Genomic DNA, 69331 nt, shown 5'->3' on the forward strand with positions numbered 1-69331 from the left:
CCCCTCTGCCTTGGATGGCATCCCGAGGGATGCCCAGGCCCTTCTCCTCGGGGTCACTCCTCCGCCGGTCAGGTCCCAGCGTGCCCCCAGCTCTGGGGTTGTTCTGTCCCCAAATGCAGGACTGGCCACTTGCCCTTGTAAAGCTTCAGGAGGTTTCTACTGACTGAAGCCCAGAGAGTTTCAGGGTCCCCCAGCAATGCAGCTGGCTCCAGGGCCAGCTGGGAATGTGCAGGTAGAGGAGAGCATTCCCCCAGGTGCAGTCAGGGATCACTGTCCACCTTCCCTTCAACCCAGGCTGGCTAGCAGAGGTCCATGGACTTCCAAGTCCCCGCGGAGTACCAGGGCCTAAACCTGTGTCCTTCCTCCAGCTGTCCAGAGGAGACTTCATCCTCCTGCTGTCCTTCATCAGGAGGTTGGCTGATCCTGAGCAGAAGACCCCTGTGCCCTGAAGAGTCCGTGATGCTCAGCACAGCAAACCTGAGCAGAGCCAGGCCTGGGCTGTGCCGGGCTGTGCTCCATGTACAGCTGGGCCTTCAGGCCCTGTTGGGCTGAGTGTATCCCTTGGGCGTCAGTTCAACTTGATTGTAAGAGAGAAGAGTGCAGGAAGGTCCACCTGCCCCTGGCCATCCCGCCATCGGCATGTCCTGACCTTTATACAAAAGCAGCAGCACACGCCCGTGGGAACATCCTCTGTTGGGGGCAGCAGGAGCAAGAAAAACCTTGTGAGAGCAGCACTGTAACTGGTAACATGGAAAGAGCTCACAGGGGCACAATGAGAGAACAGTTCCAGGGGTGGGATCTGCACAGCTCCCTGCACCAGGATCAAAACCATGTCCTTGTGCAAACCAGCACCCAAGCCTGCTGCTGGCCTGCCAGGGATTGCGGCAGGTGTGACCTCACAGCTGCCTTCACAGCCATGCACCTGCTGCTGGCCCACGAGATCCTGAGGCACAGCTGAGCTCATCCCAGCGCTCCACACCAGCTCCTCCTCGTGGCCCACGAGGGGATCAGATACAGGTCACCTCACGTTCCGCTTCCAAGGCCTTATGGCTGCTCTAGAACCCTGCAGGGCCTGTGCTGCCCCCACGGGCCAGACAGACCAAGTCAGGGTTAGGATAGGGACTCAGGGGGACGGGGTCAGAGTGTGGGAACAAGGGCTTCCGAGGGTTAGGTGGTAAAACCCAGGCTGTTACTGGGGCACACTGGGATGCCCTGGAGTGTCATGGCCATGGGAAGGGAGGGTCTGAGGGCAGCAGAACTCATGATGCCTGCCTTTTTCAGTTCCCCCTGTAGAGACACCACAAGACCTCAATGGTTGCTGGGATGTCCCCAGTACCAGCAAGGGATGGGAGAACCAAAGTGCCCTCCAGTTCCCCAGACTGGAGGCCCTCCAAGTCCACCCCACTAATTACCACCACGCCATAACCTGCTCTCGCTTTGAGGAATGCCTCGGGAAGAAGAGCAAAGGGGTGCTCTGGACTGGATCTTGGTGGGCTGGGGGTGGGCACAGCTTTCCCCAGTCCCCACAGGCCCATGGCTTCCCCCTGGTCTGAGCAGGAAAATCCCTTCTGCCCTGCCCAGCCCCATTCCTCCAAGTGTCCCCGGGGATACCTGTCCATGCAAGGGCCAGGGGTGGGGACGGAGACACGGAGAGAGTGAGGAATTCATGTCCTCCAAAGGGGAGGGGTGGAGGTGGGGGAGACCCAAAGACAGGGCACTGGGGGGAATTAGTGGACACCAGGGTACGGGGCTGGAGGGGTTGCCGGGACAGGACTGTGTCGAGTGCAAGTGAGGATGAAAGGAATTCAAGTGGAGGGACACGGAGACTGCAAGCAGAGTGGCTGTTGGGGACAGAAGGAAGAGGAGTGCAGAGGACAAACCCAATGGGATTGGAGAGTGTTTGGGAGTGGGGGATCAAGGCAGGGGATCCGGGGACACTCCTGCAGGGGACAGGATGGACAGAGAAGGAGTGAGGGGAGAGAGGGAAGGAAAGGCCTCGGGAGGGATTCAAGGGAGGGGATTTGGGGACCCCAGAGAGGACATGAAAGAGATGCCAGGGATGAGATGTCTGAAGGGAGCAAACCAATGGGATAGGGAGGGATAAAAGGGGTGGAGGTGGGGGCATCAGGACAAGAATTTTTCCTTGTAGTAAGATACAGAGTGAGAAAGGTCTAATGCCGCCAAGTGCAGCTGAGGAGGCCCAGGCTGGGCACAGAGCAATGTCCCTGGAAGGGCAGTGCTGTGGTGGAACAGGTCACCCCGAGGGAGACTGGAGCAGCCCCAGGCTTTGTGTGTCAAGGAGCAGGCAGGGAGGACGCAGAGATCTCAGGAAAGGAAGGGAGATGCTCAGGGGAGAGCAGGGTGTGGTAGCTGGGTGGACGTCTCCAGCCGGCAGAGAAAGAGGTGCAGGTGTGGGACACGGTGGGACAGCCTGTGGTGGAGACGACAGAGGGGTGAGCAAAGTCTGAGCATCCCCCAGCAGAGCTGAGCTCTCTCTGCCCTTGGCTCTGGCTGGTGTCTCTGCCACTGGTGGCCATGAGGAAGCCCCTTCCCCTTCCAGCACTGGGTCTCATGGCCTCCCCTTCCCCAGCCGAGAGCCTGGCAGGGGTTGGACCATAGTCCTGCCCTTGGCATTGCCCATCCCCACATCACCCTGCCCCAGGAAGAGCCCTGAGGAACAGCATCTGACTTCCCAGGGGCTGGGGGTCAGGGCGTGGCCCTTTGCTCCATGTAACACACCCAGGTTTGCTCAGAATCTGTTCCACACTGACAGGGCCTTTGTTTCCCTGTCATCTCTGCCGGGAGTTTTCTGCTGTAACCAGCCCCGCAGGAGGTTTGTCAGTAACGGTCCTCACTGGGAGCCATTAACACTCCAAGAAACTTTGCAGTTGGCATCTGGCTTTGACTTCCTGACTGGCACCTTCATCATCCAATCACGGTCTGAGGTCCATGGACTCAGACCAACCCTCCTCAAGGAGTCATTAAAATGCCTTGGGCTTGCATTCTGCTGTGCTGCTGGGCCGGGCTGCTGGGCTGGAGGGAGCTGAGGGCAAGTGGTCAGCGCTGCAGAGAGCCAGCTCTGCCCAGGAGCAGCTCCTCTGCAAAGCGCAGCAGGGCTGAGGGCACTGCCTGCAGGCACCGAGGGCAGAGGAGCCGGGCACAGAGAGGGCAGAGGCAGACGGCACTGGCAGGGTGCTGAGAGCTCACTGCAGGAGAAATCTTCCCAGCAGGTAACATGGTAAGTGAACTCTTGTTTTGCTGGGTGGGCAGGGGGAGGTGGCATTTTATTCCTCCTTTCTAGAGAAAGTGCTAAGGCAGCTGTTTCATTAGCACATCTTTAATTGTCTCCTGAGCCCCTGCAGAGGCAGAGCTGCCCCTGGGCAGGGCCCTGCTGCCAGGAGGGGTCTGCAGGGCAGAGCTGAGCACCCAGCGGGTGGGGTGGGGGCTGTGAGCACTGACAGGGAGGAGACGTGGGGACAGAGAAGCAGCTCCTGGCTGGGACAGCTCCAGGCACCAGAGACATGGGCAGGGAGTCAGAGGGAGCTGCTGCTGGAAACACCTTGGGGGCAGGAATTCAGGCACCCCCTGCCATCCCCTGCAGTGCAGACACCTACTCCAGAGGAGACCCCTGATGTGTCCCTGGGAGTGAAATGTCCGAGTGCCCTCGCCATCTGCAGGCTCCGGGGGACACAAAGGAGCCAGTTCCCTCCTCAGGACACCCCATCTTTAGGGCACTGGACTCTTTCCCAGTGGGGTCCTGCTGGGCTGCAGCCTGTCCTCCAGAAGGGCACAGCTCTCCCCGGGCAGCTCTGTGTTCTCCAGCAGCCCCGTGAGGAACTGGATGGAGAGAAATGAGAAATCTGTCCCGACTGATTGATGCTTTTTCCTCTGTGAACAGGCCCTCGTGCCGTGAGGGAGCAAATGTCCAACGGCAGCTCCATCACCGAGTTCCTCCTCCTGGCATTCGCAGACAGACGGGAGCTGCAGCTCCTGCACTTCTGGCTCTTCCTGGGCATCTCCCTGGCTGCCCTCCTGGGCAACGGCCTCATCATCACCGCCATCGCCTGTGACCACCGCCTGCACACCCCCATGTACTTCTTCCTCCTCAACCTCTCCCTCCTCGACCTGGGCTCCATCTCCACCACTCTCCCCAAAGCCATGGCCAACTCCCTCTGGCACAACAGGCACATCTCCTACTTGGGGTGTGCTGCACAGACATTTTTTTTCTTTTTCTTTGCTTCATCAGAGCTTTATCTTCTCACTGTCATGTCCTACGACCGCTACGTTGCCATCTGCAACCCCCTGCACTACGGGACCCTCCTGGGCAGCAGAGCTTGTGTCCACATGGCAGCAGCTGCCTGGGGCACTGGGTTCCTCAATTCTCTCCTGCACACGGCCAACACATTTTCACTACCTCTCTGCCAGGTCAACACCCTGGACCAGTTCTTCTGTGAAATCCCCCACATCCTCAATCTCTCCTGCTCATATTTAGACTACCTCAGGGAAGCTGGTCTTCTTCTTGTTGCTATCTTTTTTTCTTTTATTTGTTTTATTTTCATTGTGGTGTCCTATGTGCAGATCTTCAGGGCCGTGCTGAGGATCCCCTCTGAGCAGGGACGGCACAAAGCCTTTTCCACGTGCCTCCCTCACCTGGCCGTGGTCTCCATCTTTATCAGCACGGCCATATTTGCCTACCTGAACCCTACGTCTGTGTCATTCCCATTCCTGGACCTGGTGGTATCATTTCTCTATTCAGTTGTGCCTCCTGTTGTGATCCCCCTCATCTACAGCTTGAGGAACCAGGAGATCAAGGATGCCCTGAGGAAACTGAGGTCTGGATGATTTTCAAAAGCAATAATCGTCTTGGTACATTCTGGGAATCACTGAGAATGTAAGTCCTTACAGCCCATGCTCATATTTTATGTTGGTTTTGTTGGGTTTGGTTGTGTTTTTGGTGTTTATTTGCTTTGTTTCACTTTGCAGAATGTTTTCCATAATGAAATGTCATTATTTGTCCCATTTTTAATTATGTGTCTATCCAAATTTTATATTACCCAGAATCTGTGTAAATAAGGAGCTGTGCCCGTTGCGTGTTTAAACAAAACAAAGAACATTGCAATGACTTGCCTGAGATCCTTCCTTTGAGACCTTCTCTGGAGCTACCAGGGCAGTGCCTCTGTGCAGGGGTGGAGAGGAAATGTGCCTGTCACAGCAGCCCTGCAAGGGAGAGCCAGCGCTTGGTCTCTCCTGAGCTGCTCGCTCTCCATTTCCACTCTTGTCTTCTCAGCCCTTGCGTTTGTGTAAGGCCTGAGTGCTCGGGCAGCTTGGTCACACCCCTGCTGTGTGACAGCCCTGTGACCGCAGGCAGGGACAGGCACCGGGCACTTGTGTGACAGAGCCGGCCTCCCGAAGAGCGGTTCCCTCATGAAAGAGGATCTGCTCAGGGCAGTGCCTGAAGGCTGAGCTCTTCTCCCAAACCTGATCTCAAGAACACGCCCAAGGAAGTGGCTCGCAGATGAAAACAGTGTGATCTGCAGGGTGGGGGCATGCATCAGTGTCCTTGCACAGCCAGGCCCCCTGGGAGAGACCTGAAGGACAGCAGAGCAGGGGTGGGCTCTGCCCGTGTTGGCTGGAACCCCACGGAAGCTGCTTCAGGAAAATCATCACAAACTACCCCTCACAACCCCCACTAGCTTCTCACCCCCACTTGGAGACGTTCTTTGTGCCCCCACAGAGGGAGTGTTCATCGCTCAAGGGTGGGGAGGCTCTGCAGAGAGACCTGGCCAGGCTGGAGCCATGGGCTGAGCCCAACTCGGGGAGTTTCACTGAGGGCAAATGCCGGGGGCTGCCCTTGGGCCACAACAACCCCCAGCAGGGCTACAGGCCTGGGGAGGAGTGGCTGGAGAGCTGCCGGTCAGAGAGGGACTGGGGGGGATTGATAATGAGCCAGCAGAGTGCCCAGGGGGCCAAGAAGGCCAATGGCTTCCTGGCTTGTGTCAGCACTGGTGTGGCCAGCAGGGACGGAAGGGAGCTAGCCCTGTGCTAACCTCCAAAGAGGGCTTTCTCCAACAGAGATGAAAGATTTTGAAGAGGAAAGACGTGATCAGGTAATTTTGATGCCACTGCAACCCTTACTGTGAAAACTTCCGTGTTAGGACCTTACCCTTTTCCTAACCACTATCCATAAGTCCTACCAGTACCCCTCACTGACACCCTTCACCCTGACAAGAATCCACTGCTCCAGGCCCTACCCTGAATCTTTACCTCTAAACTAAACTGCAAACTCACACCTCGTTACTCTTACCCTAATCCCTAGTCCATACCCCTAGCATCAAAATTCCAGCCTTAACCCAATCCCTTAGCCCAGCCCTCAACAAAGCCCGAGCCCACAAAGCCAGCCCATGTCTAAACACTAAACAGACGCCCTCGGCAGAGCACCAAACCCTCCCCATAAGTCTCTGCTTAACACTTAACCCTGAAAGGTGACTTTCTCCCACTTTGCTCCTGTGATCACTTTCAGGATTTTCTTACAAAGGAAACAAACCCCAAATCATCATTTCTACTGCCCCCAGCAGAAGCTCTTCACACAGGAATATCTTGTTGCATTTTCAGATAAAGGGAGGGAACTGTAGTTGGCTCTGGCACCCGTGGGAGCTTCCAGTAGACTTCTCCCTTGGAATCCAGTTTATTCTGCAACCCAGGGACCTGCTCAGCACAAGACAGCCTGAAGGCCAAGCTGTACACGGAGCAGAGCACAGCCCTGGGGCTACTCAGGTTTCCTCTTGTGTGGATCTCTAACTCCTCGATGTACAATGGTCTTCTGGTCAGGATCACTGACCCGTGTGATTTAGGAAAAGGATGAGATCTGCTTTAGACAGCGAGAGGAAGCACCGCAACTTTGGGCCCTGGTAATCCCTGGGGACTTGGAAGACCATGGACCTCTGCTAGAAGGACTCGGGTGAAGGAAGGTGGAAGGTAATCCCTGACCCAACATGGGGGAATGCACTCCTGGGTCGGTTTTTCACAAGACAAGGCTGAACGGTGGAAGATGCTGAGGGCAGGTTTGGCAGCAGTGCGAGTGTGGTGCTGGGGTAGAAAACCCTGAGGGACGTGAGCAAGACAAATTGTAGCGGTGCTGAGCAGAGAGGAAGGATTCACCTCCACCAGCCTGCTGCCAGTGCCAAGCCAAGGGGGATGAGAACTCCCTTGCCTGGTTGGCCACACTCCTCCTAATGCAGCCCAAGATGCCGTTGGCCACCTTTGCTTCAAAGGTGTGAAGCCAGGAGGGGACAAGGCTTTGGGGAGACATAACAGCAGCCTCCCCATACTGTTTTGCGGAGAAATCACTCTATAACTGTGGAGTTATAAAGTGGGTATGTTTATTCAGCGCCGGGCGCATGGGGGATCGCTCCTCCACAAGCATGCGCATCGTTTGCAGTACCCGTCCGGCTGATATGTTAAAGCATAGTGCATCTTCATAGAACGCCTGACATATACAGAGTCTACCCCCGCCTCCCCTCGCTTCTCATGGTAATCAGGTCTCCTCCCCTTGCGCCTGCTCGATGAGCTCTTCAAGCTCCGGGCTGGGGTCGCAACCTCCTGGGGAGGGGTCGCAAAGATGAAGTACCTGTTCTTCCTTGCTGATGAACTTTTCACCCTGTCTCTCTGCGCAGCCTCAGTTGTTCTCTGGCTCTTTCCAGGCCAGTTTATGATGGTGTTTTGGGTAAATAGGGAGGCCACCTCTAGACGGGTGTGACTGGGGGAGAGGCTCCCTGTCCTGGAGGAATGGAGAGGAAAGGCAGAAGCTCCAAAGGAGATGTGCCAGGGTGGGCTTTGGGGCCTTCGTGGAGAGGCTGAAGGACCGGGGCTGCTTGAGCCTGGTGAGGTGGAGGCTCAGGGCACTACAGCAGTCGCCTGCACCTGCTGGGAGGAGAGTTTCTGAGATAACGGAGCTTTTCTTGGTAGTGGGAAGAGAAGGAAACCTCAACAAAGTGCAGACTGGGAGGTTCAGATGGGAGTTGAGGAAAAAGAAATCTCAATCAGGAGGTGGTATTGTGGTGTAAGAGGTCGCCCAGAGGGAGTGTGGGTCAGCCTGTGGCTCTGTGTTTCAAAGAACAGGCAGTGAGTGTGGAGAGACATCAGTGAAGGGGTGGGAATGCCGGGAGGAGAGCGAGGGAGGAAAGGGAGATGGATGTCACCAGCCTGGAGGGAAAAAGGCGCCTGAAGGGCCCAGCAGAAGCAAACCTGCAGCAGAGATGGCTGAGGGCTCTGCCAGGGCTGAAAGGCCACACGAGACAGAGCTCTTGGCCCCCTTGGTCATGGCAGTTGCCCTGCCATGGGGGGCTACCGGGATAAACCTGATTTGGAATCTCTGGATTGTGTTTTCCTCCTCGCCCCTTCCTGGAGAGGCCAGGAGGGGTTGTGCAGTTTCCTACACTTGGCATTGCTCCCCCTCACAGCCCCTGCCCCCAGGAAGAGCCCTGAGCCACACACGAGGGGCAGCATCTCCTTCCCAGGGCCTGAGGGTCAGGCCTTGGCCTTTGTGCTCCATCACCAACCCAAGGGTTTCACAGCAGGACAGCCCTGCACGGGGCCTTTGCCTGCCTGCAATCACAGCCTCCAATTCTCTGCTCTAACGAGTCCCTGCAGAGGCTTTGTCAGTCCTGGCCCTCCGTGGGGCCAATCAGGGCTTCAGGGCACGGGGAGCTTTGCTGCTGACTTGGACTTGTTGAGTCCTTTGCTCAGTCTCCTCTCAGGGCCTGAGCATCATGGACATGGGGCCAAATACACCACGGGGCTCATTAAAATACACAAAGCCCTAACGAGCTCGTTCTCTTCCTTTAGATTTCTTCAAGTCTTCAGGACTTGTGCAGCTAATTGGAGTCATTTCCTGGTGTAGTTAAGGAGGAAGATTTCAAAGTGCCCCTAATACAAATCAATCTGTATTTTAAAGAGCACATTATTTAATTTACACTTTAGAGAAGAGGCGATAGCAGCACTCTCTGACTGACATCGATGCAGAGCATCTCCTCGGGAGATCTCCTGGACAGTCCCTTGGGGTCCAACACAGTCCGGACAACCTTTGTCCTCACCCCCAGTCCCAGCATTTCTCTCCTCAGCCGCCTGGGACTCGCATCATCTCTCCTTACATCAGATTTCTCCTCTGATCTCTGCAGCGGGACGTTACAGCTCCTTTGCACAATCTCCCCCCTGTTGTCCTTGGAGAACTGCCTGCACACGGGCGCAGAAGGATTTCTGCTGTTTGCAGGCAAGGAAAAGTCAAACATCATCAAGTTTCATTCTCTCCCATAAGTCAAGGACAAGCTGTCCCCCATGAGGTTGCCTTTCGACAAGGGGTAATGTTATGAGAAGTATTTTAGGTTGGTAGATAGAAAAATGCAGAGATAAACATACTGGAGTAGTTGGCCAAGGAGACAATTAGTCTGCTGAAAATGAGGTAAGATTTTAACCACCTGAAGTTCAAAGCAGCAGCTCGTGAGCTGAGAGGAATCCGAACATACCGAAAGGATTAGAAAGAATACAAATGAATTGTGGGGAAAGGCCTTTTTTTTTTTTTTTTTTTTTTTTTTCCTAGTTCGTTCACATTGGAAAAATGTGACTTCAGGAATGGTTCGTTCTATTGCGACAGGTGAAAAGAAATGAAAACTTAATTTCATACAGCGTTGCCCAGAGTTGGCAATAAAATTACAGGGGAAGAGCAATTTATTTTATTTTTTTTTACTATTCCCTTTTAAAGATCACGGGGTTGAGGGAGGTCTCTGGTGGGTGAGGACAAGCCAGTGTCGCACCCACATTTGAAAGAGGCCAGAATTGCCCCCCAGCACCCACTGGGTGCACGAGGTGAGGAGTGGCCCTTCCAATGAGCCCTCTCGGGTGACATTCCCGGTCACCCAGAAGAACAGACAGTGCCCAAACAGACCCCCTAAGGGGACATCATGGCTCCCCAACCTGATTGCCTTCATGGGGAAGTGGCCGCCTTGGTAGGTGGGAGGAGAACGGTGGGGGTCACCTGACTCCAAGTCAACCAGACCATTGGACACGGTCTCCCTCAATATAATCGTACCTAAATTAGGCCGTTACAGCCGGGCTGGGGTGGCAACGAGATGGGTAAAACACCCGTTGGAGGCTGAGAGGGCTGTGGTGGAGGGAATACCTGGAGGTCACTGGGACATACTGGGGCGTTGTGGCAGCACCGGTGACCCTTCTGGGTGCACCCATGACCCAGAGGGGGCAGCTGTGGCCGTGCTTGTCACTGACACTAGAGACGACAATTCCTGAGCCCTGGGGGCGCCGTTCAGATGAACCCTGCCAGGCAACGGGACCGTCCTGTGAGGAACCTCATGAGACAGAAGAAGGACAAAGGTGACGTCTTGCACCTGGGACAGACGGACACCCTGCTGTGGCGGGAGAAGGGCCGTGCTGTGGGACGGTAAGAAAACATGATCCAGTAATGGGCCACGTGATCCAGCGCGGACTTGTTGGCCATTGCTGGTGTTTGTTGGCTTTTGTTGTCCTTTGTTGGCCTTTGTTGGCCTTTTTTTTCCGTTGTTGGCCATTGTTTGTCATTGTTGGCCATCATTGGTCTTCTTTATTCTTTGTTGGCAATTGTTGGCCTTTGTTGACCTTTTTTGGCCATTGTTGGCCATTGCTGGCCTTTCTTGGCCTTCGTTGTCCATCATTGGACTTTGTTGGCAATCGTTGGCCTTTGTTGGCCATTCCTGGCATTTGTTGGCCTATGTTGGCAATCATTAGCCATTGCTGGACTTTGTTGCCCATCATTGGTCGTTATTGGCCATCTTTGGACTTTATTGGACATTGTTGGGGGTTTTTTGCCATCCTTGTCCTTTGTTTGCCTTTGTTGGCCATTGTTGGTCTTTGTTGGCTTTTGTTGACCATCACTGGCCTTTGTTGGCCATCGTTGGCCTTTGTTGCTGACCCCAACTGACCCAAGGGACATTCCAGACCACGTGACATCTGCTCAGTATAAAGCTGGGAGAAAGGAGGAAGGGGGTGGGGTCACTCTTGGTGCTCCAAGGCAACCCCTCCGCGTGTGGTATCCCTGCTCCCTGAAAAGGCACGACAGCGCCTCTCCGTGGCAAGTAGAGAATAAATTTCTTTTCTTTGGGGTTTGGTTTTGGTTTTTTTTTTTGCTTCCACGTGTCGACTTTTGCTTTGCTTTGTTGCAAACTCCTTTTGTTTTACCCCCAAGGGTTGGTTTATCTTATTTTCTTTCCCGTTTTTGCCCTGTTGAGAAAAACAAGGGGGAAAGGGGGGGGGGAGTCAAGTGGTAAAGCAACTTGGTGGCTACCTGCGTTTAGCCATGGGGTCACCAGCAGGGATGCGCTGCCCCTTTAAGAGCCCCACGGGGACAAAGTCTGATGGAGAGTCGGGATTGACAGTGGATGGTGGTGGCCTGGAGTGTCAAGGTGGACATTGTCGTGGTTTAAAAAATTAGCAGCGACTACAGACAGGAGACACGGGATTTTTGGGGGTGATGTGGGTTTCCGGAAGCCTGCACGTTCCAAATTCCAATCAGGTATCGTTCCCTCGGTCTCTGCTCCGTCCTTCCACAATGTTTGCTGAGGTCATTTAGTCCGTAACTTCGGGTTCCATCTGTCCGTAATCTGAGGAATGAGGCGGAGTCGGCTCACTCGGTGCGAGCAGGAGGCTTTGGCTGTGGCCCGGGGATGCTGCAAGGCACTGTGGGCAATACCAGGGGTATGTGACACTGCGGTTCTTTGGCTGTTCTCACCTAAAACCAGCTCCCATCGAGGCACACATTGGCCCTCTCCATCCTTCTGGCTCCCCCACCAAGTGCACCCAGGGCCTTGGGCAAAAGTAAGCCCACGCACGGGTTTAACTTTACCCCATGGAGGAGTAACCCCGACGGTCTTCCCCAACATAATCCCAGGGAGCACTACGGGGGCTTTGTCGTGCCGAGTTTGTGGGAGTGGGATATAATCCACCTGCCAGGCCTCCCCATATTTATATTTTAACCCTCATCCTCTGTACCAAAGGGTCTTTAACCGATGGGTTGCTTGATCGTAGCACATTCATGGTGTCCACCCCTCAGTAACGAGCCCGTCTCGATGTTCCATCTCAGCCCTGCTGACCTGAGGAGTCAAGGGCCCAGCGAGCCAGAAATTCACCTTTATGCTGCCAGTCCAGATCCACTCGATCCAGTTAAACAACTTTATTGATGCTCTGGACGAGGGGATCGAGTGCCCCCTCAGTCAGTTTGCAGATGACACCCAGTTGGGTGGGGGTGTTGATCTCTTGAGGGTGGAGAGGCTCTGCAGAGAGACCTGGCCAGGCTGGAGCCGTGGGCTGAGCGCAACTGCGGGAGTTTCACTAAGTGGTGAGGCCGCCCCTTGATTCTTGGGTTCAGTTTTTAGCCCCTCACCCCAAAAATGCCATTGAATGACTCCAGGATGTCCAGAGAAGGGCAACGGAGCTGGGGCGGGGTCTGGAGCACAGGTCTGCTGGGGAGCGGCTGGGGGAACTGGGGGGGTTCAGTCTGGAGAAGAGGAGGCTGAGGGGAGACCTCCTGGCCCTCTACAGCAACCTGACAGGAGGGTGCAGAGACCTGTGTTTGAGCCTCTTTAACCTGGTAGTAAGCGACAGGACAAGAGGAAATGGCCTCAAGTTGCGCCAGGGAAGGGTTAGACACGATATTAGTAAGGATTTCTTTGCAGAAGGGGCTGTTGGGCGTTGGAATGGGCTGCCCAGGGCAGGGGGGGAGTCCCCATCCCTGGAGGGGTTGCAGAGTCACGTTGACATAACTCTTAGGTATATGGTGCAGCGGGGAACTGTCAGCGTGAGGTTAATGGTTGTCTAGACCATCTTCAATGTCTTTCCCAACCTTGATGATTCCGTGATTCTCAGTAGTTCCTTTGCCCACATCCATCAGCTGTTGCTCTCTGGCATGCCCTGGGGGAGCTGAAGTACCCACAGGCTGCTTGGAAGGGTGACCCAGGACCTATGGGAGCCCTTCTGGAGCATTCCCTGGCCACCAGGAAAAGGATCTCCAGACACCTCAGTGGAGACAACTCCTTTGTCTCCTTTGGCTAAGAAGGGAAGCCCAGACAACTTGATTTGACACGGACATCGGCCCGGAGGTGTCTGATGTTGGGGAGAACAGTCTCCTCCCTTTCTTCACCTAAAAAGCACTCCCTCTTCATTCACCCCGAAGGGACTAAAAAGGGAGTGTTCCTGGATGATGCAGAGACCCCTTTGAGCAGACACCATCACACAGATGTGCTGAGACAAGTGCAAATCTGGCCACCCCAACCCAGGGGGTTTCGCTGCAGGTGCTCACCCAGCTTCCCCGTAGCAGGGGAGAGAGCTGCCGCCTCAGTGGGGACTCTCTTGGGGCAAGGGGTGAGGAGTGGCAAGGGTGCTGCTGGGTGGGGAGGGCTTTAGTGTGCTGGGACCTCTGCAAGGCATGGAAATATCTGTCTCTGTGCTGCAGGCCTGAGTATCATAGAAATGCTTAGAAATTATCAATAAATAATGAAATAAAGATGAGAAAAGACGTAAAGCAAATATTTTTTTAAAAAAAATTTTTAAGCTCGCTATCAAATTTTGTGCGTTAATATTCTTTTAGTTTAGCTTTGCTTTGTTTTGATGTACAAGTCTTTCCGGTATTTCGTGAACGTATTATTTGTTTTTGATTATGATTTTGAAAGACACAAATATTTCAGGACCAGACTGGGATGTAGCTACAGCCCTTCCCTGTGACTTTAGGGCAGGAGATGCGGGGCTCTGAGGGAAGCCAGCGGGAGCTGGTGCAGAGGAGCTGTAACCTCCAGCTGCAGCTGGGCTGGAGAAGTCTGATGTCAGGAGAAGCTCCCGGTGCCTTGAGGCTGAGGTGTGTCCGGGGGGGCCTCAGCTGCAGAGGCAGCAACCACAGGCAGAGGGGAAAAGTCCTTGGCCCTGCTGGGGGCTCTCCGCCATGCCAGAGCCTCCAACCGCCTTTCCCACAGGCTGTGCTCAGTGTCCCACACCCGCAGCTCTTTCCCTGCAGGCTCTCAGCATCGTCCTTGCTTCCCCACCTCGCGCTCACCTCAGCGTGTCCCTGCCCTTCCTGATACGGGAGAGGAACGAATCGAGGAGACTGTTGCAGCTGGAAGGGACCTACAGTGCTCATCGACTCGCCCACCTGACCAGGTGAGGGCTGACCAAGTTAAAGCTGTTGTTAAGGGCATTGTCCAAATGCCCCTCAAACACTGACCGGCCTGGGACACCGACCCCCTCTCTAGGAAGCCTCTGCCAGGTTTTCTCCTCCATCTCGCTAAAACAAATCCTTCCCCATGTCCAGTCTAAACCTCCCCTGCCACAGCTTTGAGCCGTTCCTACACCTCCTGTCACTGATCCCGGGGAGAAGAGAGCAGCACCTCCCACTCCATGTCCCCTCCTCAGGAAGCTGCAGAGAGCAATGGGGTCACCCCTCAGCCTCCTCTTCTCAAGACCAGACAAACCCCGACACCTCAGCTCGGCCCCAGGTGACATTCCCTCCAGCCCTGTCACCAGCTCTGTCACCCTCCTCTGGGCGCATTCCAGGACCTTCCCATCCTTCTCCAGTTGGGGGCCCAGCACCGCACACAGGACTCAGGGCGAGGCCGCACCAGCACTGAATATCTCTCCATCCTCCCTGGCTCTTCCTTGAAACACAAAGCTATGGGCTGGCCCAGAATCCCTCTCGGTGTCTGGGTGCTGCACAACACTGCCCTTGGGGTGACACTTCTGTAACTTCATGCCCGTTCTGAACCTCTCCAGCTTCCCTTGGGTCACTTATGTCTTTCTCATGCTGTTTCCCACCACACAGAAATGCTCCATCGCCTCTGAACACCCTTCAAGCACTCTCAGGCTCATCCTTTACTGCCCGGCACCTCCCTGCCATTGGCCCCAAGATGCCCACGTCCCTCCGCCTCTGCACACAGGCCATGTGTTGAGACGCCGAACCCCATCTTTGCAGACCTCCCCTCAGCACTCTCCACCTCCTCCCAACCCCTACAAACAGGAGCTGCACAGCGGGACACACCTGTGTGTGTGGAGCCACACCAGTGCTGAGTTGAAGGAGAAGCTAACTCGGGGTTTGTGGGTGCCACCTCCTTCCTGATGCAGCCTCCCAGGCAGCTGGCCTTGTTCCTGGGGAGCGTGCCCCCCCGGCTCGTGTGCCGTCCCTCCCAGTGCCCAGGCCCTTCCCTCAGGGTCCGTGCTCACCTGGGCAAGGCCTCGCGGGCCCTGATGCACGGGGTTATTCTTCCTCCCAGTGCGGGACTGGCCGCGTCTCCTTGGAAACATCCAGAGGGTTTTTATTGGTCAAACCCCTGAGTTTCTCAAGGTCCCCCGGGACTAGAAGCGCCACTTGGTCCGCTGTTAATGTCTGGGTGCCGATGGCTCACCCTGCCTGAGGTGTGTCTCACACAGTAACAACAGGAGGACTCTCAGCATGCTGCAGGAGATAAAAGGAGGTGCTAGTTCAGTTTCTGGCCCAGAGAACAATGACTGTGACAAGCACCCCTAAAGCACCAGAGGAGGGTTCAAAGGAAGCAAACCAAGAGCAGTATAGTAAGGGCAACAAAGAGCTGATGTGCTGGGCCGGGTTAGTGGCCGATATGTATATGTATATAGAATTTCAGACAATACGTATCTCTCCAGGAGTTGGCCTGAGACCCTCCGTTTACCCCGGAGCTGGCCCACATTGTCCCGCCCTCTCCTGGCACAGACACTATAGGAAGCATAAGGAAGGGGGAAATAAGGTGGATAACCCGGGAGAAATAACCAACCACTGTCCAAGCCTGCAGGGATGAGGGGAGGAAAGCTAAAGCCCAAAGGGAATGGAATCTGACCATGGATGTCAAAGCCAACTGAAGGGCTTCCTGAAATAAATGCGTGACAAAGGGAAAACGATGGAAAACGTGGGCCCGTGGCTCAGTGGGACTGGGGACCTTCTTACACACACGCGGGACAGGCTGAGGTACCGAATGGCTCCTTTGCCTCGGGCTTTACCAGCAGGATGGACCTTCAGGAATCCCAGGGCCCCGAGAACAGGGGGAAAGTTGGAGCAAGGAAGATGCCCCTGGATGGAAGAGTATCAGGTCAGGGAACACGGACCTGATGGTGAAGCAGGCAAAGTGGCCATGGACTGGTGATGCAGAAGTCCTTGGGCCGTGACGGGACGCAGCAATGAGTGCTGAGGGAGCCGGCAGATGGCATTTCAAGGCCACCCTCAATGATCTCTGATTACGCATTGTGACTGGGAGAAGAGCCTGCAGAATGGAAGAAATCAAATGTCACTCCTGTCCTCAAGAAGGGCCACAAGTAGGCACCAGGGAACAAAAGGCCGGTCAGCCTCACCTTGATCGCTCAGAAGGTGACGGAGCAGCTAATCCTGGAAACCATTTCCAGGCATTTGGAGGAGAAGAGAATAATCAGGAGATGTCATCACGACGACAGGTGATCCAACGTGATGAACTTCTCCGACGCAGTGTCTGGCCTGGCAGCTGGAGGCAGAGCAGTGGATCTTGTCTGCCTGGACTGCGGGAAGGCTTTCAACACTCCCTGCCACAGGAACCTCACCGAGAAGCTGTCGATGTGTGGGCAGGATGAGCAGGCTGGGTGCTGGGTGGAAAAGGGGCGGAGGGCAGGACCAAGAGGGTGGTGAGCAGCAGGGCCAAGCCGAGCTGGAGCCAGCTAGTGTTGTTTAAATGTTGGTCATTTCCCACCATCGCCTCAGTTCATAATTAAATCTCTGTTTTAACTGACAGTAAAAGGAGTCAGTTTCCCCCAAGTCAAGTCTTGCCTGCAATGGGAACTGGGAACTGATCTCCCTGTCCTTGTCCCACCCAGCAGCTTTCTCACCCCCATTCTTCCTATTTTCTCCCCCATCCCGCTGGGGTGGGAGAGGCCGTGAGCGAGCAGCTGGGTGGCAGTTGGGTGATCAGCCACGGGTAACCCACCACAGCAAGAAGATGCCTCGGCTGGTGGGTGAGGGGAGAGCAGGGAAGGGGTTTCACCTCCGCAGTAACAATTCTTGTCACGCTGCATCCCGTCACAGCCCGATAGGCGTGAGGGAGGGGGGCTGGAAACAGGGTGAATGGCCGGATCCAGAAGGCCGTGGCCAAGAGCACAAAGTGCCCGTGGGAGCAGGGCACCAGTGGTGACCCCCAGGGGCCAGTCCTGAGTCCAGTCCTGTTTAACTGGTGGGTTTGCCGATGGCAATGGGAAGGGATGGGATGCAGATGGGAAGCTCGAGGGAGCTCGTGACTTCAGGCTGTGACTGGGAGTGACTATGGACAGAGTCTGGGGCAGGGGGGGCTGTGGGGGTTCTTGGGGTCTCTGCTTGACAGTAAATGTGTTTTCCTTTTATCTAATCCCATCTCCACTGAGGAAAGTGGAAATCAGAGGAGGTAAATTAGATTAATATAAAGTAGCTGAGTGTATTTTATTTTTGATTGAACCATGCCTTCTGTTGATTTTTCTTTCTGGCAGTTAAACATCCTTCTGTGTCTGCGTGCAGCTGTGTGCAAGTACCAAGTACAGCAGGTGGGAGTTGGTGGGAAAGGTCTGAAAGATGCAGCTTCAGACTGTCATGGAGAAAGCTCAGGTTTGAACAGAGGTGCTGTAATTCCCAGAGGGCTGATGAGAGAAATGTGGGGTTGGAGGCAGGGACAAAGATTGCCCCCAGAGTGTCTGACATGGAGGGTCTTGGCTTCCCTCCATGTTCAGCCTCTATCAGCAGATGCTCAGGACCAATATCCAGTGGAGTTTGCTGATGTCACTTCATGGGTGAGCAGATAAATAAGGAGTAGTGCAAAGAGAAGAAATTATTTCTTATTGCCATGTAGGACTGAAAAATCTTCACCTTGCCTGCACGGCTGAAACCTCTCACACTCACCCCGTCAGAAGGGAGGAATGAAGTTCTGCCAGAGACTTGGCTTGTCAGGGGGATTTGCATGTTCATGAGCCCTCTGGTGCCACGTTCCTGAACTGCAGGTGCAGCAGAGGGGTTGGAGTGGCCTCTAGAGAAGGGCAAGTCAGCAGCAAAGCTCCAAGGCTGTGAGGGTGTCAGTGATGCCCAGCGAGGGCCATCACTGGAGAGGCCGGGCAGGGAATGAGGAGACAAGGTTCCTGTCCCTGGGGCTGGGGAAGCAGGAAGGCAGAGGCTCTGCTCACAGGCTGCCAATCCAATGTTGAGGGGCCCTGAAAGGCCTTGATGGGTTTCATCCCCAGGAGGGTCCAGCCCTGAGCCCATCCCCTGGGAACGGGGATCCTTTCCCTCCTGGGATGCTCAGGGCTCTTCCTGGGGCAGGGAGAGGCAGGGGGTGATGCCGAGGCAGGACAGCGGTCGGATCCCCCCAGGCTCTGTGGAGGGTGGCGAGGAGGCAGCAAAGTGCTGTGCCTGTAGGAACTGGTGTCCTCTCAGGGTCCTCAGGGGAAGCGACAGCAGCCATAGTCGAGAGGACAAGGATTTCAGTTCTGTTGGGGGGTGCCAGCCTCAGCCAAGGGCCCATCCCCACCACAGGCTGTCCCACACTTTCCTCTGCCTCGGCCTGTTTCTCTGCAGATTTTCACCCCACCCCTGCTGCCCCACCTCACTCTGACCCCAGGCTGTCCCAGCACTTACTGATGACTCTCTGTCCTCACTGTCTTCAAACACAAAACTGTCATTGTCTGTGCTCTGACAAGGGCTGTGAGATCCCCAGAACCTGTGCAGCTCCTTCCATAGGCCTGATAATGCTCCTCAGGAGCCTAAAGATGTCCCAGCCCCCAGCCTCCCTTGGATCCTCTATTTATCCCCATGTCCCAGCACTGAACTGCACAGCCTCCTGCTTCTGCTGCCTCCAGGTCAAAACTCAACCTATTTCACTGCAGCAGTAAACACTCCGACCCCCCATGTCCTTCCTGCCTGTTACACACACGCTGTCACATCCCCACCTCTCTCTCCCTGCACTCTCACGTGTCCCACAAACCCTTCTGCTTCCCCTGCAGCCATGGGACCTCTGAGCTGGATTTTTCTGCATCCTCCAGGCTCATGGTTGTTTCCTGAGTTCTGTTCAGGTGTGGGAGTGAAGGAAGAAATGAGAGGTGTCTCAGCCTCCCCATCAGCCCCAGGGCTGAGGCCAGCCATGGCATGAGGAGATGGAGGCCAGTGTCTCCCTGAGTCCCTGCTCCTGTCTCCAAGGCATCCTTATTGTCCACTCCCAGCAAGCCCCTCTGTGCCAGCCCCTCCCAGAAAATGGCTCCTCAGGCTTCTCCAGCTTCCCCTGCCGTAGAGAAACTTCCCCGAGCTGCTGCATTAGAAATAATTTTATGGTGGTGATTTATTTCCCCTGGCAGCACATTGCTGATCCTCTGCTTTTCTTGGGGAATGTTCCAGCCCATAGAAATCTTTTCAGCAGTGTTTCCATGCTGACCTGACCTGTCACTCCTACACCCTGTCCCCATGCTCTCACAGGGCTGGTGGTGCTGCTCTGGATAGAGAATGGGCTGTGGGGCCTGAAAGCCATGGGGTGACAGTCCCAGGCACATCCCTGGGATCATTCTCCATCTCCGGCGGAACTCAGCACCCACGGGGAAAGGCTCATTCCCTAACACATCGCCCCATGCTCTCCTTCCATGGACAACCCAAGCCCCTTGTGGGGGTAATTTCTTCAGCCTGCCCTCAGCTTTGGAAGAAGAGCCCAATCTGCAGACATTGAGGAAATCCCCTTTTATTACAGAGGTGCCACATGGGAGCCCAGCTGTACCATCGTGTCGGACACACGGGAACAGAGCTCTGGGTCAGACAGGCTGGGTCATGCCTGTGGGGAAGTGGAGTGGGTGCAGACATGGACAAACATGGTTATCAGAGATAAAAGGCCCGAATGCAGGAGGTTCCCTGAATGAATGTGAAATCACTTCTGAAGAGACACGGGCAGGTTAATGGTGCTGAGAAACAGCTGATTGAATCAGCTTCTTCAGTGTCTGTTTAAGCTCCTGGTTCCTCATGCTGTAGATGAGGGGGTTCACAACTGGAGGCACCACCGAGTACAGAAATGACACCACCAGGTCCAGGGATGGGGAGGAGACGGAGGGCGGCTTCAGGTGGGCAAAGATATCAGTGATGACAAAGAGGGAGACCACGGCCAGGTGAGGGAGGCACGTGGAAAAGGCTTTGTGCCGTCCCTGCTCAGAGGGGATCCTCAGCACGGCCCTGAAGATCTGCACATAGGACACCACAATGAACACAAAACACCCAAAAGCCAAACAGGCACTGACCATGATAAGCCCAACTTCCCTGAGGTAGGAGTGTGAGCAGGAGAGCTTGAGGATCTGGGGGATTTCACAGAAGAACTGGTCCAGGGTGTTGCCCTGGCAGAGAGGCAGTGAAAATGTGTTGGCCGTGTGCAGGAGAGAATAGAGACACCCAGTGCCCCAGGCAGCTGCTGCCATGTGGACACAAGCTCTGCTGCCCAGGAGGGTCCCGTAGTGCAGGGGTTTGCAGATGGCAACGTAGCGGTCGTAGGACATGATGGTGAGGAGAGAAAACTCTGCTGTAGCAAAGAAAAAGAAAAAAAAGGTCTGTGCAGCACACCCCAAGTAGGAGATGTGCCTGTTGTGCCAGAGGGAGTTGGCCATGGCTTTGGGGAGAGTGGTGGAGATGGAGCCCAGGTCGAGGAGGGAGAGGTTGAGGAGGAAGAAGTACATGGGGGTGTGCAGGCGGTGGTCACAGGCGATGGCGGTGATGATGAGGCCGTTGCCCAGGAGGGCAGCCAGGGAGATGCCCAGGAAGAGCCAGAAGTGCAGGAGCTGCAGCTCCCGTCTGTCTGCGAATGCCAGGAGGAGGAACTCGGTGATGGAGCTGCCGTTGGACATTTGCTCCCTCACGGCATGAGGGCCTGTTCACAGAGGAAAAGCATCAATCAGTCGGGACAGATTTCTCATTTCTCTCCATCCAGTTCCTCACGGGGCTGCTGGAGAACACAGAGCTGCCCGGGGAGAGCTGTGCCCTTCTGGAGGACAGGCTGCAGCCCAGCAGGACCCCACTGGGAAAGAGTCCAGTGCCCCAAAGATGGGGTGTCCTGAGGGGGGAACTGGCTCCTTTGTGTCCCCCGGAGCCTGCAGATGGCGAGGGCACTCGGACGTTTCACTCCCAGGGAAACATCTGCATGGCAGTGCCCACAGGTCTTGCTCCCAGCTGAACCCCCGCCCATCCCCGAACGTCCGGTGATCCCAACGCGGGGAGCAGAGGCCCACGGGGAAATGTGGGGAAATGCCCCAGTGCTGCTGGGAGGAGGCAGCACAGGGACAGCGGGTGGGGCTCTGCTGGCTGGGAGAGGAGACCAGGGGGCTCCTCTGGAGTGGGTGTCTGCACTGCAGGGGATGGCAGGGGGTGCCTGAATTCCTGCCCCCAAGGTGTTTCCAGCAGCAGCTCCCTCTGACTCCCTGCCCATGTCTCTGGTGCCTGGAGCTGTCCCAGCCAGGAGCTGCTTCTCTGTCCCCACGTCTCCTCCCTGTCAGTGCTCACAGCCCCCATCCCACCCGCTGGGTGCTCAGCTCTGCCCTGCAGACCCCTCCTGGCAGCAGGGCCCTGCCCAGGGGCAGCTCTGCCTCTGCAGGGGCTCAGGAGACAATTAAAGATGTGCTAATGAAACAGCTGCCTTATCACTTTCTCTAGAAAGGAGGAATAAAATGCCACCTCCCCCTGCCCACCCAGCAAAACAAGAGTTCACTTACCATGTTACCTGCTGGGAAGATTTCTCCTGCAGTGAGCTCTCAGCACCCTGCCAGTGCCGTCTGCCTCTGCCCTCTCTGTGCCCGGCTCCTCTGCCCTCGGTGCCTGCAGGCAGTGCCCTCAGCCCTGCTGCGCTTTGCAGAGGAGCTGCTCCTGGGCAGAGCTGGCTCTCTGCAGCGCTGACCACTTGCCCTCAGCTCCCTCCAGCCCAGCAGCCCGGCCCAGCATCACAGCAGAATGCAAGCCCAAGGCATTTTAATGACTCCTTGAGGAGGGTTGGTCTGAGTCCATGGACCTCAGACAGTGATTGGATGATGAAGGTGCCAGTCAGGAAGTCAAAGCCAGAGGCCAACTGCAAAGTTTCTTGGAGTGTTAATGGCTCCCAGTGAGGACCGTTCCTGACAAACCTCCTGCGGGGCTGGTTACAGCAGAAAACTCCCGGCAGAGATGACAGGGAAACAAAGGCCCTGTCAGTGTGGAACAGATTCTGAGCAAACCTGGGTGTGTTACATGGAGCAAAGGGCCACGCCCTGACCCCCAGCCCCTGGGAAGTCAGATGCTGTTCCTCAGGGCTCTTCCTGGGGCAGGGTGATGTGGGGATGGGCAATGCCAAGGGCAGGACTATGGTCCAACCCCTGCCAGGCTCTCGGCTGGGGAAGGGGAGGCCATGAGACCCAGTGCTGGAAGGGGAAGGGGCTTCCTCATGGCCACCAGTGGCAGAGACACCAGCCAGAGCCAAGGGCAGAGAGAGCTCAGCTCTGCTGGGGGATGCTCAGACTTTGCTCACCCCTCTGTCGTCTCCACCACAGGCTGTCCCACCGTGTCCCACACCTGCACCTCTTTCTCTGCCGGCCGGAGACGTCCACCCAGCTACCACACCCAGCTCTCCCCTGAGCATCTCCCTTCCTTTCCTGAGATCTCTGCGTCCTCCCTGCCTGCTCCTTGACACACAAAGCCTGGGGCTGCTCCAGTCTCCCTCGGGGTGACCTGTTCCACCACAGCACTGCCCTTCCAGGGACATTGCTCTGTGCCCAGCCTGGGCCTCCTCAGCTGCATTTGGTGGCATTAGTCCTTTCTCACGCTGTATCTTACTACAAAGGAAAATTCTTGTCCTGATGCCCCCACCTCCACCCCTTTTATCCCTCCCTATCCCATTGGTTTGCTCCCTTCAGACATCTCATCCCTGGCATCTCTTTCATGTCCTCTCTGGGGTCCCCAAATCCCCTCCCTTGAATCCCTCCCGAGGCCTTTCCTTCCCTCTCTCCCCTCACTCCTTCACTGTCCATCCTGTCCCCTGCAGGAGTGTCCCCGGATCCCCTGCCTTGATCCCCCACTCCCAAACACTCTCCAATCCCATTGGGTTTGTCCTCTGCACTCCTCTTCCTTCTGTCCCCAACAGCCACTCTGCTTGCAGTCTCCGTGTCCCTCCACTTGAATTCCTTTCATCCTCACTTGCACTCGACACAGTCCTGTCCCGGCAACCCCTCCAGCCCCGTACCCTGGTGTCCACTAATTCCCCCCAGTGCCCTGTCTTTGGGTCTCCCCCACCTCCACCCCTCCCCTTTGGAGGACATGAATTCCTCACTCTCTCCGTGTCTCCGTCCCCACCCCTGGCCCTTGCATGGACAGGTATCCCCGGGGACACTTGGAGGAATGGGGCTGGGCAGGGCAGAAGGGATTTTCCTGCTCAGACCAGGGGGAAGCCATGGGCCTGTGGGGATTGGGGAAAGCTGTGCCCACCCCCAGCCCACCAAGATCCAGTCCAGAGCACCCCTTTGCTCTTCTTCCCCAGGCATTCCTCAAAGCGAGAGCAGGTTATGGCGTGGTGGTAATTAGTGGGGGGGACTTGGAGGGCCTCCAGTCTGGGGAACTGGAGGACACTTTGGTTCTCCCATCCCTTGCTGGTACTGGAGACATCCCAGCAACCATTGAGGTCTTGTGGTGTCTCTACAGGGGGAACTGAAAAAGGCAGGCACCATGAGTTCTGCTGCCCTCAGACCCTCCCCTCCCATGGCCATGACACTCCAGGGCATCCCAGTGTGCCCCAGTAACAGCCTGGGTTTTACCACCTAAGCCTCGGAAGCCCTTGTTCCCACACTCTGACCCCGTCCCCCTGAGTCCCTATCCTAACCCTGACTTGGTCTGTCTGGCCCTTGGGGGCAGCACAGGCCCTGCAGGGTTCTAGAGCAGCCGTAAGGCCTTGGAAGCGGAACGTGAGGTGACCTGTATCTGATCCCCTCGTGGGCCACGAGGAGGAGCTGGTGTGGAGCGCTGGGATGAGCTCAGCTGTGCCTCAGGATCTCGTGGGCCAGCAGCAGGTGCATGGCTGTGAAGGCAGCTGTGAGGTCACACCTGCCGCAATCCCTGGCAGGCCAGCAGCAGGCTTGGGTGCTGGTTTGCACAAGGACATGGTTTTGATCCCGGTGCAGGGAGCTGTGCAGATCCCCCCCCTGGAACTGTTCTCTCATTGTGCCCCTGTGAGCTCTTTCCGTGTTACCAGTTACAGTGCTGCTCTCACAAGGGTTTTCTTGCTCCTGCTGCCCCCAACAGCGGATGTTCCCACGGGCGTGTGCTGCTGCTTTTGTATAAAGGTCAGGACATGCCGATGGCGGGATGGCCAGGGGCAGGTGGGACCTTCCTGCACTCTTCTGTCTTACAATCAAGTTGAACTGACGCCCAAGGGATACACTCAGCCCAACAGGGCCTGAAGGCCCAGCTGTACATGGAGCACAGCCCGGCACAGCCCAGGCCTGGCTCTGCTCAGGTTTGCTGTGCTGAGCATCACGGACTCTTCAGGGCACAGGGGTCTTCTGCTCAGGATCAGCCAACCTCCTGATGAAGGACAGCAGGAGGATGAAGTCTCCTCTGGACAGCTGGAGGAAGGACACAGGTTTAGGCCCTGGTACTCCGCGGGGACTTGGAAGTCCATGGACCTCTGCTAGCCAGCCTGGGTTGAAGGGAAGGTGGACAGTGATCCCTGACTGCACCTGGGGGAATGCTCTCCTCTACCTGCACATTCCCAGCTGGCCCTGGAGCCAGCTGCATTGCTGGGGGACCCTGAAACTCTCTGGGCTTCAGTCAGTAGAAACCTCCTGAAGCTTTACGAGGGCAAGTGGCCAGTCCTGCATTTGGGGACAGAACAACCCCAGAGCTGGGGGCACGCTGGGACCTGACCGGCGGAGCAGTGACCCCGAGGAGAAGGGCCTGGGCATCCCTCGGGATGCCATCCAAGGCAGAGGGGCGTGTCCCCGTGAGGAAGGCCAGCTGCCCATGGGGCTGCGTTAGGGGCATGTGGCCAGCTCAGACAAGGCAGTTCCCATCAGCACTGTGGTGGCCACATCATGACTGGGGTGTCTGGGGTGGGGCTCCCTGTGCTGAAGGAATGGGGAGGAACTGGAGAGGCTCCAGAGCAGAGCTGCCAGGACGGGGTGTGGGGACTTGGTGGAGAGGCTGAGAAACCTGGGCTGCTTGAGCCTGGTGAGGTGCAGCCTCAGGGCACTGTACAAACAGCCTGCAGCTGCTTGAAGGGGGGTTTCTGAGTGATGGAGCATTTCTCGGTAGTCGGAAGAGAACGAAATCTCAACAAAGTGCATCTTTGTAGGTTCAGACTGCATTTGAAGAAGCAGCAATGTCATTCAGATGGTAGCAGTGTGGTGCAAGAGATCCCGTCGAGGGAGTCAGGATCAGGCTATGGTTTGTCTCTCAAGGAACAGCCGGTGAGGGTGGAGAGACATCAGTGAAGGTGTGGAAATGCTGAGGCAGGAGCTGGGTGGGAAAGCAAGATGGGTGTCTGCAGCCTGGAGGGAAAGAGGTGCCGGCACGGGCCAGTGTAGGACAGCCGGCAGGCGAGATGGCCAAGGGCTCTGGCACGGCGAAAAGGCCCAACAGGACCAAGGTCTTTCTCCCCTGGGCTATGGCAGTTGCCTCTGCCACTGAGGCCTCACAGGAGAAACTTGATTGGGAGGCTCTGCACTTCATTTCTTCTTCGCCATTGCTTGGGGAAGGCGGGAGGGGTTGTGCAGTTTCCTACACTCGGCATTGCTCCCCCTCACAGCCCCTGCCCCCAGGAAGAGCCCTGAGCCACACACGAGGGGCAGCATCTCCTTCCCAGGGCCTGAGGGTCAGGGCTTGGCCTTTGTGCTCCATCACCAACCCAAGGGTTTCACAGCAGGACAGCCCTGCACGGGGCCTTTGCCTGCCTGCAATCACAGCCTCCAATTCTCTGCTCTAACGAGTCCCTGCAGAGGCTTTGTCAGTCCTGGCCCTCCGTGGGGCCAATCAGGGCTTCAGGGCACGGGGAGCTTTGCTGCTGACTTGGACTTGTTGAGGCCTTTGCTCAGTCTCCTCTCAGGGCCTGAGCATCATGGACATGGGGCCAAACACACCACGGGGCTCATTAAAATACACAAAGCCCTAACGAGCTCGTTCTCTTCCTTTAGATTTCTTCAAGTCTTCAGGACTTGTGCAGCTAATTGGAGTCATTTCCTGGTGTAGTTAAGGAGGAAGGTTTCAAAGTGCCCCTAATACAAATCAATCTGTATTTTAAAGAGCACATTATTTAATTTACACTTTAGAGAAGAGGCGATAGCAGCACTCTCTGACTGACATCGATGCAGAGCATCTCCTCGGGAGATCTCCTGGACAGTCCCTTGGGGTCCAACACAGTCCGGACAACCTTTGTCCTCACCCCCAGTCCCAGCATTTCTCTCCTCAGCCGCCTGGGACTCGCATCATCTCTCCTTACACCAGATTTCTCCTCTGATCTCTGCAGCGGGAGGTTACAGCTCCTTTGCACAATCTCCCCCCTGCTGTCCTTGGAGAACCGCCTGCACACGGGCGCAGAAGGATTTCTGCTGTTTGTAAGCAAGGAAAAGTCAAACATCATCAAGGTTCATACAAAATAAAATACATTTCTCTCCTATAAGTTAAGTATAATCTCCAATGAGGTTGCCTTTCTACAAGGGGTAATCTTATGAGAAATATTTTACGTTGGTAGATAGAAAATGTAGAGATAAACATACTGGAGGAGTTGGCCAAGAAGACAATTAGTCTGCTGAGAGAGAGGCAAGATTTTAACCACGTGAATTTCAAAGCAGCAGCTCGCGAGCTGAGAGGAAGCGGAACAAACCCAAAGGATGAGAAAGAATACAAAAGAATTGTGGGGAAAGCCCTTTTTTTTTTTGTTTTTTTTTTTTACTTTAGTCAGTTCGCTTTGGAAAAATGTGTCTTCGGGAACGGTTCGTTCAATTGGGACAGGTGAAAAAAATGAAAACTGAATTTGACACAGCATTGCCCAGAAGTGACAATGAAGTTACAGGGGAAGAGCAATTTATTTTATTTTTTTTTAATATTCCCTTTTAAAGATCACAGGGTTGGGGGAGGTCTCTGGTGGGTGAGGACAAGCCAATGTCGCACCCACATTTGAAAGAGGCCAGAATTGCCCCCCCAGCACCCACTGGGTGCACGAGGTGAGGAGTGGCCCTTCCAATGAGCCCTCTCGGGTGACATTCCCGGGCACCCAGAAGAACAGACAGTGCCCAAACAGACCCCCCAAGGGGACATCATGGCTCCCCAACCTGATCGCCTTCATGGGGAAGTGGCCGCCTTGGTAGGAGCGAGGAGAACGGTGGGGGTCACCTGACTCCAAGTCAACAAGACCATTGGACACGGTCTCCCTCAATATTCTCGTACCTAAATTATGCCGTTACAGCCGGGCTGGGGTGGCAACGAGATGGGTAAAACACCCGTTGGAGGCTGAGAGAGCTGTGGTGCAGGGAACACCTGGAGGTCACTGGGACATACTGGGGCGTTGTGGCAGCACAGGGGACCCTTCTGGGTGCACCCATGACCCAGAGGTGGCAGCTGTGGCCGTGCTTGTCACTGACACTAGAGACGACAATTCCTGAGCCCTGGGGGCGCCGTTCAGATGAACCCTGCCAGGCAACGGGACCGTCCTGTGAGGAACCTCATGAGACAGAAGAAGGACAAAGGTGACGTCTTGCACCTGGGACAGACGGACACCCTGCTGTGGCGGGAGAAGGGCGCTGCCTGGCTGGGGAGCAGCTCTGGGGACAAGGCCTTGGCCGTGCCTGGGGACGGTAAGAAAACATGATCCAGTAATGGGCCACGTGATCCAGCGCAGACTTTTTTGGCCTTTGTTAGCCATTGCTTGTCTTTGTTGGCTTTTGTTGTCCTTTGTTGGCCATCATTGGTCATTGCTGGCCTTTGTTGTCCATTGTTGACCATTGCTGGCCATTGTTGACCATTGCTGGCCATTGTTGACCATTGCTGGCCATTGTTGACCATTGCTGGCCTTTCTTGGCCTTTATTGGCAATCCTTGGACTTTGCTGGCCATCGTTGGCCATTGCTGTCCTTTGTTGGCCTTTGTTGGCTTTTGTTGGCCTTTGCTGTCCTTTATTGGCCATTGTTTGCCATCATTGGTCTTTTTTGACCTTTTTTGGCAATTGTTGGCCTCCATGGTGTTGCCATCCTTAGCCATTGCTGGCCTCTGTTGGCCTTCCTTGGTGTTTTACGGAGATAAGACTTTACAACCGTGAAGTTATAAAGTAGGTATGTTTATTCAGCATGGGGATCGCTCCACCAAAAGCATGTTCACCATTCGTAGCTCCAGTCCGGCTTATATGTTACAAAGTAGTGCATATTCATAGAATGCCTGTACATATACATAGCTTACCCCGCCTCCCCTCGCTCCTCATGGTAATCAGGTCTCCTCCCCTTGTGCCTGCATGATAAGTTCTTCAAGTTCCGGTCAGGGGTCACAAATTTCTGGGCAAGGGTCGTAAAGATGAAGTACCTCTTCTTCCTCGCTGATGAACTTCTCACCCTGTCGCTCTGCGCAGTCTCAGTTGTTCTCTGAGCCCCGGCCAAACCGCCAGGCCGGTTTGTGCTAGAATCCAGGATGATTTGTTGCTGAACACACAACTTCAAGGACCATGAGAAACTCCTCTTTGCGCTCGGAGATTGCAGCCTAGCAACTTTATCAGCTCCTGGTATGTGGCTCTCCCCCCTTTTCTTTGTCCGTGCACAGGCCTCTGTCTTGTGACAGGCCTCTGTCTTGTGCCATCTGACCGAAGTTACTCAAATCCCCTATCTCATTCCCCCCTTTTCTTTCTACTTAGTAAATTCTTTTACTAGTCAGACTATTTTACAACTAGCTCCTATAACTAATTCTAGTGAGGATCAGCAAAACTGTCACAGATATTAATAAAGCAACCACTGGGTGGAGGGCCGTGTTTAAGATTCCAGTAGTTGTGGGCGACCATCCGAGGACGGTCTCCCACCAATGATGTTCTCCTACCTTTCGTAATTTTTGTCAAAACCTCGTGAATTTGCTCCTTATCATGTCTTACTACTATTAGCATCTCCTTCCCTTTTTCTTTCACTTCCTCTAGAATGGAAAGTAAGTCTTTGTGCTGTAGCATCTCCTTCACCCTTTCCAAATCATTCCTATGAGGGTAGAGCCTATTCTTTGAAACAAGGTGTATTCCGTTTCTATCACTTGGGAGCTCAGTACGGGGATAACATAGTTAAAGTCGCACCCTTCAATTTTAGTGAAATTACATATACAATGATTAGAGGAGTTACCTTTCTCCTTTTCGTGACCAGCAACCACCAAGCTCCTACAGGAAGTGCGTAGACATATGCATCCTTCTCCTATGTATATTAGAACTGGGTGGTTGTTGGGGAAAGTTGGACTTCAAAGTTGCACTCTTTCTGGTGGGTGTCCAAACACATATCTTGGGCCTCTAGAGTGTTTCCTTCACAGACATATCCCTGGTGCCCCGTGCTAGTACACAGACCTGCATCGATGGTTTGCCACTTATCCCCTTGCTGCCACACCCATCCCTTGTGTCCTACTGGATTGATTATTGCTCCTTCATGATATAGTCCTATAGCAGCCATAGGGTAAATTTTACATTGGACAGCCCTTGATATGGTCAGGACGAAGGCAATTATTTTATCATTCACACTATCATAAGTAAAGTTCACCATTTTCTACCAGGATTGTAGTTCTCTCTCTTGGCCAAGTGCTTTATCCCAAATTACCTTTCGAATCTCTCTGGGGAGGATCCCCTCCTCCCCTTCCCTTAGAATATTAGAAATAATTGATGTATCCCTATCTGCGCCTGTATGCAGCTGAGAGCCAGGGAGGTGTCCTTCTGTAGAGCCTCAGTCCCCTCTACCGCCACTGAATGGTCCTCGAGATTAACTCTCTCCCAATCTGGGAGCAGTTTTGATGGTAGCCATTGCTGAGTCCCTAGTGCTAGTAAAGATGACTTTAGAGGCCGTTTGAATTGATCCAATTCTTGAGTTGGCCAATTTGTTCATTATTACCTCTGAATCTATGCTATTCAATACTCCTAGTCCTGTCCCTAAAGTTCCTGTCAGATCCCTCTCTTGTCTTTGAACAGCTCGAGCCTTTAGGCAGGCGGTCCATCCTTTTTGGGTTGTTTCTACATATGGAAGGCACTTTGGCTGTAGGTCTGCCGGATTCACCTGCAAATGCACCTCCACTTGTTTTAATGACCGTTGGGGATTAAATAATACAACTTGCTGACCAGTTTCCGGATTACATGTGGACCTATTTTAAAGATTCTCGGTTCTGACTCTTGCCCAGCAATTGCTCTCATATCCTTTGCAGATGTGATAGGTGGTGGGGTAGTAGTAGGCTGTATGGGGTCAATTCTAACTCTGTAAAACAACGCCTGTCCTCCCGATCCTTGTCCTAAGCATGTTACAATAGCTGTCTCGGTTAAGGTAAAGTTAAACCAACATATTAATTTTATGATTCTCCAAATTTATATGAGGACCCTATCATTCTCACACCTATCATGGTGTCTTCTAAAACTGGAACTAGACCATCCTCATAGTATATTTGACAACCCACTGTTATTTCATCCCCCATCTTCCCTTCTAACTGGCTGACTTCGCCCTTATTGTCCCTTCTCCACTGATCCTCTTGGTACACCTTATTATTGTTAACACCCATCATGGCTAATCTTGTTCTTGGATCCACATCCTTCACCATCATGGCATGATTTTTCTGGGCGTGATTCCAAGGCCAGTTTTTAGGTTCCTGGGCATAGGCAAGTAGGATAATTCTAAAACATATTAACGGTTCCAACTCACGGCTGATCATTTTGAGGTCTCAATCCAAAAGTTTTTGTTTGAATCTGAGTTTTAATGGTCCATTTTCAGTCACCTCCCAGTTCTGTTTAGGAGCTTTCTTGACTCTAGTATGATGTATCCACGATGTCTGCTCTCTAACCTTGATTGCTGTAAATGTTGTCAGTAGCACTTGAAACGGTCCCTCCCACTGCGGTTCCAAGTCTTTTCTGCAAGAGACTTAACATACACATAGTCTCCAGGCTGAATGTTATGTACAGGCCCATCTAACCCTCTGCCCCGAGTCCCAAATACATGTTTTCCAATTTTATTAAGCTGTTTACTTAAAGCTATCATGTAGGAATTCACGGTTTCCTCTCCGACCTGCAGTGACGTCCCTTTCTGTACCACATAAGGTCTGCCATATAACATTTCAAAAGGACTTAATCCTTCCTTGGCCCTCGGTTTCGCTCGTATAGGCAGAAGAGCCAGAGGGAGGGCCTGAGGCCAGGTCAGGTTTGACTCCTGACCAAGTTTCACTATTTGCTGCTTAATCAAATGATTCATTTTCCCTACTTGACCACTAGATTGGGAACGGTATGGAGTGTGAAGTTAGTCTATGCCCAGAAAGCAACTAACTTGCTGGACTACTTTTGAGATAAATTGCAAACCCCTATCTGAGGATATGGTCGCTGGAACCCCGAATCGTGGAATTATTTCCTGTATTAATACTTTAGTTACTTCTCTGGCTTTAACCGTTCTGGTGGGGAATGCCTCTGGCCAACCGGAAAAGGTGTCTGTTAATACTAATAGGTATTGATACTCCATTTTTCTTGCAGTTCTGAGAAATCAATTTGCCATTGTTGTCCCGGTCCATTTCCTTTTCCAATCTGGCCTACTTCTAGAGCCGGGGTATTCTTAGGATTAATCTGCAGGCAAAGGTCACACTGTTGAGTCACCTGTCTTACTATGGTATACAGATTTCTAGCTCTAATACTCTTGACCAAATATCGGTGCAGGGCCTCCGCTCCCCAGTGCCCTTTCCTGTGTTCCTCTCGCACCAGGTGTCTAGCTAAACAAGAGGGAATTACTGCCTTCCCTTGGGGAGTGATGGCCCAACCTTCTTCATTATATGATCCTTCCAGGTCTATAATTAACTTTTGATCCTCTTTAGTATAATTAGGCTTACCTTCTGGGATGATTTGCCCATCAGGAACTAAAACTGCCTCTATTTTTACCTCTCTTTTGGCTGCTTGTTTTGCCTCTCTCTCTGCCAGTTCATTTCCTTTTTCCAAATCCGAGTTCACCTTTTGGTGGGCCTTAACATGCATGATTGCACTTTTCTTGGAAGTTGGACAGCTTCTAGCAGTTCCAGAATTTCCTTCCCATGTTTGATGTGTTTCCCTTGTGAGTTCAACAGTCCTCCTTCCTTCCAGATTGCTCCATGAGCATGAACTACCCCAAAGGCACGCTTCGAATCTGTGTAAATGTTCACAGTTTTGCCTTGGGCTAGTCCTAAAGCACGGGTCAGTGCGATTATCTCTGCCTTTTGTGCAGATGTATTCACAGGCAGCGGTCCTGATTCCAGTATTTCTTGGGTGGTAGCGACAGCATACCCAGCATGCCTCTTGCTGCTCAGGACATAGCTGCTGCCATCTGTAAACCAGTTCTCAGCATCTTCCAGAGGGGCATCCTTCAGATCTGTGCGCCTTGAGTATGTTGCTTCGATGGTCTCCAGGCAGTCATGTTGCACTGGGTCTCCTGTGTTTGCACTCAGGAAAGAAGCTGGGTTAATAATGTTAGTTACTGCAATCTCCACATCATCTTGTTCTACTAATTCCGCCTGATATTTTAAGAACCTTCGGGGCAAAAGCCAATGTCCCCCTTTAATTTCCAATACTGCAGACACTGGGTGAGATACAAATACACTCATTTTCTGGCCTAAGGTGAATTTTCGTGCCTCCTGTATGTTTAAGATCACTGCTGCAACCGCTCGTAGGCATCCGGGCCAACCTTTAGCGGTTGTATCCAGTTGCTTGGAGAAATAGGCGACTGCCCGACGGTACGGGCCTAAGTCTTGTGCCAGTATTCCCAATGCAATTCCCTGTTTCTCGTGTGAAAAGAGAAAGAATGGCTTACTTACATCTGGGAGTCCCAAGGCCGGGGCTGACATCAGAGCCTTCTTCAGCAAGTCAAAGGCTCGTATGGCCTCCTTATTGCATTGGAGATTTTCCTGTTGAGTGGCGGTTAGTGCATATGAAGGTTTAACAAGCAATCCATAATTATAAATCCATGGTCTGCACCACCCAGTCATTCCCAGGAACGTTCGCAGTTCTTTCACTGTTTGTGGCCTCGGAGTCTGACAAATTGCTTCTTTCCGGGCTCGTCCTAAAGTTCTTTTTCCAGCACTGATTTCATAGTCCAGATAAATAACTTCACGTTGCATCACCTAGGCCTTCTTTTTAGATACCCGGTAGCCCTGAAGTCCCAGAAAATTTAAAAGGCTTACCGTCTAGGTCACGCAGGCCTCTGTTGTCTTGGTGGCAATTAGGATGTCGTCTACATGCTGCAGCAGCTTTCCCTCTTCAGGTGGAGCTGGGGTTTCCCATAGTTCAAAGTCTTTGCCCAATTAGTTACCAAATATAATGGGGCTGTTTCTAAATCCTTGTGGCAGCACCGTCCAGGTCAGCTGGGTTTTACGTCCACTCTTAGGATTTTCCCATTCAAATGCAAATGTTTTCTGACTGGCTCCGAGGAGAGAGAGGCAAAAGAAGGCATCCTTGAGGTCTAAAACAGTAAACCAGATTAGCTCCGGAGTTAATTTTGTCAACAAAGTGTATGGGTGTGCCACCACTGGGTGGAGATCTGTTTATTACTCTCAGATCCTGAACTACCCTATATGACCCAACGGGTTTCCGGACAGGTAATATGGGAGTATTACAATTAGATTCACACTCCTTTAATAATCCTGTTTGTAAAAATTTTCTGTAACTAGCTGTTTCCCTTCCCGATCCTCCTTTTTTAAAGGGTACTGGTTAATTCTTACCGGTTGTTGTCCTTCTTTGAGGTTTACCTCTACGGGCAGAGCGTTCTTCGCCCTTCCAGGCGTGTCAGTGGCCCACACCCCGGGATACCCTTGACTGACAATTTCCTCACTGATTCCTCCTCCTGCGGGGATACTAGTTAGGGACAAGCTCATGATTTGTACAAGTTCTTGGTTGTTTACCTCCAGAGTAATCTCTCCATTGTTAAAGGTAATGGTTGCTCCTAACTGTTCTAGTAAGTGTCTCCCTAGGAGCGCTTTTGGGGAGTCAGGCATATACAGAAACTTGTGTATGCCTAACTGCTTTCCCAGTTTATATTTCAAAGGTCTGCAAAAATAAGCCTTTCCACTTTGGCCAGTAGCTCCCTTATAATGTTTTTCCAGGGCAAGCACTAAAGGATCTTGTGGTGGAACTAGTTCACAGTCCCTCTGCCACCCCGGTGATTTTGGAGGGTAAAGAACATGTCTGCGTTATAAGACACCTCATCCTACTTCCCTTCCCTCTGGAAAAATAACATTAATTGCAAAAGCGTGTTACAGTCTAAGGTCCCATTTAGTGGCCATTTAGCTGCTTCTTCTAGTTTGTAAAGTGGCCACCACTGATTACAATATTTAATCAGGATTTTCTTGCTTTCCGTGCTTCCTCTCCCGCTATGCCTTTCCAGTGCGTGAGTATGCAATCCAATGGGCTTTTCTTTACAATTTTTCCCTGCTTATTTCCCATTATTATCCCTTCTTCCCAAAATTCTTTCTCTCCACTTATAGCAGTCTCTACACTGGCTTTTAACCTTCTCCCACTCTGCCTCCTTCACTTCCCAAAGTTCCGGTATCTTATGGCTTCTTCCACACAATAATTATCCACTCCCGTCTTTCGACAGAGAGGTCTAACGACACCGCTTCTTCCCAGCACTCTGCACACCTCGACCTCCTCTTATCAGACACATAATACCACTTACATCGACAATCTACGCACTCTGCTAATACCCAGGCTTGATGAAAATTACTAAAGGTAGGAGCATAGGAGCACAGAGAAAGCAGGGGATTCTCCCACGAACCCAGTCTGGTACTACCAGTTGCCCAGAAGGAGCTGTGTACAATCCTTCTAGCAGGTATAAATCATAAACCGTTAACAATTAGCAGTCAGTTCAAAGCCAGTATATCCACAATTAGTGCACTACACAAAGACCTGAAGCAAGATCCTGCAGGTGACGGGAATTACCAGGACCCTGCCCAAAATGCAAACTGCCTCTTATATACCAGTCATCGGTAGTTTGCCCCAAAAGATCTTTCCCGCAGATTCCCAAAGCCAAAACCAAATGGGTGTACCCCCTCCTCGGGACTGAGCCGTGCGCCAGACGTCTCTGCGCGTCTTACCAGCAGCCCGTCACCCTTAAACATACCTCTGTCCGCGAACCAGATGGTCCTTGTCCGCTCCCGCAGTGGACAGCTGGGAGCGGAGTTCCTCCGAGAAGAGCTCGGGGTGCACCTAGGACGTCCACCCTCCAGCAGTGTCCCGGCAGCCGAGCAGAGATGGTCCCATCTGGGGTGCCAAGATGTTTTGCGGAGAAATCATTCTATAACTTTGGAGCTATAAAGTGGGTATGTTTATTCAGCGCCGGGCGCATGGGGGATCGTTCCACCACAAGCATGCGCATCGTTTGCAGCTCCCGTCCGGCTGATACGTTACAGAATAGTGCATATTCATAGAACGCCTGTACATATACATAGCCTACCCCCGCCTCCCCTCGCTTCTCATGGCAATCAGGTCTCCTCCCATTGCGCCTGCGCGATGAGCTCTTCAAGTTCCGGGCAGGGGTCGTATAGATGAAGTACCTCTTCTTCCTCACTGATGAACTTTTCACCCTGTCGCTCTGCGCAGCCTCAGTTGTTTCCCTGGGCCCTGGACAAACCGCCAGGCCAGTTTGTGCTGGTGTTTGGGGTAGTCTCCTGCTGATACCCACAACTTCAAGCACCAGAGGAGGCTTCTCTTTGGTCTAGGAGATAGTCGCCTAGCAACGTTATCAGCACCTGGTATGTCTTTGCACACAGCCCCTTACGCCTCCTTTTGTCTTGGTGAAAGTTCCCCAGTCTTGCACCATCAATCTAAGGTTGTTTAGACTCCCCATCTCACCACATGCTGAATCTCTACAGAGCCCACATTTACAAAAGCCAGACCTGACTGGAGCCCAGTCCCAGGGAGGAAAGAGGGCCTTGCCCAACAGGGAACTCGGCACATTGCACCCGCAGAGAAAGACACTGCCCCTGCCTGCAAAGGGTCCCAGCTTTTATCCCTAAGTGGGACACCTGACCTTTGTTTAATTAATGCAGGAAGCCTGGGGCTCATTTACCCCATGGCTCTGTCTGCCAGGCCGGCCCCACCCTGGAGGGAATCCTAAAGGCAAACTTACCCCCCCTTTGGGAAGGGCTGTGGGAATCACCCCTATGTCAACCTTAATTTGGGGCTTGGGGTTGAAACCCCAGCATTTCAACCCTGCCCCAGCTCCGTTGCCCTTCTCTGGCCATGCTCGAGTCATTCAATGGCCTTTTTGGGCTGAGGGGCCCAGAACTGAACCCACTCATCACCTCAGTTCATAATTAAATCTCTGTTTAAATTGACAACAAATGGAGTCACTTTCCCCCAAGTCAAGTCTTGCCTGCAATGGGAACTGGGAACTGATCTCCCTGTCCTTGTCCCCACCCAGCAGGTTTCTCACCCCCATTCTTCCTATTTTCTCCCCCATCCCGCTGGGGTGGGAGAGGCCGTGAGCGAGCAGCTGGGTGGCAGTTGGGTGATCAGCCACGGGTAACCCACCACAGCAAGAAGATGCCTCGGCTGGTGGGTGAGGGGAGAGCAGGGAAGGGGTTTCACCTCCGCAGTAACAATTCTTGTCACGCTGCATCCCGTCACAGCCCGATAGGCGTGAGGGAGGGGGGCTGGAAACAGGGTGAATGGCCGGATCCAGAAGGCCGTGGCCAAGAGCACAAAGTGCCCGTGGGAGCAGGGCACCAGTGGTGACCCCCAGGGGCCAGTCCTGAGTCCAGTCCTGTTTAACTGGTGGGTTTGCCGATGGCAATGGGAAGGGATGGGATGCAGATGGGAAGCTCGAGGGAGCTCGTGACTTCAGGCTGTGACTCTGGGAGTGACTATGGACAGAGTCTGGGGCAGGGGGGGCTGTGGGGGTTCTTGGGGTCTCTGCTTGACAAAATATCTGATTTCCTTTAATGTAAGCCAATCTGCACTGTGGAAAGTGGCCTTCAGAAGTGGTAAAATGGACTTAATATGCAGCAGAGGAGTGTATTTTATTTTTGATTGAACCATGGCTTCTGCTGATTTAGCTTTCTGGCAATTAAACATCCTTCTGTGTCTGCGTGCAGCTGTGTGCAAGTACCAAGTACAGCAGGTGGGAGTTGGTGGGAAGGGTCTGAATAATGCAGCTTCAGATTGTCATAGAGAAAGCTCAGGTGTGAACAGAGGTGCTGTAATTCTCAGGGGGCTGATGAGAGAAATGTGGGGTTGGAGGCAGGGACAAAGATTGCCCCCAGAGTGTCTGACATGGAGGGTCTTGGCTTCCCTCCATGTTCAGCCTCTATCAGCAGATGCTCAGGACCAATATCCAGTGGAGTTTGCTGATGTCACTTCATGGGTGAGCAGAAATACAAGGAGCAGTGGAAAGAGAAGAAATTGTTTCTTATTGCCATGTAGGACTGAAAGCTTTTCCCTTTGCCTGCACGGCTGAAACCTCTCACATTCCCCCCGTCAGAAGGGAGGAATGAAGTTCTGCCAGAGACTTGGCTTGTCAGGGGGATTTGCGTGTTCATGAGCCCTCTGGTGCCAAGTTCCTGAACTGCAGGTGCAGCAGAGGGGTTGGAGTGGCCTCTAGAGAAGGGCAAGTCAGCAGCAAAGCTCCAAGGCTGTGAGGGTATCAGTGATGCCCAGCGAGGGCCATCACTGGAGAGGCCGGGCAGGGAATGAGGAGACAAGGTTCCTGTCCCTGGGGCTGGGGAAGCAGGAAGGCAGAGGCTCTGCTCACAGGCTGCCAATCCAATGTTGAGGGGCCCTGAAAGGCCTTGATGGGTTTCATCCCCAGGAGGGTCCAGCCCTGAGCCCATCCCCTGGGAACGGGGATCCTTTCCCTCCTGGGATGCTCAGGGCTCTTCCTGGGGCAGGGAGAGGCAGGGGGTGATGCCGAGGCAGGACAGCGGTCGGATCCCCCCAGGCTCTGTGGAGGGTGGCGAGGAGGCAGCAAAGTGCTGTGCCTGTAGGAACTGGTGTCCTCTCAGGGTCCTCAGGGGAAGCGACAGCAGCCATAGTCGAGAGGACAAGGATTTCAGTTCTGTTGGGGGGTGCCAGCCTCAGCCAAGGGCCCATCCCCACCACAGGCTGTCCCACACTTTCCTCTGCCTCGGCCTGTTTCTCTGCAGATTTTCACCCCACCCCTGCTGCCCCACCTCACTCTGACCCCAGGCTGTCCCAGCACTTACTGATGACTCTCTGTCCTCACTGTCTTCAAACATAAAACTGTCATTGTCTGTGCTCTGACAAGGGTTGTGAGATCCCCAGAACCTGTGCAGCAGGTGATGAACTGATCACACACCCCATCCCCTGCCCCCCTGCGCCGCTGCGAGGGAGGAGGGAGAGAAATCAGGAGCAAAGCTGAGCCTGGGGAGAAAGCATGGGAGGGAGAAGGGGCTTTTACATGTGGTAAAACCTCTCAGTGTCCCAGTCTGGGGTTTAACTTTTGTTGTTAGTGTTGGAATTAAATGGATGGGTTTTTTGTTCCCCTAACCTGTCTGTCTTTTGCTCATGGCCATAAGGGGTGAATCATCCCTCCCTGTCCCGATCTTGATGTCTGAGCTCTTTGTTGTGTTTTTTCCTTCCCACTCCGGAGAGGGGAGGGGTCACTGAAAGGCCGAGCTGGCCAGGGCTGTGAAGACTGGCTGCCATGACCCTGAAATAGCAGGGCCCCAGTTCAGGAGGGGAGGGAGGAAGCAGATTGGAAGACACCAGACGCCAGAATGCAGAGGAGCAGCCTTTGGCCTGTTCTGGGCAGTTTCCGTGGGGATCTCATGGTCAGCAGCGCTGAAGGGAAGCCCAGCTCACTGCAACTGGTCTGCAAGAGCATCTTCCCAGCTTGGCAATGGTCTGTAGCAAAACTCAGTGGAAACTGGAAAGTGAGGTCAAGGGCATGAGAACAAAGGTGTTGTCTGCTTCAGGAAGAGTTAACAAAGTAGCAGAGAGCATGTGGGAGCTCTGCTCCATGTAGTAAGGGTCTGTGGAGAAAGGTCTGAGACACTCTGTCCTCTTCTCCTCAGCCTTCCCCAGCAAGGTCTGCCCGGCCTTTGTGCCTCGAGGCAGGACTCTGGAGCAGAACAGTCAGGGGGCGGTGAAAACTAGATCAGAGGCTACTTGATGAACCTCAACCCTTCCAGTCCACAAGCGCAGAGGGGCTGCATCCCAGGGTGCTGAGAGAGCAGGATGATGTCACAGAGAGGCCACTCCCCATCATCTCTGAAAGGTTTTGGAGACTGGGGAAATAACGGGAGTTTATTGATATCACATGATCTGTAACCAGAACAGAAGGGAAATGGAAAAAGAATAAATGATTTCTTACTGTTCCTGAGAACTGAAACTTGTTCACGTTGACTGTGCTCCTGAAACCTCTGAGATGAAGCACCTAAGAAGAGAGGAGTTAAGGGAAGTGCTGCCCACTGCCTTGGCTTGTCAGGGCATTTTGTCTGTTCCTGAGCCCTCTAGTGCCAAATTCCTGAACTGCAGATCCTGAAAGAAGAACCAACAAGGCTCTGGAGCACTAAAAGTCAGCAGCAAACCCCCGTGTGTCTGAGGGTATTACCGTGCCCCACCGAGGCCATCGCTGAAGAGACTCTGGAGGGAACCACCAGAAGAGGGGACCACCCCTGGGGGCGGGGGGAGAAGGAAATCAGAGGTGATGGAACCAGGCAGAAAATGAACGTGGAGGTGGCTGTGAAGGGATCCTAGAGTAGAGTGACAGAAGAGTTTGGGCTGGAAAAGACCTTTAAATGCCATCTAATCCAAGCCCCTGCAACGAGCAGGGACACCTTCAACTAGATCACGTGGCTCAAAGCCCCGTCCAAATCGACCTTGAATGTTCCCAGGGACGGGGCCTCTACCACCGCTCTGGGCAGCCTGTTCCAGGGTTTCTCCAGTGCCACTGTAAAAGTGTTCTTCCTTTTATCTCCCTGAATCTGCCCTCTTTTAGTCGAGAACCATTACACTGTGTCCTTTCACAAAAGTCTCCCCCCATCTCACTTTGAAGCCCCCTCTCAGCGCTGAAAGGCAGCAGCAAGGTCTCCTTGGAGCCTTCTCTTCTCCAGGCTGAAGAATCCCTCTGAATATTTTTGTGGCCCTCCTTTGGAGCCACTCCAAGAGTTCCATGTCCCTGCCGTGCTGAGAACCCGAGCTGGACGCAGCACTCCGGGGGCTCTCAGCACAGCAGAGCGGCACCATCCCCTCCCTCGAGCTGCCGCCACACTTCATTTGATGCAGTCCAGGACACGGTTGGCTTCCTGGGCTCGGAGTGCACATTGTCATCTCAGGGTCAACTTTTCCTGCACCAGCACCCCCAAGTCCTTTTCTGCAGGACTGCTCCCAGCACCTTCATCCTCCAGCCTGTGCTGATGCTGGGATTTGCCTTGACCCAGATGCAGGACCTTGCACTTGGCCTTGTTGCATTTCAGGAGGTTCGAAAGGCCCCACGTAGGACCTGCCAAGTAACCCTGACTCAATGACTTCAGTGGGACACAAAAGCTACAGAGGATATCTCTACAGTTACATCTGCTCCCTCCATGGTCACGGGGAGTGTGGGTGCTCTCCCGGTCATCATCAAGGGAAGAGCTGTGGTGGAAGGAAAGGCACCGTCACCCATCCTGGAGGGGACCTCGGGAGGTCTGTAGGCCAAGCACAAGCCCTGTCAGTGGAGACAGGAGAAACGAGGTTTGGGCTGTTTGTGTGCGGGGCTGTGGGAGTGGGAACCCTTGGCCTCTCCAGACACGTGTCCAGGAGTGATCTCTGCAGGAGCTGATCTCAGACTCTCCACCTGTCCAGGAGCTGCCCGGGGATCCCTCATCCCTCCAGGACCTGCCCTCCACCACCACAAAGGTCTCTCTCCAGCACAGTCACGGAACCACTGAGGCTGGCAGGCAGCCAGCTCCCACCTTCTCTCTGCTGCCTCTTCCTGCTTCATTGTTACCAGGACCTTCTCCCTCACCTGTACCAGTCTCCTCCCAGGCTGCTTGACTTCCTGCATTTCTGGGTGGACTGGAGCTCAGAGAGGAGACTGAGTCGCGGAAAAAAGACTCCATAACTTGAGTAGAGTTACACAGCAGGGATGTTTACTGCGGTGCCGGCGTGCAAGGGGATCTCTCCACAAAGCTTGCTCACCCACCGCACATTTTACCAAAAACGTATCGAGTGTGGATTTCCATATTCATTGGGTTCCATCACACAAACATCATGTGCAGGAGTGAGGCTGGGTTAGCTCTAGAGGCTGCTGTCAGCACTTGATGTCATCTTTGCACCTGCCCATTGCCTCCTGGGGGCGTCTCCGGGGGGCTTTGGGAGGAAGGCTCGGAGTCTTTCTCACCCTGTTTTTCCCCGGAGCATGCGCAGATTCTCTTGGCCAATTTCTTGAATAACAAGAGTGTTTTTCAGACAGTTTACTTTCTAAACTAAGAGAACCCATAATTCTTCTACCATTTGTATATGGCTATCTTCACTCATTAGCAAAATTCCAACTAGATAGAGCCACCTGTTACTCAAGGAGAAAAGTATAATATTTTGCTGAACATTGTAATCCTTTAGAGATTTTCTCAGTGAACTGCTTTGTGTTGATGAACACAGCAGTCCTTGATAAAATTGCACAGGACAGTCCGGGCAAGCAGGATTCTTAGCAATGTTTTTTAAAAATATTATAACTTGCTCTAAGTAAGTAAATAAGTTGCTAAAGAGCTTTCTATAAGCATATAATTAAATAAATCTCAAACAAGCAATCATTTCTCAGCATCAAGACCCGTGACCATCAACAGCTCTCCACTCTTCTCTTCAGTGCAGCATCCCACGGGATTCTTCCAAACAGGTTCCTCAGCAGGCCAGAGCCCGCTCTCATGAAGCCTGTTCTTCAGCTCTCAGCTGACTCCTCCTCCATCCCCCGGCAGAGCTCCATGCCTTCCTGCTGCTCTCTCCCATAAAGGGTAACTTCCCCTCCGGGTCCAGCCCCATGGCCTTATCAGTAGCAAAGCCCCAGGACCCCACAGTTTCTCTAGGAGGGAGCATTTGTAGTGCCCTGCAACTCCTCATGCTCTTCCCTTGTGAAAGACACCCCAATCGAGATGAGCCAAATGCCCACAACTATTAAAAGGTGACCAATTGGAGCTTCAGTCCGTGGGGACCTTGAGAAACTCTGGGATTGGGAAAATGGAAGTAAATTGAAGCTTTACAAGGAAAAGTGGCCAATCCTGGATCAGCAGGGAGCAGGGGGTGGATAGTCCCATAGCTGAGGGCAGGCTGGGACCTGCCGGGCTGAGCAGCGGCTCTGAGGAGAAGGGCCTGGGCACTGTGAGGGATTCCCTACGAGCCAGGAGAGGATGGACACGATGAACAAGGGCAGCTGCCTGCGGGGCTGCATAGGGAGGAGCGTGGGACACCCAGACACCCTGGGTTACCATCCCCCTCCACTCAGCACTGGTGTGGCCCCACACACGTGGGTGAGTCCCAGGGAGTGGGTCCCCATTCTGGAGAAGTGGGGGGGACCTGGAGAGTGTTGAGTGAAGCTCTGCCAAGATGGGGTTTGGGACCCAGTGCCAATTCTTCTTCAGCCCAGGCAGCACCCACCTGGCTATGAGAACACGATGGGAGACCATGTCACAGGCCTTGCACAATCCCATGTGCACAACACGCCCTGCTTTCCCCGGTCTGTTGTGGGTCAGCAATCCCTTCCTTGGCCTTCAGCTACCTGGACACGGCTGAAGGAGGACGTAGCCTACGACCTTCCCAGGGATGGAGGGAAGCTGACAAGCCTATAACTCTCCCCTATAATTCTCCCAGTTCTCATTCCTGCCCTTCTTGGAGATGGGTTTGCCCTCGGCCTTCTCCATGGACCCCAGAACCTCTCTGATTGCTCTGGCCCTTCTGAGGGCTCAGCCCAGAATCACCGGCGAGGGTGACGGAGCCAACAGGAGCACTTGCCATGAGCCTGTCCAAGGCAGCGGAGATGAGTCTCACTGGGAGAGTGGGGGTTGTTCCTGGGTCACACACACAAGTGTCCGGGCTCTGTCAGGTGCCCACATCTCAGCTGGCCCCATGCCCTCACCTTACACACAGGGGGTTCAGAGACACGAGTCCTTCCCTTGCACACGCAGAGGCAGTGCATTGCCGGAGTCGTCGTGTCTCTCTGGGCTCCTGCTGCCACGGCCAGAGGCTGGGAGGCCCCTCAGCCCTGTGCTGATCACCCTGCTCTGCACTCGTGGGAGATGCCCCACGGCATGAGGAATGGACTCGGGGACCTCGGTTCAAGGAAACACCTCCCAGGGCTGCAGCCAGGGGGTTGTCCAGGGGACGTTACTGTCAATGTGAAGTGACCTCATGACCCTGTTTGTGCCACACACCTTCACAGCACCCCCAGGAATAGCTGATGGCAGTTGTGCTCTCTCACCTCACACACATGATGTGCATGTTTACATCTCCTCCATAAAATGCAAACATGAACTTCTGACCTACTCACTTGGTGTCCCTCTGTGGAGGGACAAAGACCCTCTATGATCTAGGGTGAGAGGCCAGTGCTGCAACTGGTGGTTCTGAGGGGCTACAGCATCATGTTTGCCCTGGGTCAATGTCATGGTTTGAACCCATCCAGCATCTGGGCCCAACACAGTCACACACTCACTCCGCTGGGTGCAATGGGGGAGCGAATCAGAAGTGTAAAAGGGAGAAAACTTGCAGGTTGAGATAAAGGCAGTTTAATAGGTACAGAAAAAAACACACAGGTAAGCAAAGGGAAACATGGAATTCCTTCACTTCTTCCCATTTCCAGGCAGAGCTTCAGCCATCTCCAGGACATCAGGGCTCCATCTCACATAACAGTGACGTGGGAAGACGAGCTCCATAACTCTGAATGTCCCCATGTTCGTCCTTCTCCCCCAGCTTTATATAACGGAGCATGATGTCATAAGGTACAAAATACCCCGTTGGTCAGTCGGGGTCAGCTGTCCCAGCCGTGTCCCCTCCCAGCTCCTTGTGCACCCCCAGCTGCTCGCTGGTGGGGTGGGGTGAGGAGCAGGAATGTCCCTGACCCTGTGTAAGCCCTGCTCAGCAATAACGAAATCAGCCCTGCGTTACCAGCACTGTTCATGGCACAAACCAAACCCCAGCCCCATAGCAGCTCCCAGCAAGAAAAGGAACTCTCTCCCAGCCAGAGCAGCACAGGCAGCTGCCCCAGTGTGTCCAGTGAGCGCAGACACAGAGCAGAGCCTGCTCCTTCAGGTCTCTCCCAGGAGGCCTGGCTGTGCGAGGACACTGCTGCCAGCCCCCACCCTGCAAATCACACTGTTCACCTCTTCGCTGGGGTTTTCCTCTGCAGGCCACTTCCTTGGGCGTGTTCTTGAGATCAGGTTTGGGAGAAGAGCTCAGCCTTCAGGCACTGCCCTGAGCAGATCCTCTTTCATGAGGGAACCGCTCTTCGGGAGGCCGGCTCTGTCACACAAGTGCCCAGTGCCTGTCCCTGCCTGCGGTCACAGGGCTGTCACACAGCAGGAGTGTGACCAAGCTGCCCGAGCCCTCAGGCCTCACACCAAACCGAAGGGATCAGAAAGAGAGTGTGGAAGGGAAGAGAGAACATCTCTGGAGGACCAAGTGCTCCCTGGCAGGGCTGCCATGCTGGGACTCTCTTCCCCTCCACCTCTGCACACAGGATTTTTCGTGCAGGTCCTTAAAATCTTACAGGAAAAATCTCAGAAGAAAAAAAAGTCAGTGCATGCCCTTTGTTTTTTTAAAACACGCACAGATCATGGCTCCTCATTTATCCAGCCACTCGATCAGAAAAGAAAAGCAGGCAGTGAATTAGAAGGGGAGTGGAAACCTCTTTCTAAGTATAATACAACCATCAACTACAGAAAATGTACATGATATCCTGGGCCTGTACAAAGTTAAACCTCTGCAGCAGCAGATGAGCAGTTTCTTCCTTAAAAATAATATCTAGTTATCAGTTTCCTCAGGGCATCCTTTATCTCCCGGTTCCTCATGCTGTAGATGAGGGGGTTCACTGCTGGAGGCACCACCGAGTACAGAAATGACACCGCCAGGTCCAGGGATGGGGAGGAGAGGGAGGGCGGCTTCAGGTCGGCAAACATGCCAGTACTGACAAAGAGGGAGACCACGGCCAGGTGAGGGAGGCACGTGGAAAAGGCTTTGTGCCGTCCCTGCTCAGAGGGGATCCTCAGCACGGCCCTGAAGATCTGCACATAGGACACCACAATGAACACAAAACACCCAAAAGCCAAACAGGCACTGACCATGATAAGCCCAACTTCCCTGAGGTAGGAGTGTGAGCAGGAGAGCTTGAGGATGTGGGGGATTTCACAGAAGAACTGGTCCAGGGTGTTGCCCTGGCAGAGAGGCAGTGAAAATGTGTTGGCCGTGTGCAGGAGAGAATTGAGGAACCCAGTGCCCCAGGCAGCTGCTGCCATGTGGACACAAGCTCTGCTGCCCAGGAGGGTCCCGTAGTGCAGGGGTTTGCAGATGGCAACGTAGCGGTCGTAGGACATGATGGTGACCAGACAAAGCTCTTCTGAGATCAAGAAGAGAAAGAAAAAGAGCTGTGCAGCACACCCTAAGTAGGAGTGTCATGTCCCGCTCCGATGTGGGGGACAAGTGACTCAGATTCGCAAATCCCCAATTGGAGCGGACAAGAAGTCTCCAAGTTCAAGTATTTATTAACTACCTACAATGCACTAATTGAACACATGATAATTGGCTAAGTACAGAGAAGTTGTGGCGAGCAATATAATATGCTTTGCATTTCTTAATAGAAAAGGAAAAGAGGGAGACAGAGGGACTGGGGGGATACAGATCACCGGTCTGGGTTCCTGCGCTGATCCCGCTGGCGAGGGTTCCAGGAGGCGGCCGTCTTCTTCGCTGGCATTCGTCTTCTTCCCTTCACTGCTTTCTCCAGACGGGGGGGGGGGGGGGGGGGGGGGGGGGGCAGGGAGAGGGGCAGAGAGAGAGAGAGCCCTTTCTTCTCCCCTTTGATTTATACCCATTTCCTTGGGTCCGTCCCCTAGGTCGACCCACATAGCTATGTATCCCATGTACAGGGAGGGGTCATGTGTTCCATGGGATGATGTAATTAGCATGGTCATGTCAGCCCTCATTAGCATATTGTGGGCATTAACTTTAATATGCATTTTGTGGATAATGAAGCAAAGTTCACTCACCGGACACATGGCCCTTGCAATGTGCCCAGGTGCCCCAGGGCAGAGCCGTCCTGTCTCCACAGGGCTCTCTCCCCCAGCTACATCGGGCAGCGTTATCAGCTTGGGCCTCCACAGAACGCACCCTGGGACTCAGAGTTTTATCTTGCGAGTGTTTGGGGCATTTCTTCAATCAGCCTCAACTTTTGCTTTCCCAGGTTGTTTGTCTTAGTTTCTCACAGGCCTGGTTTCTCGTCTCTCACACCCTGACCGTTCCCAACTCCCCCAGATCCCTCAGCGCTGGCTCAGCCCGACTCTTCAACCCCCCCAAGGATCCCGGGGACTCCCCCCTGCCCTGGGCAGCCCATTCCAACGCCCAACAGCCCCTTCTGCACAGAAATCCTTCCTCAGAGCCAGCCTGACCCTGCCCTGGGCAGCTTGAGGCCATTCCCTCGGGGCCTGGCGCTGGGGCCTTGGCTCCAGAGACTCATCCCCCCTCTCTGCCCCCTCCTGGCAGGGAGTTGCAGAGGGCCAGGAGGTCTCCCCTCAGCCTCCTCTTCTCCAGACTGAAGCCCCCCAGTTCCCCCAGCCGCTCCCCAGCAGACCTGTGCTCCAGACCCTGCCCCAGCTCCGTTGCCCTTCTCTGGCCACGCTCGAGTCTTTCAATGGCCTTTTTGGGGTGAGGGGCTAAGAACTGAACCCAAGAATCAAGGGGCGGCCTCACCACTTAGTGAAACTCCCCGAGTTGGGCTCAGCCCATGGCTCCAGCCTGGCCAGGTCTCTCTGCAGCCTCCCCACCCTCGAGAGATCAACACCCCCACCCAACTGGGTGTCATCTGCAAACTGACTGAGGGGGCACTCGATCCCCTCGTCCAGAGCATCAATAAAGTTGTTAAACTGGATCGAGTGGATCTGGACTGGCAGCATAAAGGTGAATTTCTGGCTCGCTGGGCCCTTGACTCCTCAGGCCAGCAGGGCTGAGATGGAACATCGAGACGGGCTCGTGACTGAGGAGTGGACACCATGAATGTGCTACTATCAAGCAACCCGTCGGTTAAAGCCCCTTTGGTACAGAGGATGATGGTAAAATATAAATATAGGGAGGCCTGGCAGGTGGATTATATCCCACTCCCACAAACTCGGCACGACAAAGCCCCCGTAGTGCTCCCTGGGATTATGTTGGGGAAGACCGTCGGGGTTACTCCTCCATGGGGTAAAGTTAAACCCGTGCGTGGGCTTACTTTTGCCCAAGGCCCGGGGTGCACTTGGTGGGGGAGCCCGAAGGATGGAGAGGGCCGATGTGTGCCTCGATGGAGCTGGTTTTAGGTGAGAACAGCCAAAGAACCGCAGTGTCACATACCCCTGGTATTGCCCACAGTGCCTTGCAGCATCCCCGGGCCACAGCCAAAGCCTCCTGCTCGCACCGAGTGAGCCGACTCCGCCTCATTCCTCAGATTCCGGACAGATGGAACCCGAAGTTACGGACTAAATGACCTCAGCAAACATTGTGGAAGGACGGAGCAGAGACCGAGGGAACGATACCTGATTGGAATTTGGAACGTGCAGGCTTCCGGAAACCCACATCACCCCCAAAAATCCCGTGTCTCCTGTCTGTAGTCGCGGATAATTTATTAAACCACGACAACGTCCACCTTGACACTCCAGGCCACCATCTTCCACTGTCAATCCCGACTATCCATCAGACTTTGGCACCGTGGGTCTCTTAAAGGGGCAGCGCATCCCTGCCGGTGACCCCATGGCTAAACGACAGGTAGCCACAAAGCTTCTTTATCACTTGCCCCTCCCCCCCCCACCTTTCCCCCTTGTTTTTCTCAACAGGGCAAAAACGGGAAAGAAAATAAGATAAACCAACCTTTGGGGGTAAAACAAAAAGAGTTTGAAACAAAACAAAGCAAAAGTCCACACGTGGAAGCAAAAAAAAACAAAACAACAAACCCCACAGAAAAGAGATTAATTCTCTACTTGCCATGGAGAGGCGCTGTGGTGCCTTCCCAGGGAGCAGGGCTACCACACGCGGAGTGGTTGCTTTGGAGGACCAAGGGTGACCCCACCCCCTTCCTCCTTTCTCCCAGCTTTATACTGAGAAGATGTCACGTGGTCTGGAATATCCCTTAGGTCATTTGGGGTCAGCAACAAAGGCCAACGATGGCAAACACAGGCCAATGATGGTCAACAAAAGCCAACAAAGGCCAACGATGGCCAACGAAGGCCAACCAAGGCCAAGGATGGCCAAAAAACACAACGATGGCAAATAAATGCCAACGATTGCCAATAACGACCAATGATGGCCAACAAAGGCCAGCAATGGCCAACGATGGTCAACAAAGGCCAACAATTGCCAACAAAAGCCAAAGATGGCCAACAATGGCCAAGAAATGCAAGCAATGACCAACAATAGCCAACAAAGGTCAACAAAAACCAACAATGCCAACAAAGGCCAACAAAGGCCATCAATGTCCATGGTTGGCCAACAATGGACAACAAAGGACAGCAAAAGCCAAAAAAAGCCAACAAAGGCCAACAAAGGCCAGCAATGTCCAAGCATGGCCAACAAAGGCCAACACTTGCCAACAATGGACAAAAAAGACCAATGATGGCCAACAATGGACAACAAAGGCCAACAAAGGCCAACAATGAACAATGATGGCCACCAAATGTCAACAAAAGCCAACAAAGATCAGTAATGGCCAACAAAGGCCAACAATGGCTAACAATGGTCAATAAACACCAACGAAGTCCGTGCTGGATCACGTGGCCCATTACTGGATCATGTTTTCTTACCGTCCCCCAGCACGGCCAAGGCCTTGTCCCCAGAGCTGCTCCCCAGCCAGGCAGCGCCCTTCTCCCACCACAGCAGGGTGTCCGTCTGTCCCAGGTGCAAGACGTCACCTTTGTCCTTCTTCTGTCTCATGAGGTTCCTCACAGGACGGTCCCGTTGCCTGGCAGGGTTCATCTGAACGGCGCCCCCAGGGCTCAGGAATTGTCGTCTCTAGTGTCAGTGACAAGCACGGCCACAGCTGCCCCCTCTGGGTCATGGGTGCACCCAGAAGGGTCACCGGTGCTGCCACAACGCCCCAGTATGTCCCAGTGACTTCCAGGTATTCCCTCCACCACAGCTCTCTCAGCCTCCAACGGGTGTTTTACCCATCTCGTTGCCACCCCAGCCTGGCTGTAACGGCCTAATTTAGGTACGAGAATATTGAGGGAGACCGTGTCCAATGGTCTTGTTGACTTGGAGTCAGGTGACCCCCACCGTTCTCCTCCCACCTACCAAGGCGGCCACTTCCCCATGAAGGCAATCAGGTTGGGGAGCCATGATGTCCCCTTGGGGGGTCTGTTTGGGCACTGTCTGTTCTTCTGGGTGCCCGGGAATGTCACCCGAGAGGGCTCATTGGAAGGGCCACTCCTCACCTCGTGCACCCAGTGGGTGCTGGGGGGCAATTCTGGCCTCTTTCCAATGTGGGTGAGACATTCGCTTGTCCTCACCCACCAGAGACCTCCCCCAACCCCGTGATGTTTAAAAAGGAATATTAAAAAAAAAAAAAAAAATTGCTCTTCCCCTGTAACTTCATTGCCACTTCTGGGCAATGCTGTGTCAAATTCAGTTTTCATTTCTTTTCACCTGTCGCAATAGAACGAACCATTCCTGAAGACACATTTTTCCAATGCGAACGCACTAGAAAAACAAAAAAAAAAAAAAAAGAAAGAGCTTTCCCTACAATTTTTTGTATTCTTTCTCATCCTTTCGGTTCGTTCGGATTCCTCTCAGCTCGCGAGCTGCTGCTTTGAACTTCAGGTGGTTAAAATCTTGCCTCTCTCTCAGCAGACTAATTGTCCCCTTGGCCAACTCCTCCAGTATCTTTATCTCTAAATATTTCTATCTACCAACCTAAAATATTTCTCCTAACATTACCCCTTGTAGAAAGGCAACCTCATTGGAGATTATACTTAACTTATAGGAGAGAAATGTATTTTATTTTGTATGAACCTTGATGAGGTTTGAATTTTCCTTGCCTGCGAACAGCAGAAATCCTTCTGCGCCCGTGTGCAGGCGGTTCTCCAAGGACAGCAGGGGGGAGATTGTGCAAAGGAGCTGTAACCTCCCGCTGCAGAGATCAGAGGAGAAATCTGATGTAAGGAGAGATGATGCGAGTCCCAGGCGGCTGAGGAGAGAAATGCTGGGACTGGGGGTGAGGACAAAGGTTGTCCGGACTGTGTTGGACCCCAAGGGACTGTCCAGGAGCTCTCCCGAGGAGATGCTCTGCATCGATGTCAGTCAGAGAGTGCTGCTATCGCCTCTTCTCTAAAGTGTAAATTAAATAATGTGCTCTTTAAAATACAGATTGATTTGTATTAGGGGCACTTTGAAATCTTCCTCCTTAACTACACCAGGAAATGACTCCAATTAGTTGCACAAGTCCTGAAGACTTGAAGAAATCTAAAGGAAGAGAACGAGCTCGTTAGGGCTTTGTGTATTTTAATGAGCCCCGTGGTGTATTTGGCCCCATGTCCATGATTCTCAGACCCTGAGAGGAGACTGAGCAAAGGCCTCAACAAGTCCAAGTCAGCAGCAAAGCTCCCCGTGCCCTGAAGCCCTGATTGGCCCCACGGAGGGCCAGGACTGACAAAGCCTCTGCAGGGACTCGTTAGAGCAGAGAATTGGAGGCTGTGATTGCAGGCAGGCAAAGGCCCCGTGCAGGGCTGTCCTGCTGTGAAACCCTTGGGTTGGTGATGGAGCACAAAGGCCAAGCCCTGACCCTCAGGCCCTGGGAAGGAGATGCTGCCCCTCGTGTGTGGCTCAGGGCTCTTCCTGGGGGCAGGGGCTGTGAGGGGGAGCAATGCCGAGTGTAGGAAACTGCACAACCCCTCCCGCCTTCCCCAAGCAATGGCGAAGAAGAAATGAAGTGCAGAGCCTCCCAATCAAGTTTCTCCTGTGAGGCCTCAGTGGCAGAGGCAACTGCCATAGCCCAGGGGAGAAAGACCTTGGTCCTGTTGGGCCTTTTCGCCGTGCCAGAGCCCTTGGCCATCTCGCCTGCCGGCTGTCCTACACTGGCCCGTGCCGGCACCTCTTTCCCTCCAGGCTGCAGACACCCATCTTGCTTTCCCACCCAGCTCCTGCCTCAGCATTTCCACACCTTCACTGATGTCTCTCCACCCTCACCGGCTGTTCCTTGAGAGACAAACCATGGCCTGATCCTGACTCCCTTGGAAGATCTCATGCACCACACTGCTACCATCTGAGTGACATTGCCTCTCCTTCAAATGCAGTCTGAACCTTCCAAGATGCACCTTGTTGAGGTTTCCTTCTCTTCCGAGAACCGAGAAATGCTCCATCACTCGGAAACCCCCCTTCAAGCAGCTGCAGGCTGTTTGTACAGTGCCCTGAGGCTGCACCTCACCAGGCTCAAGCAGCCCAGGTTTCTCAGCCTCTCCACCAAGTCCCCACACCCCGTCCTGGCAGCTCTGCTCTGGAGCCTCTCCAGTTCCTCCCCATTCCTTCAGCACAGGGAGCCCCACCCCAGACACCCCAGTCATGATGTGGCCACCACAGTGCTGATGGGAACTGCCTTGTCTGAGCTGGCCACATGCCCCTAACGCAGCCCCATGGGCAGCTGGCCTTCCTAACGGGGACACGCCCCTCTGCCTTGGATGGCATCCCGAGGGATGCCCAGGCCCTTCTCCTCGGGGTCACTCCTCCGCCGGTCAGGTCCCAGCGTGCCCCCAGCTCTGGGGTTGTTCTGTCCCCAAATGCAGGACTGGCCACTTGCCCTCGTAAAGCTTCAGGAGGTTTCTACTGACTGAAGCCCAGAGAGTTTCAGGGTCCCCCAGCAATGCAGCTGGCTCCAGGGCCAGCTGGGAATGTGCAGGTAGAGGAGAGCATTCCCCCAGGTGCAGTCAGGGATCACTGTCCACCTTCCCTTCAACCCAGGCTGGCTAGCAGAGGTCCATGGACTTCCAAGTCCCCGCGGAGTACCAGGGCCTAAACCTGTGTCCTTCCTCCAGCTGTCCAGAGGAGACTTCATCCTCCTGCTGTCCTTCATCAGGAGGTTGGCTGATCCTGAGCAGAAGACCCCTGTGCCCTGAAGAGTCCGTGATGCTCAGCACAGCAAACCTGAGCAGAGCCAGGCCTGGGCTGTGCCGGGCTGTGCTCCATGTACAGCTGGGCCTTCAGGCCCTGTTGGGCTGAGTGTATCCCTTGGGCGTCAGTTCAACTTGATTGTAAGACAGAAGAGTGCAGGAAGGTCCCACCTGCCCCTGGCCATCCCGCCATCGGCATGTCCTGACCTTTATACAAAAGCAGCAGCACACGCCCGTGGGAACATCCTCTGTTGGGGGCAGCAGGAGCAAGAAAACCCTTGTGAGAGCAGCACTGTAACTGGTAACACGGAAAGAGCTCACAGGGGCACAATGAGAGAACAGTTCCAGGGGGGGGATCTGCACAGCTCCCTGCACCAGGATCAAAACCATGTCCTTGTGCAAACCAGCACCCAAGCCTGCTGCTGGCCTGCCAGGGATTGCGGCAGGTGTGACCTCACAGCTGCCTTCACAGCCATGCACCTGCTGCTGGCCCACGAGATCCTGAGGCACAGCTGAGCTCATCTCAGCGCTCCACACCAGCTCCTCCTCGTGGCCCACGAGGGGATCAGATACAGGTCACCTCACGTTCCGCTTCCAAGGCCTTACGGCTGCTCTAGAACCCTGCAGGGCCTGTGCTGCCCCCAAGGGCCAGACAGACCAAGTCAGGGTTAGGATAGGGACTCAGGGGGACGGGGTCAGAGTGTGGGAACAAGGGCTTCCGAGGCTTAGGTGGTAAAACCCAGGCTGTTACTGGGGCACACTGGGATGCCCTGGAGTGTCATGGCCATGGGAGGGGAGGGTCTGAGGGCAGCAGAACTCATGGTGCCTGCCTTTTTCAGTTCCCCTGTAGAGAGACCACAAGACCTCCATGGCCAATGGGATGTCCCCAGTACCAGCAAGGGATGGGAGAACCAAGTGTACCCCAGTTCCCCAGACTGGAGGCCCTCCAAGTCCACCCCACTAATTACCACCACGCCATAACCTGCTCTCGCTTTGAGGAATGCCTCGGGAAGAAGAGCAAAGGGGTGCTCTGGACTGGATCTTGGTGGGCTGGGGGTGGGCACAGCTTTCCCCAGTCCCCACAGGCCCATGGCTTCCCCCTGGTCTGAGCAGGAAAATCCCTTCTGCCCTGCCCAGCCCCATTCCTCCAAGTGTCCCCGGGGATACCTGTCCATGCAAGGGCCAGGGGTGGGGACGGAGACACGGAGAGAGTGAGGAGTTCATGTCCTCCAAAGGGGAGGGGTGGAGGTGGGGGAGACCCAAAGACAGGGCACTGGGGGGAATTAGTGGACACCAGGGTACGGGGCTGGAGGGGTTGCCGGGACAGGACTGTGTCGAGTGCAAGTGAGGATGAAAGGAATTCAAGTGGAGGGACACGGAGACTGCAAGCAGAGTGGCTGTTGTAGACAGAAGGAAGAGGAGTGCAGAGGACAAACCCAATGGTATTGGAGAGTGTTTGGGAGTGGGGGGTCAAGGCAGGGGATCCGGGGACACTCCTGCAGGGGACAGGATGGACAGTGAAGGAGTGAGGGGAGAGAGGGAAGGAAAGGCCTCGGGAGGGATTCAAGGGAGGGGATTTGGGGACCCCAGAGAGGACATGAAAGAGATGCCAGGGATGAGATGTCTGAAGGGAGCAAACCAATGGGATAGGGAGGGATAAAAGGGGTGGAGGTGGGGGCATCAGGACAAGAATTTTCCTTTGTAGTAAGATACAGCGTGAGAAACGTCTAATGCCGCCAAGTGCAGCTGAGGAGGCCCAGGCTGGGCAGAGAGCAATGTCCCTGGAAGGGCAGTGCTGTGGTGGAACAGGTCACCCCGAGGGAGACTGGAGCAGCCCCAAGCTTTGTGTGTCAAGGAGCAGGCAGGGAGGAGGCAGAGATCTCAGGAAAGGAAGGGAGATGCTCAGGGGAGAGCAGGGTGTGGTAGCTGGGTGGACGTCTCCAGCCGGCAGAGAAAGAGGTGCAGGTGTGGGACACGGTGGGACAGCCTGTGGTGGAGACGACAGAGGGGTGAGCAAAGTCTGAGCATCCCCCGGCAGAGCTGAGCTCTCTCTGCCCTTGGCTCTGGCTGGTGTCTCTGCCACTGGTGGCCATGAGGAAGCCCCTTCCCCTTCCAGCACTGGGTCTCATGGCCTCCCCTTCCCCAGCCGAGAGCCTGGCAGGGGTTGGACCATAGTCCTGCCCTTGGCATTGCCCATCCCCACATCACCCTGCCCCGGGAAGAGCCCTGAGCAATGGGTGAGGGACAGGACCTGATTTCCCAGGGCCTGGGGGTCAGGCCATGGCCCTTCGACCTTACATAACACACCCACGTTTGATCAATATTTTTTCCAACCTGACATGGCCTTTGTTTACCGATATTCTCTGCCTCAAGTTTTCTTGTCTAATTAGACAACAGGGAGGCTTTGTCAGTAACGGTCCTCACTGGGACCCATTAACAATGTAAGAATCTTTGGAGTTTGCATCTGACTTGGACTTCTTGACAGGCAACTTCATCATCCAATCACTGTCAGAGTTCATGGACTTGGTACAAAAGCCACCCGAGGGGTCATTAAATTGCCCAGGGGTGATCCTATGCTGTGATGCTGGGCCGGGCTGCTGGGCTGGAGGGAGCTGAGGGCAAGTGGTCAGCGCTGCAGAGAGCCAGCTCTGCCCAGGAGCAGCTCCTCTGCAAGGGCAGCAGGGCTGAGGGCACTGCCTGCAGGCACCGAGGGCAGAGGAGCCGGGCACAGAGAGGGCAGAGGCAGACGGCACTGGCAGGGTGCTGAGAGCTCACTGCAGGAGAAATCTTCCCAGCAGGTAACATGGTAAGTGAACTCTTGTTTTGCTGGGTGGGCAGGGGGAGGTGGCATTTTATTCCTCCTTTCTAGAGAAAGTGCTAAGGCAGCTGTTTCATTAGCACATCTTTAATTGTCTCCTGAGCCCCTGCAGAGGCAGAGCTGCCCCTGGGCAGGGCCCTGCTGCCAGGAGGGGTCTGCAGGGCAGAGCTGAGCACCCAGCGGGTGGGATGGGGGCTGTGAGCACTGACAGGGAGGAGACGTGGGGACAGAGAAGCAGCTCCTGGCTGGGACAGCTCCAGGCACCAGAGACATGGGCAGGGAGTCAGAGGGAGCTGCTGCTGGAAACACCTTGGGGGCAGGAATTCAGGCACCCCCTGCCATCCCCTGCAGTGCAGACACCCACTCCAGAGGAGCCCCCTGGTCTCCTCTCCCAGCCAGCAGAGCCCCACCCGCTGTCCCTGTGCTGCCTCCTCCCAGCAGCACTGGGGCATTTCCCCACATTTCCCCGTGGGCCTCTGCTCCCCGCGTTGGGATCACCGGACGTTCGGGGATGGGCGGGGGTTCAGCTGGGAGCAAGACCTGTGGGCACTGCCATGCAGATGTTTCCCTGGGAGTGAAACGTCCGAGTGCCCTCGCCATCTGCAGGCTCCGGGGGATACAAAGGAGCCAGTTCCCTCCTCAGGACACCCCATCTTTAGGGCACTGGACTCTTTCCCAGTGGGGTCCTGCTGGGCTGCAGCCTGTCCTCCAGAAGGGCACAGCTCTCCCCGGGCAGCTCTGTGTTCTCCAGCAGCCCCGTGAGGAACTGGATGGAGAGAAATGAGAAATCTGTCCCGACTGATTGATGCTTTTTCCTCTGTGAACAGGCCCTCGTGCCGTGAGGGAGCAAATGTCCAACGGCAGCTCCACCACCGAGTTCCTCCTCCTGGCATTCGCAGACAGACGGGAGCTGCAGCTCCTGCACTTCTGGCTCTTCCTGGGCATCTCCCTGGCTGCCCTCCTGGGCAACGGCCTCATCATCACCGCCATCGCCTGTGACCACCGCCTGCACACCCCCATGTACTTCTTCCTCCTCAACCTCTCCCTCCTCGACCTGGGCTCCATCTCCACCACTCTCCCCAAAGCCATGGCCAACTCCCTCTGGCACAACAGGCACATCTCCTACTTGGGGTGTGCTGCACAGCTCTTCTTCTTTTTCTTCTTCATCTCAGCAGAGTTTTCTCTCCTCACCATCATGTCCTACGACCGCTACGTTGCCATCTGCAAACCCCTGCACTACGGGACCCTCCTGGGCAGCAGAGCTTGTGTCCACATGGCAGCAGCTGCCTGGGGCACTGGGTTCCTCTATTCTCTCCTGCACACGGCCAACACATTTTCACTGCCACTCTGCCAAGGCAACACCCTGGACCAGTTCTTCTGTGAAATCCCCCAGATCCTCAAGCTCTCCTGCTCACACTCCTACCTCAGGGAAGTTGGGATTCTTCTTGCAAGTGCTTGTTTAGTGTTTGGGTGTTTTGTGTTCATTGTGGTGTCCTATGTGCAGATCTTCAGGGCCGTGCTGAGGATCCCCTCTGAGCAGGGACGGCACAAAGCCTTTTCCACGTGCCTCCCTCACCTGGCCGTGGTCTCCCTATTTGTCAGCACTGGTCTGTTTGCCCACGTGAAGCCCTCCTCCTTCTCAGCCCCAACCCTGGACCTGGTGGTGTCATTTCTGTACTCTGTAATTCCTCCATTAGTGAATCCTGTCATATATAGCTTGAGGAACAGGGATCTCAAACATGCCCTGGATAGCATGATAACTAGATATTTTTAAGCAATATACGACTCATGTTCTACAGCGCAGTAGTATTAATAGAACTCTGTACAGGCCCAATGTGTCATGTCTATATTCTGTTGTTGGTGTTGGTATTATAATTTGAAAGACGTTAACGCAGGGCTGATTTCGTTATTGCTGAGCAGGGCTTACACAGGGTCAGGGACATTCCTGCTCCTCACCCCACCCCACCAGCGAGCAGCTGGGGGTGCACAAGGAGCTGGGAGGGGACACGGCTGGGACAGCTGACCCCGACTGACCAACGGGGTATTTTGTACCTTAGGACATCATGCTCCGTTATATAAAGCTGGGGGAGAAGGACGAACATGGGGACATTCAGAGTTATGGAGTTCGTTTTCCCATGTCACTGTTATGTGTGATGGAGCCCTGATATCATGGAGATGACGGAAGCTCTGCCTGGAAATGGGAAGAAGTGAAGGAATTCCATGTTTCCCTTTGCTTACCTGTGTGTTTTTCTGTACCTATTAAACTGTCTATAGCTCAACCTGCAAGTTTTCTCCCTTTTACACTTCTGATTCACTCCCCCATTGCACCCAGCGGAGTGAGTGTGTGACTGTGTTGGGCCCAGATGCTGGATGGGTTCAAACCATGACATTGACCCAGGGCAAACATGATGCTGTAGCCCCTCAGAACCACCAGTTGCAGCACTGGCCTCTCACCCTAGATCATAGAGGGTCTTTGTCCCTCCACAGAGGGACACCAAATGAGTAGGTCAGAAGTTCATGTTTGCATTTTATGGAGGAGATGTAAACATGCACATCATGTGTGTGAGGTGAGAGAGCACAAATGCCATCAGCTATTCCTGGGGGTGCTGTGAAGGTGTGTGGGACAAACAGGGTCATGAGGTCACTTCACGTCGACAGTAACGTCCCCTGGGCAACCCCCTGGCTGCAGCCCTGGGAGGTGTTTCCTTGAACCGAGGTCCCCGAGTCCATTCCTCATGCCGTGGGGCATCTCCCACGAGTGCAGAGCAGGGTGATCAGCACAGGGCTGAGGGGCCTCCCAGCCTCTGGCCGTGGCAGCAGGAGCCCAGAGAGACACGACGACTCCGGCAATGCACTGCCTCTGCGTGTGCAAGGGAAGGACTCGTGTCTCTGAACCCCCTGTGTGTAAGGTGAGGGCATGGGGCCAGCTGAGATGTGGGCACCTGACAGAGCCCGGACACTTGTGTGTGTGACCCAGGAACAACCCCCACTCTCCCAGTGAGACTCATCTCCGCTGCCTTGGACAGGCTCATGGCAAGTGCTCCTGTTGGCTCCGTCACCCTCGCCGGTGATTCTGGGCTGAGCCCTCAGAAGGGCCAGAGCAATCAGAGAGGTTCTGGGGTCCATGGAGAAGGCCGAGGGCAAACCCATCTTCAAGAAGGGCAGGAATGAGAACTGGGAGAAGTATAGGGGGAGAGTTATAGGCTTGTCAGCTTCCCTCCATCCCTGGGAAGGTCGTAGGCTACGTCCTCCTTCAGCCGTGTCCAGGTAGCTGAAGGCCAAGGAAGGGATTGCTGACCCACAACAGACCGGGGAAAGCAGGGCGTGTTGTGCACATGGGATTGTGCAAGGCCTGTGACATGGTCTCCCATCGTGTTCTCATAGCCAGGTGGGTGCTGCCTGGGCTGAAGAAGAATTGGCACTGGGCCCCAAACCCCACCTTGGCAGAGCTTCACTCAACACTCCCCAGGTCCCCCCCACTTCTCCAGAATGGGGACTCACTCCCTGGGACTCACCCATGTGTGTGGGGCCACACCAGTGCTGAGTGGAGGGGGGTGGTAACCCAGGGTGTCTGGGTGTCCCACGCTCCTCCCAATGCAGCCCCGCAGGCAGCTGCCCTTGTTCATCGTGTCCATCCTCTCCTGGCTCGTAGGGAATCCCTCACAGTGCCCAGGCCCTTCTCCTCAGAGCCGCTGCTCAGCCCGGCAGGTCCCAGCCTGCCCTCAGCTATGGGACTATCCACCCCCTGCTCCCTGCTGATCCAGGATTGGCCACTTTTCCTTGTAAAGCTTCAATTTACTTCCATTTTCCCAATCCCAGAGTTTCTCAAGGTCCCCACGGACTGAAGCTCCAATTGGTCACCTTTTAATAGTTGTGGGCATTTGGCTCATCTCGATTGGGGTGTCTTTCACAAGGGAAGAGCATGAGGAGTTGCAGGGCAATACAAATGCTCCCTCCTAGAGAAACTGTGGGGTCCTGGGGCTTTGCTACTGATAAGGCCATGGGGCTGGACCCGGAGGGGAAGTTACCCTTTATGGGAGAGAGCAGCAGGAAGGCATGGAGCTCTGCCGGGGGATGGAGGAGGAGTCAGCTGAGAGCTGAAGAACAGGCTTCATGAGAGCGGGCTCTGGCCTGCTGAGGAACCTGTTTGGAAGAATCCCGTGGGATGCTGCACTGAAGAGAAGAGTGGAGAGCTGTTGATGGTCACGGGTCTTGATGCAGAGAAATGATTGCTTGTTTTCAGGTTTATTTACTTACTTACTTATACAAAAGTGTTTAGCAATTTATTTACTTACTTATAGCAAGTTGTAGTATTTTTAGAAAACATTGCTAAGAATCCTGCTGCCCAGACTGTCCTGTGGAATTTTACCAAGGACTGCTGTGTTCATCAACACAAAGCAGTTCACTGAGAAAATCTCCCAAGGATTACAATGTTCAGCAAAATATTATACTTTTCTCCTTGACTAATAAGTGGTTCTATAGTTGGAATTTTGTTAAAGAGTATCCATATGCGAATGGCAGAAGTTCTATTGGTTCTCTTAGTTAAGATAGAAAGTAAACCGTCTGAAAAACACTCTTGTTATTCAAGAAAATAGCCAAGAGAATCTGCGCATGTTCTGGGAAAAACAGGGTGAGAAAGACTCCGAGCCTTCCTCCCAAAGCCCCCCGGAGACGCCCCCAGGAGGCAATGGGCAGGTGCCAAGATGACATCAAGTGCTGACAGCAGCCTCTAGAGCTAACCCAGCCTCACTCCTGCACATGATGTTTGTGTGATGGAACCCAATGAATATGGAAATCCACACTCGATCAGGTTTTGGTAAAATGTGCGGGGGGTGTGCAAGCTTTGTGGAGAGATCCCTGTGCACCCTGGCACCGCAGTAAACATCCCTGCTGTGTAACTCTACTCGAGTTGTGGAGTCTTTTTTCCTCTCAGTCTCCTCTCGGAGCTCCAGTCCACCCAGAAATGCAGGAAGTCAAGCAGCCTGGGAGGAGACTGGTACAGGTGAGGGAGAAGGTCCTGGTAACAATGAAGCAGGAAGAGGCAGCAGAGAGAAGGTGGGAGCTGGCTGCCTGCCAGCCTCAGTGGTTCCGTGACTGTGCTGGAGAGAGACCTTTGTGGTGGTGGAGGGCAGGTCCTGGAGGGATGAGGGATCCCCGGGCAGCTCCTGGACAGGTGGAGAGTCTGAGATCAGCTCCTGCAGAGATCACTCCTGGACACGTGTCTGGAGAGGCCAAGGGTTCCCACTCCCACAGCCCCGCACACAAACAGCCCAAACCTCGTTTCTCCTGTCTCCACTGACAGGGCTTGTGCTTGGCCTACAGACCTCCCGAGGTCCCCTCCAGGATGGGTGACGGTGCCTTTCCTTCCACCACAGCTCTTCCCTTGATGATGACCGGGAGAGCACCCACACTCCCCGTGACCATGGAGGGAGCAGATGTAACTGTAGAGATATCCTCTGTAGCTTTTGTGTCCCACTGAAGTCATTGAGTCGGGGTTACTTGGCAGGTCCTACGTGGGGCCTTTCGAACCTCCTGAAATGCAACAAGGCCAAGTGCAAGGTCCTGCATCTGGGTCAAGGCAAATCCCAGTATCAGCACAGGCTGGAGGATGAAGGTGCTGGGAGCAGTCCTGCAGAAAAGGACTTGGGGGTGCTGGTGCAGGAAAAGTTGACCCTGAGATGACAATGTGCACTCCGAGCCCAGGAAGCCAACCGTGTCCTGGACTGCATCAAATGAAGTGTGGCGGCAGCTCGAGGGAGGGGATGGTGCCGCTCTGCTGTGCTGAGAGCCCCCGGAGTGCTGCGTCCAGCTCGGGTTCTCAGCACGGCAGGGACATGGAACTCTTGGAGTGGCTCCAAAGGAGGGCCACAAAAATATTCAGAGGGATTCTTCAGCCTGGAGAAGAGAAGGCTCCAAGGAGACCTTGCTGCTGCCTTTCAGCGCTGAGAGGGGGCTTCAAAGTGAGATGGGGGGAGACTTTTGTGAAAGGACACAGTGTAATGGTTCTCGACTAAAAGAGGGCAGATTCAGGGAGATAAAAGGAAGAACACTTTTACAGTGGCACTGGAGAAACCCTGGAACAGGCTGCCCAGAGCGGTGGTAGAGGCCCCGTCCCTGGGAACATTCAAGGTCGCTTTGGGTGGGGCTTTGAGCCACGTGATCTAGTTGAAGGTGTCCCTGCTCATTGCAGGGGCTTGGATTAGATGGCATTTAAAGGTCTTTTCCAGCCCAAACTCTTCTGTCACTCTACTCTAGGATCCCTTCACAGCCACCTCCACGTTCCTTTTCTGCCTGGTTCCATCACCTCTGATTTCCTTCTCCCCCCGCCCCCAGGGGTGGTCACCTCTTCTGGTGGTTCCCTCCAGAGTCTCTTCAGCGATGGCCTCGGTGGGGCACGGTAATACCCTCAGACACACGGGGGCTGCTGCTGACTTTTAGTGCTCCAGAGCCTTGTTGGTTCTTCTTTCAGGATCTGCAGTTCAGGAATTTGGCACTAGAGGGCTCAGGAACAGACAAAATGCCCTGACAAGCCAAGGCAGTGGGCAGCACTTCCCTTAACTCCTCTCTTCTTAGGTGCTTCATCTCAGAGGTTTCAGGAGCACAGTCAAGGTGAACAAGTTTCGGTTCCCAGGAACAGTGAGAAATCATTTATTCTTTTTCCATTTCCCTTCTGTTCTGGTTACAGATCATGTGATACCAATAAACTCCCGTTATTTCCCCAGTCTCCAAAACCTTTCAGAGATGATGGGGAGTGGCCTCTCTGTGACATCATCCTGCTCTCTCAGCACCCTGCGATGCAGCCCCTCTGCGCTTGTGGACTGGAAGGGTTGAGGTTCATCAAGTAGCCTCTGATCTAGTTTTCAGCGCCCCCTGACTGTTCTGCTCCAGAGTCCTGCCTCGAGGCACAAAGGCCGGGCAGACCTTGCTGGGGAAGGCTGAGGAGAAGAGGACAGAGTGTCTCAGACCTTTCTCCACAGACCCTTACTACATGGAGCAGAGCTCCCACATTCTCTCTGCTACTTTGTTAACTCTTCCTGAAGCAGACAACACCTTGGTTCTCATGCCCTTGACCTCACTTTCCAGTTTCCACTGAGTTTTGCTACAGACCATTGCCAAGCTGGGAAGATGCTCTTGCAGACCAGTTGCAGTGAGCTGGGCTTCCCTTCAGCGCTGCTGACCATGAGATCCCCACGGAAACTGCCCAGAACAGGCCAAAGGCTGCTCCTCTGAATTCTGGCGTCTGGTGTCTTCCAATCTGCTTCCTCCCTCCCCTCCTGAACTGGGGCCCTGCTATTTCAGGGTCATGGCAGCCAGTCTTCACAGCCCTGGCCAGCTCGGCCTTTCAGTGACCCCTCCCCTCTCCGGAGTGGGAAGGAAAAAACACAACAAAGAGCTCAGACATCAAGATCGGGACAGGGAGGGATGATTCACCCCTTATGGCCATGAGCAAAAGACAGACAGGTTAGGGGAAGAAAAAACCCATCCATTTAATTCCAACACTAACAACAAAGGTTAAACCCCAGACTGGGACACTGAGAGGTTTTACCACATGTAAAAGCCCCTTCCCCCTCCCCTGCTTTCTTCGCAGGCTCAGCTTTGCTCCTGATTTCTCTCCCTCCTCCCCCGCAGCGGAGCAGGGGGGCAGGGGATGGGGTGTGTGATCAGTTCATCACCTGCTGCACAGGTTCTGGGGATCTCACAGCCCTTGTCAGAGCACAGACAATGACAGTTTTGTGTTTGAAGACAGTGAGGACAGAGAGTCATCAGTAAGTGCTGGGACAGCCTGGGGTCAGAGTGAGGTGGGGCAGCAGGGGTGGGGTGAAAATCTGCAGAGAAACAGGCAGAGGCAGAGGAAAGTGTGGGACAGCCTGTGGTGGGGATGGGCCCTTGGCTGAGGCTGGCACCCCCCAACAGAACTGAAATCCTTGTCCTCTCGACTATGGCTGCTGTCGCTTCCCCTGAGGACCCTGAGAGGACACCAGTTCCTACAGGCACAGCACTTTGCTGCCTCCTGCCCACCCTCCACAGAGCCTGGGGGGATCCGACCGCTGTCCTGCCTCGGCATCACCCCCTGCCTCTCCCTGCCCCAGGAAGAGCCCTGAGCATCCCAGGAGGGAAAGGATCCCCGTTCCCAGGGGATGGGCTCAGGGCTGGACCCTCCTGGGGATGAAACCCATCAAGGCCTTTCAGGGCCCCTCAACATTGGATTGGCAGCCTGTGAGCAGAGCCTCTGCCTTCCTGCTTCCCCAGCCCCAGGGACAGGAACCTTGTCTCCTCATTCCCTGCCCGGCCTCTCCAGTGATGGCCCTCGCTGGGCATCACTGACACCCTCACAGCCTTGGAGCTTTGCTGCTGACTTGCCCTTCTCTAGAGGCCACTCCAACCCCTCTGCTGCACCTGCAGTTCAGGAACTTGGCACCAGAGGGCTCATGAACACGCAAATCCCCCTGACAAGCCAAGTCTCTGGCAGAACTTCATTCCTCCCTTCTGACGGGGGAATGTGAGAGGTTTCAGCCGTGCAGGCAAAGTGAATCTTTTAGTCCTACATGGCAATAACAAAAAACTTCTTCGTTGTCCACTACTCATTTTTCTGCTCACCCACGAAGAGACATCAGCAAACTCCACTGGATATTGGTCCTGAGCATCTGCTGATAGAGGCTGAACATGGAGGGAAGCCAAGACCCTCCATGTCAGACACTCTGGGGGCAATCTTTGTCCCTGCCTCCAACCCCACATTTCTCTCATCAGCCCCCTGGCACTTCCAGCACCTCTGTTCAAAGCTGAGCTTTCTCCATGACAGTCTGAAGCTGCATCTTTCAGACCTTTCCCACCAACTCCCACCTGCTGTACTTGGTACTTGCACACAGCTGCACGCAGACACAGAAGGATGTTTAATTGCCAGAAAGCTAAATCAGCAGAAGGCATGGTTCAATCAAAAATAAAATACACTCCTCTGATGCATATTAAGTCCATTTTACCACTTCTGAAGGCCACTTTCCACAGCGGAGATGGCCTTACATTAAAGGATATCAGATATTTTGTCAATCAGAGACCCCAAGAACCCCCACAGCACCCCCTGCTCCAGACTCTGTCCATAGTCACTCCCAGAGTCACAGCCTGAACTCACGAGCTCCCTCGAGCTTCCCATCTGCATCCCATCCCTTCCCATTGCCATCGGCAAACCCACCAGTTAAACAGGACTGGACTCAGGACTGGCCCCTGGGGGTCACCACTGGTGCCCTGCTCCCACGGGCACTTTGTGCTCTTGGCCACGGCCTTCTGGATCCGGCCATTCACCCTGTTTCCAGCCCCCCTCCCTCATTAACACATAACAACTCCCTTATTCCAGGTAAGATCAATTGTTCGATATGTACTGAAAAGAACGGGAGAAGCAGGACCCAGGTACCACAGACTGACTCTGTCCCCTCACTGTCAGCCCCTCTCTCCATGCCAGCGTAAAAGTCCTGGCCAGGTGAAAGCAGAGCTTGCCCTGGATTGGTGCCTGTGGGCAGACGTTTCTCTTTTTCATGGATTCCTCCCTGCAGGCACAGAGATGCTCCCATGCTCTTCTCCAGTGACATCCCTGCTCCCCAGAGGTCCTGTCCCCAGGTGAGAGTGTCCGCGCTGGCCTGAGCAGCCTTTCCTGGCTTCCTGCCCATACTCCGTGCAGCCCCCAAGCTGGCAGAGCTGCTCTGCAGAGCAAGGGGACTGTGGTGCTCTCAGGACACGGGGGGACCCTGCACTGGCCACGCTGTTGGGGGTGGGCAGCAGAGCCAGGCAGACGGGCTTCACTGCTGCTGAGGCCATTTCCATCTTCCCTGGATGGCTCAAGGGCCGAGGACGGGAATGGGCAGGACCATGGGGTGTCTTGGATGGCACAAAGGGCAAGGGAGGGCTGCTCCCAATCCAGCCCGTGGGCTTTCCGAGAGGCTGTCCTGAACACCTCTCCAGTCATGTGTCTCTTTTCCTGCTGACTCCTCACAGCCTCTCCTGGCACTGCAAGGCCTTTGTTCGCCCATGGTGTGCTCAGGGTCACCTCTTCCTCCAGGACAATCCAACTTGGGTAGTCACCCAATTGATGAGGTGCCACTCACTGCCCACCAGACTCACACACTGTTCTGGAGATCCCCTGAGCTCTCCCGGCAGCTCCCGATTCCTCTCCAGGGTGGCTTCTGCCACCAGCCCCACTGCAGGTGGGACAGGGCCAGGCAGGTAAATACAAGAGCAGTCGCTGCCTGCATGGACATGCGTAAGGAGAATGGGAGGTCTTGGTCCCTAACAGATCCACCTGGGACATGGTGGTGCTGGCCTAGAGACCAGCTCTGACACCACAGCGCCCATGGCCTGCTCCTGCCTGCAGCTATAGGGGTACCACTGTGGACACGATGAGACTGTTCAGAGCTACACAAGAACTTGGAAGTGACACAGATGCAAGGGCACAGGGGGACAGTGTGGAAGTGAGGAGAGCCCAGCCCCGAAAAGGCCACGTCCTGCTGCTGTCCTTGGCCGGGGCTCCAGGGCAGCAGCAGCCCCAGCTCACAGGCAGCCTTGAGGAACACTGGGGCTGCTCCTCCATGGGGCAGCTGGGCCCTCGGCTCCTGAATCCCTTCTGCCTGCTGGGGCTGGGCCCCCAGCTCCAAAGGAGACCTAAGAGATGGGAGTAGAGGCTAATGATTACTTTCTGACCTTCCCATTCTTCCAGACGGTCCGGGTCTCTCTGTGAAGGAGCTCTGCCTTCTGACATGTCCACCTCACCCCTCCATGTGGTTTTGTCAGAAAACATTGTGAGGGTGATTTCACGCCTGTCACCCAGGTAATTTAAGAAGATGTTGAACAGCGTCGGGCCCAGTATCATTTCCTGGAGGATCCAACACGTTACAGGCTTCAGGCTGAGTAGAAAGCACTGGTCAGCACCCTCTGAGTGCAGCCTGGTAGCCACTTTCCTACCCACCTCACAGAGCAGCCCTCCCCTCTGTATCGTGTCCATTTGCCCAGGAGAAGGCTGTAGGAAGCAGTGTTGAATGCTCTGCTGAAGTGCAGGTGAACAACATCCACTGCTCTCCTCATGTTGACAGATGTTCCTCAGTGGAAGGTGATCGGGTTACATTGGCATGATTCGTCCTTGGTAAATCTGTGCTGGATTGTCTCAGTCACCTCCTGCATTTGATTTGTGATAGCTGAAAGGTTCCCCAGCTCAGTCTCCCAGACACCTTCACTGCCCCTTCTCCCCACGGCCACGCTGCACTGGAAGCTCCCCCAGCACCCGACCCCTGCCCAGACCCAGCCGTGTCCCATGCTGGGCTTTGCAGACACCCTTGTTCCAGGGTCTGCCGGGGTCTGGGCCAGCAGAGAGGCCGGGCAGGGCTGGCCATTCCCCCATCCAGGCCCTGAGAGCAGCCGGAGGATGGAGACGGTCTCACAGAAAGTCTCCCCATAGCCCTGGGGTGAGCAGCCAGTGCTGGAAATGGCCCATGAGGGAGGTTGGGGGGTGATGAAGGCCCTGGGCCACCTTCCTGGTCTGTCCGTGCCACCAAGGGCACAGAGCAGCCCCTTCCCTCCTGCACCTCCATGTCTTCGATCCCTTCCACAAGCCCTGGCTCTGCACCACAAATGTCCTGGTGTGAGTCCTCACCCTGCGAGGTCACACCGTGCCAGTTATATGCTCCTGGTTTTATATCCCCAGTAATTTCCAGCCCAGCCCAGCTCCCGCCAAGCTCTCCCACCTCCCCTGCTCACTCTCCAACTCTCTCCCCGGCACAGCCCAGTCTGAGTTAGTCCCAAGGCAGTGCCCACTGCAGGGTGCTCTGGGCACTCACCCCACAGCCGCAGCCCCTCTGAAGGGCACAGCAGCTCCTCGGGGGCAGGGAGGGGTCAGCCCCAGAGATGGGAGGCACCCATGGCACAAGGAGAAGGAGGTCGGGGCAACTTGCATCTCCTGCTCTCCTCTCCAGCAGTTCCTGAGGGGTCTGCAGCCCCTCTGTGCCATCCCCTCTCTCCAGCCCAGCACAAGAGCCCTGAGCTGGTGCAGCCAGAAAGGCGTTCTCATTCCCTGTTTCTTCCTGCCCGGGTAAGGATGGGTGTAAGACAAAGAAGTCCTGGGTGCATTTATTTTGCTTAAGTTCAGAGTGGCTGGCTCCTGCTTTAAAAAGTGATGAGCAGTAACACAAGATGGGTGGATACTGATGTAGGAGGGGAAGAATAATGGAACTTCTTTGTAGGGCAGATGTTCACAAATGGAAAAAAGAATAAATAATATCTAAAGAAGGAAAACTGTGCTTGGCCTGTCATGACATGCACTGTGAGTCATTTGAATAGAAAGGTGGACAGTCTACAGCTGCTGAAAGACGTCCAACCAGTTTCCTCAGGGCATCCTTGATCTCCCTGTTCCTCAAGCTGTAGATGAGGGGGTTCAAAGTTGGAGAAACCACTGAGTACAGAAATGACACCACCAGGTCCAGGGTTGGGGAGGAGAGGGAGGGGGGCTTCAGGTAGGCAAACATGACAGTGCTGATAAAGAGGGAGACCACGGCCAGGTGAGGGAGGCACGTGGAAAAGGCTTTGTGCCGTCCCTGCTCAGAGGGGATCCTCAGCACGGCCCTGAAGATCTGCACATAGGACACCACAATGAACACAAAACATACAAGGTCAAAACAGATACTAATAATGATTAGCCCAGCTTCCCTGAAGTAGTCTGATTCTGAGCAGGAGAGCTTGAGGATCTGGGGAACTTCACAAAAGGACTGGTTCACAGCATTGCCTTGGCACAATGGCAGTGAAAATGTGTTGGCCGTGTGCAGGAGAGAATTGAGGAACCCAGTGCCCCAGGCAGCTGCTGCCATGTGGACACAAGCTCTGCTGCCCAGGAGGGTCCCGTAGTGCAGGGGTTTGCAGATGGCAACGTAGCGGTCGTAGGACATGATGGTGAGAAGGAAATACTCTCCCACCATCAGGAATAGAACAAAAAAGAGCTGTGCAGCACACCCCCAGTAGGAGATGTGCCTGTTGTGCCAGAGGGAGTTGGCCATGGCTTTGGGGAGAGTGGTGGAGATGGAGCCCAGGTCGAGGAGGGAGAGGTTGAGGAGGAAGAAGTACATGGGGGTGTGCAGGCGGTGGTCACAGGCGATGGCGGTGATGATGAGGCCGTTGCCCAGGAGGGTAGCCAGGGAGATGCCCAGGAAGAGCCAGAAGTGCAGGAGCTGCAGCTCCCGTCTGTCTGCGAATGCCAGGAGGAGGAACTCGGTGATGGAGCTGCCGTTGGACATTTGCTGCCGCTGGACATGGAGGACTGTCAAAGGAGGAAACAACAGTGGCAGTTTAGGGGTAACTCTTCTGATCAGTGTTGTTTCCCAATGCCCCTCTCCCTACTGCACCCATGCTCCCATTTTTCATTATGTAGGGAAGTTTCTTCAGTTCTGGGGCTGACCCTGCGCTTGGTGCACATACACATAATGCGCTGTGAGCAGCAGGACCTCTGCCCACAGGCTGCCCAGGAGTTAGAGCTGCTCTGCGGCAGCGGGTTCATGTAAGTGCTGGGGGCAGGAGCCAGAGCTGGTGTGCGATGTGGTTATATGTGACTGTCTGTAATGCAACACGGCCTGTCAGCATCTGCAGTGATAAGGAACGAGGATGGCAGAAGGCAGTCAGAGACCTTTGGGTTTTTGAGGCTCCCCCTATTTCACCTGGGGAGTGTCCTTGGAATTCAGAATCCCTCAGGACTTCTGCTGCACCCAGGGAGAAGAGAGAAAAGCCTCTGCCTGTAGAGGATGATCTGCAGGTTAATGGAGAGTAAGGGAGCTTCTCTGTCCCTCCGACTTGTTCTGAGCTGCCGTGCTCAAGCATGAGAACTCCTATTCCATTGCTCCACCCAAATTCCACAAAAGCAGGAAAGAGAAATCACAAAATTCAGAAAGCATCTTATATATTGAGTCAGCCCTGCCTTGATATTCCACCTATAAAATACCCTTCGAACTGTCCTGGGGGTGATGTGGGGCTGTGAGCAGCCCTGCCCCAGGCAGCACCCTCTCCACAGCAGCAGGACCCTGCCCTGCCGGGGTCTCTCCT

The 69331-nt window shown here is 54.2% G+C and overlaps 5 protein-coding genes across 5 annotated transcripts; 2 read left to right on the forward strand and 3 right to left on the reverse strand.

The window, feature by feature from the left end:
• Nucleotides 1-3921: 3921 nt before the first annotated feature.
• LOC141974256 (olfactory receptor 14J1-like) lies at nucleotides 3922-4842 on the forward strand. The gene has a single exon (XM_074933585.1). It carries the CDS (start codon nucleotides 3922-3924, stop codon nucleotides 4840-4842), a length of 921 nt encoding a protein of 306 aa, XP_074789686.1.
• A 15105-nt stretch (nucleotides 4843-19947) lies between these two features.
• LOC141974226 (olfactory receptor 14A16-like) lies at nucleotides 19948-20883 on the reverse strand. Its single transcript, XM_074933562.1, has one exon. The coding sequence runs from the start codon at nucleotides 20881-20883 to the stop codon at nucleotides 19948-19950; it is 936 nt and encodes a 311-aa protein (XP_074789663.1).
• Nucleotides 20884-27954: 7071 nt separating this feature from the next.
• On the reverse strand, nucleotides 27955-45708 carry LOC141974227 (olfactory receptor 14J1-like). Its single transcript, XM_074933563.1, has 2 exons — nucleotides 45208-45708; nucleotides 27955-28263 (listed from the first exon to the last, which is right to left on the reverse strand). Exons 1-2 carry the CDS (start codon nucleotides 45706-45708, stop codon nucleotides 27955-27957), a joined length of 810 nt encoding a protein of 269 aa, XP_074789664.1.
• Nucleotides 45709-56120: 10412 nt separating this feature from the next.
• On the forward strand, nucleotides 56121-57044 carry LOC141974186 (olfactory receptor 14A16-like). Its single transcript, XM_074933524.1, has one exon. The coding sequence runs from the start codon at nucleotides 56121-56123 to the stop codon at nucleotides 57042-57044; it is 924 nt and encodes a 307-aa protein (XP_074789625.1).
• A 10510-nt stretch (nucleotides 57045-67554) lies between these two features.
• LOC141974228 (olfactory receptor 14A16-like) lies at nucleotides 67555-68532 on the reverse strand. Its single transcript, XM_074933564.1, has one exon. The coding sequence runs from the start codon at nucleotides 68530-68532 to the stop codon at nucleotides 67555-67557; it is 978 nt and encodes a 325-aa protein (XP_074789665.1).
• Between the last annotated feature and the right edge of the window lie 799 nt (nucleotides 68533-69331).

The sequence above is a fragment of the Athene noctua genome, unplaced genomic scaffold, assembly GCF_965140245.1.
Source record: "Athene noctua unplaced genomic scaffold, bAthNoc1.hap1.1 HAP1_HAP1_scaffold_36, whole genome shotgun sequence".
NCBI lineage: Eukaryota > Metazoa > Chordata > Aves > Strigiformes > Strigidae > Athene > Athene noctua.

Coding starts and splice junctions, on each gene's coding strand:
- LOC141974227 (XM_074933563.1), bottom strand. CDS start 45,708: ATGTCCTACGACCGCTACGTTGCCATCTGCAAACCCCTGCACTACGGG. Junction 28,264..45,207: donor ACTCGGTGGTGCCTCCAGCA/GTGAACCCCCTC, acceptor TAAAACACCAAG/GAAGGCCAACAGAGGCCAGC.
- LOC141974226 (XM_074933562.1), bottom strand. CDS start 20,883: ATGTCCAACGGCAGCTCCATCACCGAGTTCCTCCTCCTGGCATTCGCA.
- LOC141974228 (XM_074933564.1), bottom strand. CDS start 68,532: ATGTCCAACGGCAGCTCCATCACCGAGTTCCTCCTCCTGGCATTCGCA.
- LOC141974256 (XM_074933585.1), top strand. CDS start 3,922: ATGTCCAACGGCAGCTCCATCACCGAGTTCCTCCTCCTGGCATTCGCA.
- LOC141974186 (XM_074933524.1), top strand. CDS start 56,121: ATGTCCAACGGCAGCTCCACCACCGAGTTCCTCCTCCTGGCATTCGCA.